Raw genomic sequence first — 72089 nt, forward strand, 5'->3', positions numbered from 1 at the left:
GAATAGTTCTCATCCTGGATACTCTAAAACATGTTTCCATGGCCCCAGTTCTGCAAATACATAGACACTAAACATGAAGTCAGTCCTGTGAGTAGATGGGTGTGTTTACTGTTTTGAGGGGATCAACGAGGAAACAGTAGATTTAATGTAAAGAAGTAAAGCCTTTGAGCAGATCAAAAAAAAAAATCTAAAAAAACCTAGTTTCCAAGTGAAAATGTGATCCAGAGAGGCTAGCGGAAGTTAAAAATTCCTTGCTTGTGAAGACGATGTCTCATTGTCAAACCCAGCTTTGACAAACATGAACATTTCATTGCTGTTCTGCACTATCTTAAAAAAAAGCAATAGTTTTCATCCTTAAGTAGTTCCTAGCCTGAAAGGTAAGAGTTACTAAGAAAATGTAAGTGGTTTTAAACAGCCTGCCACATCTGTGGTGAGGACGGCCTACCAGCCTTATCAGCCTACCTTGCGTGTTGTCTTTTATGGTCTGTAGCTGTAGGTACTGAGGCATCCTCAGTAAACCACAGACATAAACCACATAAAAGAGATTAAGGATGTGATAGGGAGAGGCATGAAGAGGTGTTCCTGTTCATGTTCTTCTTAAGGTACATCTACTAGTATCCTCTGCACATGTCCATAGGTTTCCAGAAGTGCCTGTAGACATTTCTGGGTATTTTCCTAAAAACGGGAAGCGTTAGCAAACCAAAAGCAGGGAAAACTGGCAGAAAAACTTTGCAAAGACATACAGCAGGCCCACCATAGCTTTGCTGCCTCTCTGCTCCTTGGTGGAAGGCTTTAATCCCTAACGCCCTGAATACACAAAGGCAACAAATCATTCTCAATTAAAGGTCCTAATAAATAGTGTAGGATTTTAGCTCTACAAATACAATTAGGTGCCTTTTTGTTGTTGGGTTTTCTTCTGTACTCAAAGTAACATTTTACTGGGCCAAAGAAGGAGGAGAGAGATCATGGACTTAATTTGAATAACTGTGTAAGAACTATTTTGAGCTAAATATCATATTTTTAAGAAGAAGATTTTTATGAAGAAAAGTATAAAAAGGACTATAGACAGCAAAAAATCACACAAGTGATGGATGCCATACTGTGAATTATTTTGTTTTTGCAAGATCTCTCATGCAGATGATGAACTATTAGGTTTCCTAAGCTCTTAATTCTGGACATAGGGGAGACTGCCTTACTATTGACTTACTAAAGTGTTTATAGGACACAAATAACCTTTCCGAATGGGGGTTAGCATCCTGATTTAAGTCCTCCAGCTAAATAACGTAACAAAGGGGTAAAACATCATACCTTTTGGATACTAAAAGAAGAAAAAACTGTAGAGCATCTTATACACGTGTCCGATTAAGGAAGACTTTGTCGCCCGTTGTGATGGGGTGAAGCCTGGGAGCTTTGGCCCCATCTCCACCGTTAAGGGCTGGTCAGCGCCGGTGCAGTACGTGCCTCGCCGCGGCAGCGCTGGGCGCTCCCGGGGGCTCGGCCAGCACGGCTGCTGTCAGCGCCGCAGCCGAGCGCCAGCGTGTCGGATCCGCGCCACGCCGCCTCTCCGGTGGCAGAAGACATTCGTCAACGTCTTATTGCAACTGACGCCTGCCGGGGGAATTTCTCACTGTAAAATTGTGGCCGCAAGTCCAATCGAAAAGCTGTAAAAGAAGAGGAAAATCGGTAAAGATTTTTGCTATATGTACTTCTCACTGAAGAGTAATATCTTAATACAAACTGTTTCTTGGTGCAGCGTCTTAGATGGCAGCATTTAAGTCATACGAATCTTTGAAGTTGACAATTGACAGCAGTAGAGAATCTGCAGTATTTCTGCTAGTAAAGTCTAGTAAAACAGGCAATATATTTTTTTTGACAACCCAAATTCTTTTCTCTGATGCACATACAATATAAATGTATAAGCAGCTTTGCATTGCCATCTCTAATCATAAGATCACACTTCTCTTCGATGAGCTTCCCAAAAGTTTATAGTAAGTTTCCTCAGCGACATAGGTAGGATTTCATTCAATTCCAGCTGGAGCTGTCATTATAAGAGGATGGGGTTCCAGTTTCTGATTAATGAAAATTATAATTATGTATAGATAAAGGGGAGAGAGAGAGAGAGATGTTTCCATGTTACTTTAAACAAAGAAGAGTTAAGGCCTTATCTTAACTATGCATTGGCACTGCAATGCGAAATGGTCATGCAAAATTAATTTTTAATGTGTTCAATTTATATTAAAAATTTCTGCAAGTGTGTGAATTTTTTTTCTAAGGCTGGAGTGCTACTTCATTTACAATATTCCCTGAAGGTGTTTTTTTTTTTAAAGAGACTCTTAAACTGAAGCCATTTTAAGGGTTTTATGAGACATTATGTGAGCTTTCATATGCAAGTTAGTCGTTAAGTACCAGATATTATATTCTGTAATATGCTTAAGTGATATTAGAGGCTGTATATAGCCTGCAGTAATGGCTATTGCTGCTTTTTTAATTTATCAAGAAAATGTTGCTTAAATAAGGAGCAAATCAGTGCTTGGGTGTAGAAAATATAAATGTAAAGGAAGTAACAGTATTGTTGCAGTGTAGTTTGTACTTCTGGCTTCACTAAGAAGTGTCTACTTTCTCCTACTGCTATTGACACACATGGAAAGACCCATATACGCCGTGCTGGAGGTATGCAAAAGGAAAAATTGCCCTGAGTATCACTGAACAATGTGTGACCATTGCTCCTCAATACTTCCTGAGGATGAATATTATGCCTCCGGTAACTGGGTTTGTTGTATGATTCTTGGCATTCAAACAAAGTAGCATCTCACATTTGGACTTAAACCAGTGAAGCCTTTGAATGTTCAGCCTACAAAGGGAAATATTTTGTTAAGCTGGATTCATTGGTCAAGCTATAAAAGCTAGGATAAGAAAAAAAAACCTCACATGGTGAACAAACTTGCTTTTTTTTTTTCCTCTTGTTTAAGAGTTGGGAAAAAAAAAAACCTTTAAGCTGACAAGCCTGTGCAAATATAAAAGTAAAGGCACTTGACTTTACTTTTAAATGTGCCTCTTGCTCCATATTTTGACACAGAAGTAAAAGAAGTTGCACTGCCGAGAAGTAGGAAGCAGACATATTTTATCCTGACCACCCTGAGCAATGCTACCTTATTTTGGTCACATAATCCCCCACCTCCCACCTACCCCAAGCTTTGCTTGGAGCCCGAACCAGACCACAGAGAATATTTAAGTTAAAATATTCCTTCTCCCCTAACCACTGACAACTCTTCCGTGCCCAGCTGCAAACTCCCGCTTTCGTGCAGAGTAATGATTGAAGAAACGTATTTTTTTAAATGAAAAATCATCTTTTCCATTTTCTTTCCCTCTCCCAGCTGCTGATTCCCACCCTGATTCCTGTTTTGGAGCTGTGATTAATACAAATGTTTAAAAAAAAAAAAAAGAAAGAAAAATCACATCATCTCTCTCTCTTTCTCCCCTTCTCGCCTCTCCTCCCCCTCCTCTTCCCGTCCCTTCTCACAGCTGCGGATTCTCACTCCTCCTTCCCATCGCCATCGCCGTCGTTCCTGCTCTCCTCCCTCCCCCCCGGCTCACTTAAATATTTCAGAGAAAAGTAATCCAGCTTCATCCAGGGCTTTGCGGCCCTGCCTCTCCCCTCGTCTGCGCTGATTTTAACTTGCTGTCTCTGGGAAGAACGAGGCCCTCGGCACGCGGGAACCAGCCTCTTGAATGAACCCCCCCCCCCCTTGCAAACGAGCATAAAGTTAGGCACCAAACTGGCAATCTGCACCCGAATGAGGGCTAACACAGGGACTGAAGACCCTGCGTCGAGGAGCAACGCTGCAGGAGACACCCGGGCCCCAGCTCTCCAGCGCGACACAGAGAAAGCCTGGGATAAGCATCCCTGCGGTCCCCCCCGGGGGGTCTCCATGCTGCTCCATGAGCTAATCCAGAGCGACTGAGGTCTGGACCTTGCTGGCAGTGAGGGCAGGCCAGGCGCAGCCGGGTCCCTCCTTCCAGGGGAGCGAGGTCAGCACAGGGTGAGCCCACTTTCCCTCCCAGGAGAAAGACCCTTGTGGCCTTATTTTTTCCACCATTTATGACTACTGTGAATTCCTTTAATGGGCCCAAATCTTGGCGCAAATCCCCCAAGTCTACAGGAGCTATCAGACAAGCTATATACTCACCAGATGACAACATTTTCCTCCTTTCACCACAAAATTCTCCATGATGTCTTCCAGGGCTGAGGATGAGGAAAACACAGTGTTCGCAGAGATATGGTAATTTTGGGTGTCTGTAGCCCACGCATGGGATTTTCTCATGGTTAGAGGACAAGCTGCAGCTGTGATCTGCTCATCAGCACCTCTTGTAGGTGACAGGCTTGTGCTTTTTTCTGGGTAGATTCCTGAAATGCGTTCCCGTCTTGTCCAGGTGAGCAAGTCACCTTCCTGCCAGGTTTCAAAGACATCTGAGTTTGACCCTTTCTGTGGAATATTCCCAGGGAGCTGAGGGTCCCTGTGGTCAAAGAGCAATTAGGATTTTCTACGGTCACCAGCCTAGGTCCTGCAAAACAGAGCTTGACCTGCCTTCACCCATGATAGGCAACATAGGCATCTGCCTCTCTTCTCCCTCCACCCTTCACATGCACACACAAAGCCTCACTACATTAATAAAGCTATTTTCCCATTCTTTACCCGATTAGGCATATGCATTTATGTCTACTTTGAATGTAGTATCTATGTATGTTTGTGCACACGTACTATTCGTGTGTGGTAATGTGCCTTCCCATAATTACATACAAACAGATGTTTATATATAGAATCCATATTACAAATTTAAATCAATAGAGGAACATAAATCTGAATAAATCACAGCTAAGCTGCAGCTTAAAATAAACATTCTGGAAAAAAATAAGCAAATAAACTTTTTTTTGGCAGAATGTTTATTTATTTAACAACAGCGATGCAGTTGCTTACACTTTCTACAAATGTTTTATCTCTTCTTCCTCCGCACCTGTCCCTGAGTGAATAGAGCCACATCTGTCTCATCTTGGCATAACAAGTACGCATCTACATCTGTGAAAGATGATTCCATTTTTGAAGGAAACACTGTCTACTTTTACACTCCTGCAGTCTGCTAGAAATTATTGCACAATGGATTTTGTGTCTTGCAGGAAGGCTTCTAAATAGTGAATAGCGAGTTTGGAAATGATACAACAAAAGTAATGTCCTACTTTAACAAACAGATAGAGAGATATAGATATAAATATATGTTTATTCTAAACCTTACGGATAAGATAGACTCACTGATTAATGCTACCTTCAATTTAGTGCTGCTAGCATAGCGGCCTCTCGTTTAAAAAGCTCAGGAAATAGGAGCTGTGGAGTAGAGTAATTGGATATAGAAGCTTGCTCTCGTCAGCTGCTGAGTCAAAGCCTAGACGAAGTTGGTAGTGACTCAAAAATTATCTGATGGCTGTTTAGTAGCATATATGAAACAAGCTAATGGCCTCTTAGTTTGGAAAGGCCAACTGTGCCAAAAACATTTGTTTGCCAGCAAAAGAGGCCTGGAGAAGGAGTGGTCTCAAAGGCTTGCTCCCGGAGAGCCCACGCTTGCAGTCTCACTTGGTCGCACAGACAACGTCCACCTCCAGCATGTGACATCTTTGTGCCATGTCCATCTCCCACGCTCTGCGGATCCCATGCCTGCAGCCGCTCGGCTCATCCCAACCCATGATCTGCCTCCAGTTATGCTGTAACACCATCAGTAGCTCATTAAATGAACGAAGAGGTGAGCTTTGGCTAGTATAGTTAAGGGCTTAATGAGGTAAAATAGTGAAATAGCCAAAAAATTCTTTCTCTGCAACTCCAGCGATATTGAACTGATGAGCAGCAGTTGTATTATGCACATCTTTTATGGGGGCTGGCTATCAGGGGCAGTGCAAAAATACAGGTAAAGTGCCCTGAAGCTCCTCTTTCGCTCTCGTACTTTCTCCATGGGTGCCACCTCCACTATGCACAATGGTAGTTGTTGCTATGTAGCCATAAAAGCAATGTATTATGGTGGAACATCCGGGCCTTCACTGAAAAAATAGTGCTGGCCAGAAAATAGGAACTCTGTCTATGCAAAAAATATGCTCATAGTAAAAGTTCCATTAACTGCTTTCCATCACTTCCATGCTATTTTTCATCTTTTGCCAATCTGAAGAACCATGTAAAGTATGAAAAGTCTTCCTTATTTTCTCACTAACTGAGTACTTTTGAACTTAAAAAAAAAAAAAGGAAATACTGAAGGGATAGTGTTGCTTTCAAAGAACAGTATTTGTCTTTCTCTCTCAAAGGAAATACTGAAGGGATAGTGTTGCTTTCAAAGAACGGTATTTGTCTTTCTCTCTCAAATGTTTTGTTATGTCTCCTTCACTATTTTTCACAACACAGAGAGAGAGAGAGAGAGAGCACAAGAGCAAGACAGATTCATTCGCCTGTGATCTCAAAACAAGCCAAAAAGTGTTCAAAAAAGAAATCATTAAGTGTTCATGAATTAGATTTCAGAAGTGAATTATTTTATTGGAAAAAGAAATTCCTGATCAGAGCATATTATTAATTGTAATTAAATTATTTAAAACATACATGAAGATTTAATGAAAAATCATCCTGGTTCCTGTATCATGCTAAGAGCGTTTGCGTTCTAGGCGGCAGAAAAGGTCTTTAACGCTTCAGTACATGGAACTGATAATTTTTATTTTAAGGCAAGTGTGGAGGGGGGAGTGCAGTTTGTACTCGGTCGGGCTGTCCCTCTCCATAGTGCATTGGTGTACCGGTCTTGCATGCCATGATGCCAACCTTCTTCCTTCTTTTTTGCAGCGGTTCATGTACTATCTTTAGACTTTCTCAAAATTAACTGCTTGATTTGCCCATCCTTCCTGGGAGTTTATGATTCATATCTTCCTTTTTTTTTTTCCCCTTCTCTCTCTGTCTTCTTCCAGACCTTTCCAACTCCCAACTGCTGTTCTATCTTCTATATTAAGCACCCGAGGCTCTGATGTACTTGACAATGCCCCGTACTTTAAACACACACACACGCACATACACACACACACACAAGCAGTTTAAGGTATTTCTACAGTATGACGCATATACACTAACTTCAGATTCCTGGCCTTTCACAATCTTTGTAAATACTTTTTATTATTTTCTTTGCATTTGGTTTTACTATTATCTTTAAAAGGGAGTGAAAAAATCATTGACAGAGAGTTATATAATGTGTATTATTTACTTAATAGCTGTTCTGGTCTATTGGGTAAATATATAGTCAGGCAGTTTTTAAAAACACGTATTACATCCCCAAGAGACCAGAGAGACTCTGAAGGAGCTGTTCCAGTCTATTGGGTAAATATGTATTTAGGCAATTTTTCAAAATACGTTAAAACTCCTTCAGTGCCATTCTGGTCAATTGGTTAAATATGTATTTAGGCTTTTTTTTTTTTTTAATGTCTTTTATGTAGCCGATAGATGAAAGAAACTGTAACTGCTAAATACATCTTTGTAATTTTTGCCTATGAGTGTTGTCTACAGTCGCTCGCTGCCTGCCGGACCCGCTCCCCGCTGTTGCAGAGCTGTGCGTTGCAGGAGCCGTCCCGGACAGCAGTGGGGCGAGCCGTGGCCAGCACCAACGTTTCGTACGTGAGCAATGTTAAGAATGAAATAATTAACCCCTCTGATCGTCGCGGGCTTTCGTGCTCACAAAAAGTGATGCTGTACATACGTTTTTTCCTGCGTTTGACTCCGTATCGGTGGGCGGACGTACTTTCTGTTGAGCTGTGCTGGTTAGGTGGAGGGATACTTTTAAAGTATCGTTTTCAATATTTAGAGGAACAAAATGGCACCCTGAAGCCCTGCTGGTAACTCTGAGTTTGTTTATAAGAGTGAATTTTAGCACATGCTTAAGTATGACTTAAGTAGGACTTGGTTAACATATTACACTTGAAATGCATGAAATAAAAAAAAAAAAGTAAGGGTAATTATTTAAATATTCTTCTAAACCAAAATCTTTCTAGGTGTTCAGGGTGGTAGGAAAACCCAGTCTGATGAATGAGCTATAATATAAATTTCTGAGAATCTTAATGTAAAGCGGCTGTGACAGATGTTAGCATCCTGGGATTCATACGACCTCTGCTATATTTCAGCTGAAGATACATATTCACATGCAGATCTTTCTGCGTGAGCACTGGTGACAAATTTGTACCGTGACAGAAGCAGGGACCGGGCTTAACACGGTGACTCAAGGAAGGCAAATGATGAACCTCTTCCATGCCTGTTCCTATTAACCCACAGCTTTCAAGACAATTACATTTGCTCCGTGGCTTCCTCGTCTCTTTGCCTCCCTTTATGGATCGGGCATTTCCACCAAATGCCTGCTGCAAATTAATCCGAGTTTTATTGTTGTAAAAATAGAACTAAATAAATATCTTCTCCCTTTATCGCCACTGCATGAACTAACTGCATACCGACCATTCCTATTTTATTCCTTAATGCTAAATTATTGCTCTCTTCATAATATGGAGACCGCTCAGTCTGTAATGGTTTGTTCGTGCAAGTAACAGAGCTCACATCTGTCCCATTACCTTTTAGGAACCCTGGGATACCTGTAGCTGGTAAGACATAACAATAAAATCCACCTAAAAAGAAACAACCCTTGTTGGTTGCTCAGTTCTGACTTTTTTCATTTTATAGAAATTTCAGATAGGCTATTAGAATTCTTACCAGTTTTTATTCCATTGTATTGCTCTTTTTGTCTGTGTTTGTTTTCCTTTAATTACATTTTAAGAAAATTATTTTAAATATTTCCCTCAACATTATTTGGAAAGCTTCAGTTACATTAGCTAACTAGTGCCTACTGTGGAGAAAGAAAAGACAAGAAGGCAGAAGCGAGGATGGGAAAATGAGGTTTACACATGCATGCACACATGTCCAAGGACAGGTACAGCTACTGGTACAGTTGGAAATGAATTGCTGGTGCGATATAAATCTACTAAATAGGCATATACGAACCCAGAAATATTCTTGTTGAAATCACTGGGGCTATTCCTTTGCTTAAAATTAAGCAAACTGTAAGCCTTTACAGATTGGAGCAAAGCGATGTCATCATTTCAAGTCAGTCAACTGTTTTTCACAAACACAAATTTAATTCAGAGGATTAAAAAAAAAAACAAACATGGAAAAATTCCATGTTTGGAATTGATAAGAATTCTCATAAGAATATTGATAAATAAAAATGTTGATAAGAACTCTGAATAAATTTGATGAGTTATTGCCAAAATCTATAACTTTATTAATTCAAATTAATTATTAGACCAGCTGCAATGCTAGTATAAAAATAACAGTGCATTTGAAGTGATGCTATGTCACTCACATAATTTCATAAACAATGATCAAATCCCATCAGAATAAAAAACATCTTGTCTGTCAAACATTAAGAGATGCTTTCCAGATCCACCAGCGTATCCAGACCTTCCCATTAATCAGCCCTATATAGTTTTTTTTTCTTTTCGAACCGTTGGGCCGATTGCTGGGAGATGCTCTCAACAGGATCTGTTGCTGTGTAACATACTCAGGCTTGAAATGCAATTCTATTTTTATAATACAAGGATCCCTGCTGGCTTAGGGGAGCGCTGTTAGGTACTGTGTCCAGATCCGGATGTTGAGCTTATTCTGTAGAAAGGGTAAAATTCCATTTCTTATTAATATTCCAGTTTGTTGGGCTTGGCAGGAGCCGAATGTTTTTTTCACCAGCTTACTTCATAAGTTATTGGTGAGGTTTTCCTTTTCAAAGGATACTCACGCCTTGCCAGGCGAAATGTGGGCAAACTGTAACCAGAGCTTCTGAAACAGCTCTGCCAAACTGCTTCACCTCTGCCTATGTAACCATGTTCATGGTCCTCTCCTAAGTAAAAAATAAACTTATGCATTTTTCCACCACAAATATTGCTGAGCCAAAGTGCTTTAGTGCATTAAAAGGAAAAAAAAAAATAAAGGATTAAATATATGTATCGTCTATCTTTACACTATACAAAGTATATGAAGAAACAGGCACTGTCACGCCACACCCAGGAGGACTCCACTTGTGGTGTGCGTGTGGTGTGCGTATCTGGCAATAACTGTATAGTGGATAGGGTACTGGCTTACCGGCAATAACTGTATGGTGGATAGGATACTGGGTTACCTACTATTGGCATAATCTGATTTGGCAGTTTCAGTGATCCTAAGAATCTTCTTATTGTAATAAAATATGTGACCGCCTCATGATGGGCATAAACAGAGGATAAGATCAGAGCACCAAACCCAATTGCTTTAGATTAAGCAAAAATGTGATTTTCTATAGTCATAGAATACTACAGACTTCATCAAAGATATCGGCATCCATCTCTTCACAATCTCTACTAGGATCATTTTGTTCCCTCAGCATTGATCTACTATAAAACTGAAAATTAATTTAAAGGAGGAAGATATCTTCAAATATTTGTGCCTGAATATGTGTGCGCTCAAGATGTAGAGCAAGAGCCAACAGCTTGTTACTATCGTCTGGATGAACGCTGAACCTAGGGCATGATACACATCCCATAAAAAGTAATAAGGTAACCTTATCCTGGCTTCAGTGGACATTCGATTAGGCCCAGATTTCAAGTCCTCCTTCCAGAATTGTGCCCACACACATCTTCATGCACTTCTTCCTGTTGCAAAAAAAGTTTTTGCCTCTGTTGCCTGGAAAAAATGTGCATACAGCTGTTTGATTTGCATAGGTGTCCTCTGGTCAAAAGCCACCAAAGCTGGTGTGTAAACAGAGAAGGGAAGGGGAAAAATGCATGTGGATTCGGAGGTGCAGGTAAATGTCCACGGACACAGAAGAGAGATAGAGATGCATATTTGTTAACTGAAGTAGTAACCCAGCCTCATATAACAGCATTTACATTGTTCCAGCAGATATTAACTGAACTTGAAATCATAAAACTGATAAAAAACAGTTGATCTCTTCTAGCCATCTGGACTCAGGTCACCTCTATTCAATCACCACCTGGAAGAGAAAATGAAGGTGCTACGAAGTACCTGAGTCCACAAGTCTTAATGTATTGACTTTCCCTTACAAAACATACACCAACCAGATCCAGGGTCTTCTCCGCCTTTGAAATATGAGTCTCTGCCTGGGTCTGCTCTAGCAACCACTCACAAATGGAAGTGGATATTATATGTTACCATTGCATTTCATAGTTTTACTGGTTTTATCTGACCTTTACTGGTCTGCATCTGACCAATGCAGCAGTGGAGGTGAAAAATCCTTCTTAGGACTTCCTCAGATTTCTTTCACCGGCAAAAAGAAAGAAAAAGTCTTCTTCAATCACCAAGAAATATGAATGTCTGCACCAGGAGCCCACCGTGCTCAGCCTCGTTGCTCCTAGGAAGACAAGGGGAAGGATGCTGGCAGTGAATTGTGCCTGGGATATGTACAAATGTTTTCAGTTGCAAGGGGACCTCTGAAGAGGTAAAAATGAGTATTGGTTTTTGATCTTACACCATATCATTCAAATGAACTTAATGTGTAGTGAGAACAATCCCTTATAACATCAAACTTGAAATACCTTTTAGGATTGTTAGTGAGTATATATGCACGAGAAACAGGCTATCGGACTAATGTTGACTGGTTTGAAATTAAGTGACATTGTTTTCAAGTACTTTCAAACTCCTTCAGTTCATTTTTATCTACATCTAACCACATGAAAAAAAAAGGATGATAGGCACATTCACACGATATATGAGAATTTAAGTATTTGTCTCTGTAAAATGTGAGTTTCCTTGTTTGTGAGAAATTTTCTTCCTGGGAAGGGTTCCAAAAACACTCAAATGCAGTTTCGTGGAGTTTTCTCAACTCTTGCATTTGTTCCTTCTCCACACCTCTTCCCTGGCGCATAGAGGCACATCTGTCTGTTTTCTGCCTTATCAAGCAGACATCTACATCTGTGAGGAAAACTCCACTTCCTCAACTAAAAACCTGTATCTGATTGTGGTAATAAAGCACTACTTCCTCAGTTCAAAACATACATCAGACAGGACCAATTACTTCAAATGACTCATAGCAACAGGCAAAGCAATAGTCGTCTTTTCAAAGCCTTTGAACTTCTACCGCTTCAAAGGTGTACTAAAACGTGGTTATGAGGCGATTGTCTAAAATTGCCAAATTACCAGTTTCCAAGCTTTGACATTTGTTATTTTGAGCAACTAGACAAAGGAGAGCAGTTTGCTCACCCGCTGAGAATAAAAGAGCAAAACAAAAAGATATTTGCTAGGTGAGGAGAGCACTTAATACGAAACATTCTTGAACGCAAAACAGAAAAAATAGTTACATTTTAAATCAATCACGTTAGATTATCAGACAATACACAACAATAATACAAAATGCAAACAATATGATCCAAAGCTACTGAATGAATTTAACAGGCTTTTAATCACCTCCTGGAGGTCAGTGAGGCTCAAAGCATTATTAATGGGAACCAAAGCTTTTCACCTTGAGGTCAACAGTATGAATGTGGCACGGCTTGGTCCTGACCGACTGTCATTACCATCTGGTATTTAGCGGGCCATGTGACATGGGCTCATGGGCTCAGCAGCTCCAAAGGATAGAAACCAGTAGAAGACAGAAACTTTGCAGAAACTACTTGTGAACATGCCTTAACTGCAGTGGTCAGACAAAACAGTGTCCTAGATTTAGGTCTAATCCAACAGAAGGCAAAAGGGTACGTGCAGCTCAGAACTTTTACTTCAGAAGGACTTCATGTATGTAGAAGCTTATAAATGAGAGTTTCAATGCTTTCTACTGCTTTGCAGGTATGCTAAATAAAGTAAGGAAGTTATTGTCTAAAACGTCCAAGCTAATTGTTTTTAAGACACCAGCTTCCATTTCTCTAGGGTTGGACAGAGCTTTAGTGATGCGTTGTCCTTGACGATGACAGCTTTCTCCAGACAAGAATCATGCACATTGAGAAAGAGATGTAATCAAACTGGTTTTACTTTAACTGGTTAATAGCTATTCTTTGGATGAACTGATCCAGTCCTTGTAACTGTCATAATCATGAAATTAACTTTGAAAAATTAAATTAAAGAAGCAGGCTATACTGAAAATCATAAAGCATCTTCTTATTACATACTCCCCCAAGACCTTTGGGTCTTTGTGTTGCAACTGTTATTTTAACTTTATCAGGAATCTTTTGATACTAAACCAACATTTAAATAAATATGGCCCTAATTCAATAACGTTATTCTGCTTTTTTCACTTTCATCCTGAAACATTCAGTTTTAGTTATTGGGTATGATTCATTTTATTGAAGTTTTACCTACTTACTTCAGAATGAAGATGACCAAGCATATATTTAGAGAGCAGTTGATAAAACTTACTATACTCCATGTCAAATGGTAAGGAAGCTCTGGCTTATCAACATTATGCTATAATTATGGTCATGAAAGCTTTATTTATCCAAATATGTGGATACTTTCCACAAGACTCAAATGGAACAAGCAAAATTCTTGACCCTCACATATTTTTCCATTGAATTTACATGGCAGAAAATCATATCCCCTGACGTTCTTTTAGAATGCCACATTTTGTGGCTCTAAAGCAATTTGCATCATTTGTGCACAACTTCCATCGCAGCAAGTTCCAGCTCCACCAGCTCATATTTATTCTGAGCATTGTTCCTCAATATCAGAGGAACCATAATGGTTCATTCAGGAGGCTGCAGGCCCTATATCACCATGAATAAGTATTGGAGAAAGGACTCAGACATACCTATTTTTTCTAGAGGTATGGGTAAATCCAGGTGAATAACTGATGAAAGTATTTATTTTCCTGTTCATTGGACAAGATATGTTTATTCATTAGTTTGCTTTCAATGAACTATTGGAGTTTGTTCCCAAGAAAGTTCGCTGTGATAATTCAGCACTTAGAATTCAAGTTACCTCACTCAGATGGGTTTGGACAGAGATTACATGATATGTTTCCTTTCCCTGACTGGTATAACTCTTCAAATCACTCTTTTCATGCAAATACTCGCGTTTATGAAATCAGCACTCAGGTTCCATTAATGTTTGGCAATATCTACATTAAAACTATTGTTTCTCTGCCGATCTTGCCAATAAATACACTTATGCAACCATTCAGATAGAGAAATACAACAAAAGACCGAGAAGATTCATTTAAAAATTCCAATAAATATGCACAGTAGATATCTGCTCAGCTCTAGAAGTCACTTCTGACTTTGGGAGCAGGAAAGCCTACAGTCAGTTTTTTTTGTTTTTTATGAATAAGGTACATCTGTTCAGGCACTGTACTTTGCTAACACCATAGGTTTGCTTTCTAGACGGAAGATCCTCCAAGTCTAGCAGCTCAAATGCTTGAATTAGTATATACCCTTCTGGGTACAGACACTGTTTGTTTAGGCTGCCTGCTGGGATTATCTCCCCAAAAGTGAGATTCAGATTGCCTTACTAACACACTGTTTTCTCTCCTCTGGCATATCATCAGGTGCCACCAACTCAAGACTTTTGGCTTCACTCCCGTTACAGAGACAGTGTTTCCTGCCTGTTTGTCTTGTGTACAAAACTGAAAGGATCTCTGAGATGATTAGATCAAGGAAAGGGAGAGGGACCACTGGTTCAGCCACCTCTTTAATATTGTTTCTGTGGCCGTTTCTGCTGGGCATGTTTGGCTGCATACTGTTGGTAGAGAGAACAACTCTTTTTAGAGGCCTGGCCTATGATCCCTTTCTGATGAATAACGTGTTATGCACCAAATGCATGTATTTTCGGTGTTATGCAGCATTTCTGTTTGTTACAATCCATCATACTGAGCAGAACTCCATTCCCTGAGCTTTAAGGATCCCAAGCAACAGGTAGTTTTGTACAGAGCTAGAGTTCAGCTAGTGGGAATTGACTGAGCAGTGCATCAGTATAATTCTGCTGATCTCACCAAGGAAAGAAATAAAAACAGCACGTATTCTTAAGTAGCTATTGGCCACTAACCTGGAAGGACCATGGAAAACTAGGTCTATGCCAGGGGCTGAAAACGTCATTGCAATTTAAACCAATAGAAAATCTCATTTCTCCCACCCGCTAGTATGTACTTCAAGATCCAGGCTGTATTTTCTCATTCTCTCAGAACACACCTACAGACTGTTTTTTTGGGCAATACCTTGCTATTCCTAATACATATGTTATTCCTGATACACGTTCTACTCCTACTTTACAAGAAAAATAAGGTATTAATTACCATTATTCTTAATTACTAGTAGTATCTCTAAAATAAAGATCACGTACCTGGAAAAGATGAGAAACACTAGTGAAGAGCATAAATTATCCATGAATTTCCTTTCATCATAGGACAATGAATGCATAAAACTGGAGTAGAACCGACCATTTGGAGGAACTATATAGGTACTCTATACTTTAATACAACTCAGAATGATGTTTTCTGTCATCCACTGAGGACCTGAATTTATGAGCATACCACTGCATATATTTAAACTGAGGACGCTCAGATGGGGAAACCTTCTCCCCAGCAGTATGAAATACTCATCTGCTGCATATTACTATTCTTTAAGGGATTATTGTTTCATACTGCCCCTGTGGAACAGTTTGAGTGTGGTGTCTGAGACATAGGCATATATAGTAGTGTGGCCCTGGCAATCAGGATTAGGTAGAGCCACTGTGGAATAGTGTAAAATTAGGGAATTTTTTGAAAGCTTTGAGATGGCACATTCTAAGCAAAAAGAATTTTGATAAGAACAGGTCCTCTTAAGGTATCAATTTAGCCAAATAATATGTTTATGGCACTGTTATTAAATTGAGAGAAATAGCCAAATGAAACAATGAAATGTAACTTTTAAAAATTACCTGCTATCAAATGTCAGCGAGGGACATTTAAAGGAAGAGTTGACGCTTATAAATAAAAAATGATGTAGAAATTAAACAAACAACCCATGGAGACTCTTTCAGGTTTCTCCCCCTCCACCCACATTCTAGTGTTAAACCACACAATAAACGTTTTTTAAATTGGAGAGGTTTAATCTATGTGCAAAAAGGGAATTAGAGGCCGATTCAGCTTTTTTCTTTCCTTTCCTGGAGGCCTCCTTTTTATTTTCTTTCCAGGTATTGATTGTGAAAGTGATATCACACCAGAAGGTGCATTGATATGGTGTTGAGTAACAGAAAACTGCAAAGAATTCCTTACAGTATAATCAAAGCTTCTGTCCAAGCCCCAGACTCTGATGAAATCCAATCAATAGGGACGATTAAATGACACATACAGAGCCATCAATATTAAACGCAGTCCATTTCCTGTACAAGAGCAATGCAATGTAAAGTGGACAAGATAAAACTTGAATAGGGAGGTTATTTACAATGCCTGCACACTATTCAAGCAGTGATGGAAGTAAGAAGCGTGCATGATTTGCATATTAATCAAAAAAGCAAATAAGCAATTGCAATTCACATAAAACATAGTTTGATAGGCTTGCAATGTTTTCAAATAACTTTTTTTAGTTATTTTTTGGAAAGGCGAAGTCATAGGGGATTTGAATCCAAGCTGAAATGCTGTAGTTGCTTCAATCTGTGGTTTGACAAGTCATTTGGGTCTTTCTGAGAGTATTCAGAAGTCCAAATGACTTCCATTTTGCATGTGCAGTGGAACCTCATTAGCACGTTAGTCCATGTTCTGTCTCCAGAAGTAGGCAGGATCACTTCAGAAACGGCTGCAATTTTCCACAGCGAGCAAACAGGCACTATTTGGAGAGGTTTCTTCAGTGAAACAAATATTTAGGGTACATCCACACTGAGAGGGGGAACAAACAGTGCAGGGAACCCAAGCCAGTCAAGACCCAGGGCAGCTGGTCCACCTGGCACGGTGCAGCTCTGTGTCAGTCGCACAGGTCCAAATGCAGGGCAATCATGTGTGCAGTTTGGCACTGCACTGCAGGGCCTCAACACATAGTTGTCTTATCTGGCCTCATCTGGACTTGAGCTGACTCACGTCCAACAGGTACTTGCAGAGCTGAGCCTCTTAGTGGTAGAGCAAATTCTGCCTCACTTGAATGCACCAGATTCACGGCCACTGTCAGACACCTTTATTTTGATCCTAAGCTGAGTGAAGAAAACATTTACCTCCTATGCTACTACAGAGTCACCGATTCACAGAGTAGATGGGGTTGGCAGGCACTTCTGGACATCATTTGGTTCAACCACCCTTCAAAAGCAGAGTCAGCCAGAGCAGGTTGCCCAGGACTGTATTCAGACAGCTTTTAAATATCTCCAAGGATGGAGACTCCATAACCTCTCTGGGCAACCTGCTCCAGAGTTCGACCACTCTCACAGTGAAAATGATTTTTATTGCTCATTCACTGGGCACCACCGAGAAGTGTCTGGGGCTGTCTTCCTTATACCTTCCCTTCAGATATTTACACACGTTGAAAAGATTCCCCTGAACTTGCTCTTCTCCAGACTGAACAGTCCCAGCTCTCTCAGCCTCTCCTTGTATCACAGATGCTACAGTTTCTTCATGATATTTGTGGCCTTTTGCTGGACTCGGTCCAGTAGCTCCATGTCTGTCTTGTACTGCGGAGCCCAGCACTGGACCCAGCACACGAGGTGTGGCCTCACCAGTGCTGAGCAGAGGGGAAGGATCATCACCCTTAACCTGCTGGCAGCGCTTTGCCTAATGCAGCCCAGGACACTGCTGGCCTTCTGTGGTGCAAGGCCACATTACTGGCTCATGGTCAACTTGTTGTCCACAAGGACCCCCAGCTCCTTCTTTGCAGGGCTGCTCTCCAGCAGGTCAGCCCCCAGCCTGTACACCATGGTGCTGTTCCTGACCAGGTGCAGGACTTTGAGGTTCCCTTTGCTGAGCTCCATGCGGTTCCCCTCTGCCCATTTCTCCAGTTTGTCAAGGTCCGTCTGAACGGCAGCAAAACTGTCTGGTGTGTGAACCATTCCTCCTAGTTTTGTGACATCTGCTCCTGACATTATTCTTTTTGTTGTGTTAATACTGATCTTAGGGAGACAGCAAAGTAAAGCGCTCACAGGGTGATATGAAAGAAGGTTTTACAGCAACGAAGACAAAAGCATGAAGGAGAGTGGCTTTATCAAGCAGGTGCCAAAAGCACATTATATTTGCACTTTTTGTTCTCCCCCTTTGGATGTCAGGGTTGTTAGCAGGTGCCGGGCAGCGTCTGGCAGACTGTGGCACATGCGGCACGAGCAGAATTCATTGGGTGAGCCTTCCTTGAGCGAACAGCGCCTGACCGAGGGGACGGGAGTCAGTGAACCAGATGATTTCCTCCAGTTCTGGATGCCCAGACAATGGAACTACTTTTTTGGTGGCTGGACCTCAGTTTAAAGAGGTAGTAGTCATCTTCTTTGCAAATAGCCATGTAGAACCCCCAGAAGAAATGATTCTTCTAGGAAAGAAGAACCTAACGAAACAAGGAAAGTTATTCTCTATAGACTTTGTGTCTTGCATGTCTAGGAAAACAAATAGCACAGTCATTTTGGAAAGCGATTTCATTTTAAATTTAAAACCAAAACAAACAGGATAGCACAACCAGGAAATATTTCAACCAGGCATCTGCGTTCTTCTTTGCCATGTCAGTCCCACAGGAAGATCTTTCTACAGCAAAGGAAGAACCCCTTTTCTCCTGTCCAGGTCCCTTGAGCGCTCACCTTCAGAGATGCATTAAGGTGCCTTCTGTGAGCTAGGTATCATTTAAGGCTGCCAGCTGAGAGGGATGCCACTCAGTAGGATCCCACCACCCTTCTGCTGTACCACACAAAATGCCTTCTTCAACAGTTCATAAAGAGTTCATGTGTTGTAACCCCTGAAAACTGTATCTAAGACGACTGGTTTCCTTTTGACATTTTTCTTCATACCCTGACTTCATGACATGCAGGTGGGAAAAGAAGGGCAAATTAGAGATCTACTAGCAAAAACAATGTACTAATAAACATATAGAAATGGGTTAAAAATATGGATCTCTGGCAAAACAGGCACTGATACCACACTGCCTTTTGTTCTTGAAAAGAGAAAGAAAGGATGAATGAATTCACTACTGAGGGAAGACAGACAAAAGAGGCAAAGAATGAGAAGCAGCAGATCGGTAGAAAGGTGCTATGTCCTCATCTCCATATTGTTCATTACTTTTCACACATGAATCTTCATCATATTGATTGGTCAGTATGCCTTCTTTCCTTTCAGTATGTCATTCTTTCCTTTTCCTTTCATTCTTTTTCAACATTAATCTTTCACATGCCTTTTGAAGTTAAGAGATAAAATCTCTTACCACCAAAACTTGCACTGGTTTTAGTGGAAACCTAGCAGGACTGCTCACAAGTTTGAAGTTTTATATATACTTATATCCTTTGTTGTACCAGGGCATAAATGTTTGGTAGCTTCAGGATGAAATCTCTTCATCTTAGAATATTTTTCGAAGATTTTTTAAAAACTCCTTGATAAAAGTTTTACAGAGAAAGTGAGCCTGAAAAATGTTCTTGGAGATGACACTATTCTCTGCCAGGACACTTTCACAAATACTGTGGGGACAGCAGGTTGTTTGCCAATGAAAAGCTACTTTCTCTTGACAAAATTGAAAATTGATGACAAAGTGATTGGGTATTTCTCAAAATGCTGTCAAATGTAATGACATTGGGTGTGTTCCAATTAGTTTTGTAGGCTTTCAAGACACAGATCTCTCTCCTTGCCTTATGTGTAAAAACTTTGCATTGTGAGCCTATTCCACTAAAGGATGGCTGTAGCTGCTACAGCTCCCAACATTTTCTTGGGAATAAGACCGAACCGACACATTTAGTCTTGACTAAATAAGAAACTTTCTGCTGACAAAACTTGAGCCTTCATCTTCGGTTTGGCCGGCATGCATTACTCATATGCAGCGCAGGCTAGCCAGCCACGTGATGGACAGGAGAGTATGGTACAGGTTGCCGATGAGATAATGAAGTTCCTCTGGATTGATCAATATTTAACTATACCCTTGTGAGATCACAGGCATCATGAAAAGGGGAACCTCCTGAACACCTCGCTGCCAGAACGTTGAGGGAAGAAAGAAGAAGAAAGCTGTAGCAACTTGAACATCTGTCCTCTTTACGCTGACGGCACTGGTAACCAAGATCTCCCTCTCTCCCTCACTATCTAAAGTGCAAACAACGTAAAGCCCGGATTGGATTGATATGGAATACTACATAAAATGTTTGCTTATAATTATTTCTAGCACCCTTTTGAAGCTTAGGGATAAAACATTTCTAATTATTCATCAGGCCTTTGGAACTCCTAGGCCTCTGTAATAGGGATTTAGCAGAACAACAAATAACATACAGGGATCCAGATGAAAGGAGTGAATTTGAAGGGATTATTACCATAAAAAAGCAAATGACTATTTGATGGAGTTACAACAATAGAGAGAGTCAAACAGGGATAGTGAAATAATGCTAATTGATAAAAACATAGCTGCTTAAGCTTTAATTTGAGCTATGGAATAGTTGTAAAAAGAGTGATACCTGTAATTTTCTTTTCGCAAATCACTCTTGTGTTTGAAATGCATACACAGGGAAAAACCCTCCAATGCACCTTTTCTGCATCCTTCCTCCTATTTTCCTCACTTACCACACTGGCCATTATTATTACAATAGCAATTCTTCAAAAGGTAGGACCCACATATTCTTGTGGTCTGGACTGGCTTACGGGTACACAAAGACTTGCACCGCTGTTTAAGATCAAGGAATAAAGGCCTGATTTTCTGTTCACTGAAATGCACCAAATAATACTTATGTGAACTGGATTGAAAATATTGCAAAGCAAAAAAGAAAAAACAAACAAACAAACAAAAACGAGCCCCCAAAACCCAAAGCAAGTCAAAGGAGGATTTGTGAATGGTTTGAGGTGCCGGCTCAGCCCCACTCCCTCAATTCTCAACCAGACAAAACAACCTTTAGGCAGTTTGTTTTCAATAAGCACCCATGAAAGGTATAAGCGGGAGGTAAAATACAAAAGACAATCGATCTTGAGTATCCAGATCCGTTCTAAGTATCATCTCCACTGGCTGCAGCTCGCTACCATCATACTATTAATTTGCCATAAAAGCAGGTTTTGTGAATACAGAGGGTTTCATGCCTAAAGGAAGAAAAGAAAGAAGTCTTACTTTGTGCATAGACACAGCTCGAGACCCATGGATAGGAGACTTCCCAGCTACTCTGCGAGCTGTGTGCTTCATTATATTATACCACAAATATACTCTTAAAGGGCAAAGATATGCCAAGCAGATGTATCGTAACTATCTCGAAATCAGAATTCAAATGTAAAATGTTCTTTAACAGCTTAATACAGTCAGATAGAAGCTTTCTTCCCCTCCTTAATGAAGGTAAAAGTGTTAGCATTATAAATTGCAGCTTACGGAAATTATATTCAGACTTTAAAAAAAAGAGAGAGAGAGAGAGAGAGAGAGAGAGAGAGAGAGAGAAACTGTACTAGATTAGCAGGGGCGGATCGTCTTGTTGAGAGTTGTGCTGCCAAAGCCTATTAAAGTAATTCACGTTTTATACACAGACATTACCATTTTCTCTGAACTATAACGTCCTTGGAGCATTACTCCGCGGAGACATCCAAAATCCACTTTAGTTGGGGCACAAAGGCGCAGTTTGAGATTTACCTGTGTGGCTTGTCTCATAGGTGACAAGCATTAAGGAGGAAAATCTACACTTATGTCAGATAAGCGGGAATTCTAGGTTTCTTAATTCGCTTGGAAAGAAAGGATAATTACCTGAACTAAATTTCTGCGCCCATCTGAAATGGACTCCGGGGACAATCCTGCAGATTAACGCTCTAAGAGCATGAGATCCAGCGTGCCAACGTATGAATGTATGAAACAGGATCTCTTTGAACAACCTGAATCCAAACCATATCCTGAGCGGAGGGGAGGCAGAATCAGAGAACAGGGCAAATGCAATGTGGCATTAATGCATTTTGCTGTCTCAGCGGATTCCAGTTTTCACAATAACGATAACGATTTTAAAAAGCTGGTTTGGGTTTTTTGTTTTGTTTTTTTTTCCCCCCCACCCCGAGTTCTGGTGGATTTGAGAGTTTTCCATGACATGACTGCTTCAAGTAAGATATTTTCAGGTGATGCAAACTTGCATCGCTCTTGGACTCATCCCTTTGCAGCAGCTACGGCTCTTCCACTCATCCGCAGCAGCTTAATAACCCAGAGAAGTTAGTTGTTGCTGAGTGCTGTTTGCGGTCCTCCCCGTCTCTAAGTGGGTTTTCTTTTCGTCCTTGTCCCGTGGCTGCCGTCACGCGTCAGCTAAGCCAGTCTGCGGCGGGTCGCTTTAAACCCGAAATTAAGTGCCATAGGCAGTGGCTTTTTGCAGCAGCAAGCCAAGCCCAGCAGTGGGGGCAGCTCGGTGCAAACCAGCGTCGCTGCAGCCAGCCCGGATGGCGCAAAACGAGCGACATCGACGGTGGCTAGTCCTACCTGGGCCACGGCTCGGGACCTGCAGTACCAGCATGGAAGGGAGAAAAATTAAGCCAGCAACGAGCCAGGCTGCTCAGATCAGGAGCGAGGCGCTGGTGCCCTCGCTGCGGGCTGGAGCAGGGAGGCTTCCAAGCGCCTGGAGATCCAGGAGAAGGTTAGGTAGCCTCTTAGCGAGCGCCGGCGACGTCTCTGGCGGGGCTTGAAGGGATGGCTTGCGCGGCCAGGGTCTGCAGTTCAAAACACCTGTTATGATCAATAGTAACGCCAAAATGAAATATAACAGCTAATTTTTTCCCCCCTCTATAGAAGCAGGAGCGTTTGATACTACTGCAGATCATAGCAACGCCCCCCCTTTTTTTTTTTTTTTTTTTTTTTTTTTTGGTCTGTGTTTTGAGAAAAGCCATCCCAGCCCTGACGGCAGCAGCTCTCACCCCTGCAGCACCGCTCCCAAACCTGGGAGAAACCCGTCTGCTGGCGAAGGAGTGCCTGAGCAGCAGCGCCAGCTCCACCACGCAGCTCGCTTCTGCCCCTGCTCCCATCTATCGCCCGGTCCAGCGCGACGGGCTGTGATACGCAGCCTCGCCAGCTGGGACCTGCAGCGAGATCAGTGAGTTGTTTTACGTAGGTCCCTGTATTCTGGACCAGAATGAAACCGTTGACCTGGAGGTGAAAGCCTCTAATTTTTATTTCTAGTCTCTCTGAGTCATGGAGTCACCAGAAATAATGCTGACAGCCATAAAAGCAAGCAAACAAACACAACTAAGCAAACATCAAATATTAAGGGAAAAGATTTTGCCAAAGCAGCTCAGCCCACGTACTGTGAGACACTGCATAATCTTTGACAGTAAAGTCTGAAGGATAAAAACCAGCCCCTCCTGGAGTCCGGCATTCCTCTCTGCACACAGACGTTTTGTAATAAATATTTTTGTGCCTGTGGAGCTTTGCGCAAAGCCGGACATGATATTTTTTGGCAATATCTGAATGTCAGGAGGACTCTAAGAAAGTGTCACAAACGGTACTTGAGCTAGTCGTGTGTTTGAATTTACGTGCCACACGTGTGATTGGCTGGGTAAAGCGTATCAGATCAAGAGAAACAAGGAAATTTCATGCATTCAGCTTCTTGCGTGAAAAGTCTCCTTTTAATATGTATTTTGGTGCATGAGCTGAGTTACAAAAGTCATATAAAGGTGCAGCATCCCACTTCACCTTTCTATTGCCAACTCTCTGTGCCTTTCAAAGCCGCTGAGAGGCAATGTCTAATTTTTAGGTTCAATATTTTTCCTGTTTAGAAAGATCAGAATTGCTGCATGTTATTCCAACTAATAATAATAATAGATTTTTTTTTCTACTCCTTTAATCAAGGGGTAGTTTCCAGAGGAAATTTCTGTCTATTCCTGGCTAGGAAGCAAACTAGTTAGGGAAAAATAATCTTCCACTCAAAGGTAGTTTAACCTAAAATAAGGACTTTTTGGCTCAGAGATTAGTGAGGAAAATTGTCTTGTTTTGCAACTGTAATTCCTATATTTAAATAAATGGGATTTTCCTTGAGAGAGGTTTGAACGATGGAATTTTCCTTTGTTGGACAAGAATCAATAAGTTAGTTGAACAGGAAAATGAGCTGATTTCAAAGGACCTTTGTACTAAACTTATAGCTTTGAATATAAGAAAGGAAGAGGATTTAATCTACTTTGACTTATTTTCTACATTTCAGGTTTTATGTGTCTCTATTATTTTAAAGACTCTTAGGGATTCAGTCCCCCTTGGTATGAGTTAGTCAACTTTATACGTTCTGCATTTCAGATCCGACTCGATTACCATTGAAGGCAATGAGTTTTGAATTGAACCTTTACAATAGGTGTTTTTTAAGGTCTCAGAGAACAGGAATCAGCTCTAAATGACTGAGACCCGCACCAGTGACTTCAGAAAACTAGCACACTTGTGACACTCTGCATATGTCTCCATATTTTGCATAGAGAGGGCTGAGATGCTCTTAGTCGCATGGTTTGACCTGATTTTACTTTATACAAAGGTAAAATGTCTCTGAGGGAGACACTGATGCTGGATTTCATATATTAGCACTGCATTTTGATATTAGTATGTTTTTTTAAAACACAAGAGAAATGTGCAGCATTAAATTAACCACCTTTCCCATGCAGTAATGGTATCTTGTTAGGATCACAATATTAAAATATTGTGGATCACTGCAGAGTGCAAATACTGAATTCTTAATGTTGCCATACATTGCATATTACATTAGTAACATAAATCGAAAGTTATCTGAAAAAATAATACCATTATGTTCCATAAATTCTTTAGGTTTAGGGTTTTTTGTTTTTGTTTTCTGAGGTTAGGGTTTTTTTTTTTTTTTAAATGTAGGAGAATGTAGCTGCAAAGTTAACAAAGATCAATATACACTCTCCTGCAGTGGAGAGCATTTTTTTTAACCTGTTCTGAGGAATCTTATCACCTGGGCATGTGTAAAATATAATATTATTTCTAACATTATTAAAATATAAACTATGTACTGTAATTAGCTTACAAGGGTCAAATGGCAGAAAAATCACCTGCAACACAAAAACTCTGGCTAGTATAATGATACAGTGTGTAATTCAATATATCTGTTTAAATATTGACCTTCTGCATTATTAATGGTTTTAAAAAGGGTACTGCTGTCTTGTAACTCCTTAACAGGTGGAAGCCACTGGAAACCTAACATTTATTGGTTTCTATATGCCAGATTACTTTCAAACTAAAAGTCAGTGCAAATGTATTTGCAGCCTGATTTTAACAGGCAAGATAAGTCCTTCTCTCTATGTGTTTTTTTTTCTGTTTTTTTTCCCCCCCCTAAAGCTCCTTCTTTACTCCCTTACCCCCCAAAAAGATACTATTGGGAAAGAAAAGGGGTTCATTTCCATTAAATCTGTGCCATTTTTTGCTGCTTAAAGATGTTTGCTTGAATATGAAACAATTTGGAAAGTCACTGTGTCTCTCTGAATAAGCATTCAGCTTTAGGAAAATCCTGGTCTGTTTGGCTGGGATCTTTGACGAAGAAAAATACCCATTAGATGAATCTCATATTTTCTGACAGTCATCTGAATTCCAGACTTCAGAGTAGCCACCTGAACCAAAATATTGTCTTTTCAATACATACAATTTAAAACAATGCATTTGTTTTAAATACTATCCTTAAATTCTATCCAAATCAGAGCACAATGTCCCCCATGCAATCACATATTTTGGAAATGCTATACAAGGAAATTCTAGTGTGGATGCTTGTTTTGTCGTCCCTCCAAGACGGAGTTGTATTCTGTTCAAAGGAAAATATCCAGACATCACCAGGTATATCTGGCTGGAGATCAACATAAGGAATTTTTAATTTCAGGATGCCATTTCAACTAATTTAGATACTAAAAAAAAAAAATATTTAAAACACACTTCATGCTCTTCATGTATTTTTAATATTTTTTTAAATCAGTTCCTATGTGTTATAGTTGAAGATTTAAATTTTCTTTTCCACATATATCGCCTATATAAGAGGGAGAAATGAACATGACCACAACGATTTTTTCTGCTGTGGAAAAATAATCTAAACATAAACCAGTATTTTACTAAATAGCTTATGAACATTTCCCCTAAGGGCCAGATCCTGTGTGACTTTCAAAATAGCAGAAAGTTTATATGCAAATCAACCATCAAGCATAAAATGACAATAGCGACAAGAGAAAACAAACAAAAAGAACAAATTTGTAATGATTCGGTTTCAAAATGCCAAAGAATACTGTAAGAAATACTGCAATAAAGAGCTCACTCTCTACCTTTCCCCAAGGTCCTTTTACCTTAATTTTTAAAGGGCAAACATACTACATTGTATTAGCAGAAACCGTGAAAAATATCCATGACCTCATTTGTAAGATCACCCAATATTAACATTTCCCTCTATTCTAATTGTCAACCTCCTCACATATAATAAGCCATATTTGATGTACAGTGATGTTTAACTGTTTTGAAAGTGCTGACCTATCATTACAAAATAAACTGAAAATTTAATTTCCTTTTAAATATTTGTTCTAATTTTAAAAAGTCTATTTGTAATTAATTTCATTTCCTTAGGGAGTGAATGTATATATTATATTTATTTTACTGTGATGCTCTCTCAGCCCAAGGACATTGGAAGCTTCAAGTTTGAGTCTATTTCCAATAATATCATTATCTCTTCACGCACTACCCTTCATGCACTTCTTTCGAATGACGCTTGAAGCTGCACCAGTGAGATAGGTCAAATTTGTAACCGGTGAGCCATGGAGTTTTTATTCATCATGGATCTCCTCTGATAGTTGACCCAGATCCCAGCACAAAGTCCCACGTGCAGGACAGAGCAGACCTTTGTTGGTGACACAAGCTCTTCATGGGTCTGACCTCTTTCTATCCTGTGGGGTAAGTGGGAATTAGGGGGTAGATGTTCTGTCATTTACTACAACCATAGGGGGAAAAAAAAAAAAAAAAAAACACCAAAAACACAACCTTCTCCTTCTTAGTTTGCAGACAGAGAAGGAAATGTGAGCTTGGATCTGCACGGGGCTTTCCTCCCCCCCTCCCCGGGTTTTCTCACAGGGAGTTGCTCCAGTCTCTCAGCCAAGGAATTCCCGAGTTCATCGCAGCCATGAATTCATGGGCAAACATTCTCATCCTCCTCAGCGCAGAGCTAAAATTGTCAACCAAGTTGTAAAACACAGGAAGCCTCTTGAACTTCAGCCATTTTTAGAATCCAGCTAGACTGAGGTTCTGACACATTCATGCTTTTTTCTTTTTTTTCTTTTTTGGTAACTCCATATTGCCAACCGAACCTAGAATTCGGAACAATAAAATGCATTCATCCATTCTCTCCAAAGGAGGTTATTCTCTGAACTGTAGTGAAACACTGAAGACGTCAGAAGAAAATCTACTCTTCTAACAATTCTGATGGTCTTTCAGGTTCAAGAGCGCTAGATGAGCGCACAGGCTTCTTACCATTCCTCTAAAATAAGTGTGAGTGTCGAATCACAGCGTTGTAGCCCCAAGCTGACCAAGAGGTGGATGAGGATTTACAGATTGTTATTACATGGAACTGGCACCAACACAGCACTCACACAAATTTCAGAGAGGCATGACTGAAAATATGTAATAGAATTTGAGTTAAAATACGTGGAGTTTTTGTTAGAGCTGATGGTTTACATTTTGTTGTAGTGCCACATTCTCAGCACAATGGTTCAGAGTAAATTATTGCTGCTGAGAGAAACACTATCTTTCTGGTGACTCATTAAAGTCTCTGGCCCAGACTTCAACAGAGAAGTTCTGTCATCGGATTAGCAACAATTTTTTGCTTCACTAGAAACGTGCTGACTGGACTGAAACTCTCTGAACAATGTAAGCAAATATATCTAAAGATAGATGCTAGATTATATCCAAAATGAACAGTTCATTTCTGAAACCGAGCTTCAGCAAGGCTCTTGCTGTCATGGGTTAGGCCAGTGGGCTGGGAGTCAGGAAATCATCTCTGAGCTGCGCCAGTTTTTGTGCGATGGTTGGCAAGAATTTTCAAAGCTCCCAAAGCCTTCTAAGTTTCGATGAATATTTGCCTCCAAATCTCATGGGCGTTTGTAATGACATCTGTAATCTTGTGGTGCTTCATTTTCTTACCTGTAACTTGAAATAGTCGACACTTTCCTTTCTGGCATCCCTCATACATGTGTGTGTACATGCAGCGTTTAAAGAAACTGAATTTTCATCCTGGTCTGCAACGTAGGCAGCAGAGTCGAGCCACCAGCACCAAGGGGTGGGAATGGAGGGCAGGTGTCCCCCCTCCTGGTAAGGTCCCATCTATTAGGCACTGCTGCAGTCCTCATTCAGTGAACCCATGCGACTTCACCAGCTGAGGTTCTAGTCTTGACAACGAGGATCAAAGCTGGTGGCTTTTGTCCTATTGGAAACAACAGCTGGTGACAGCAGAGGACTCTTGCCTCCTGCCTGGATAAATCCGTGCAGTCAGCACGTCTTCGGCACACTTGCTGAAGGCAGGAGGTGGCAGGGGGACAACTGAGCCCTTTACACAGCCCAGGGGATGGTAGCCGGCAAGAGCGAGGCAGAAGCACGTTTCCCTATCACCTAATGCCCAGAGACAGTGAGAGCAGGGGAGGGTGAAGGAATATTCCCCACCCGTATAAAAAGGAATAATAATGACTGACATTTAAATCACTCCCTCTGGCAATAAGCAAATGATGAAATATTTCAGGGTCACATCCTGCCGGCAGTACCCAGTACCGGTGAGACGGTGCTCAGCAGGGGTATCTCAGCCGGCATCTCCGCGTTGGAGAGACGCCGCTCCGACGTGCCTTTCCGGTGCCCCCGGAGGAGCATCGGCCACCTTCAGCAGCCGCCGCTCAGGCATCGCACCCTGCCTCGTGCCCTGGGAGGCTCTCGCTGCAAAAGTCATAATTTAGCCTTTAATATTTTGATACTTAACGTGACGGATTTCCCTTTTAGTACACACTGATTTGCTCCGATTGAGGCACGAGGCTGTGCAGGTTCCCTGCATTTCAGATGATTTTAGTATAAGGCATGCAAATCCCACGGTGCATTCCCCTGTTTCTCTGGCATTATGTCTGCAGAGCAGTGTCACGAACGATGACACCTCTTCACAGGAGAAAAAAAAAAGGAGAAATATCTTTTGCAAGATGTGAGATTTCTAACGAGAGCTTCTCTGCGACACGAGCTGTTGAACTGTCTCCGCTGAGTTCTGATTTAATTTGAACTATTCTTGCCGCTCCGTCATAAACAACACCATCCAAAATGCTAGGCAATAATTAAATTTCACTGGGAAATAATAATTAATAAGGGCCCAAGTGAGCTGTCTCTTCATTTAAAATATTTCTTTGCCATTTATGTTTGGTTATTCTGAATAGTCATGAGTTGTGAAGATGAACAAATTATACTGAAGTCTCCCACGCTAGAGGTATTGCTGTGAAAGGACTCTAGCACAATTTTACAATTGTGTATTCTCATAATTCCTTATGAAAATACTACCTTCCTATCTAAAATATTCTCTTTGAATGAGATAGCTTTCAAATTTGTTATAAGAGGGATATTCTAAAGTATAACTTAAGCCAGTCTCTCCTTTAAACCTACCTATTGAATATATTTAAAAAAAAAAAAAGACAAAAATAGGTGAAGAGGAGGATTTACCTTGAGCACGAAGAAACACAGTAATGCAGTTCCAAAAATCTCCATGGTTTGGATTTATACTGGACCCTCACATGGTAGGATAAATATATGATCCTATTTTTCAAAATATATTCTGCTAGCTAAAACAGATTTAAGTTACACTATGCCCTTCTCTCTTGCAGGAACTGAAGGCTTGCCCACATAATATAGGATATACCCATACATCTTTATTCCCATCTCTTTTTCTTTTAGACATTCCTGCAGCCCTTTTGTTGGCCAACTGTAAACTGATCACTTACAATTGTACTTGAGTGTTTAGTGACCAGAAAATGTACAAATGCTGCTGCTGCCAGAGTAACTGAAAGTGCACAAGCAGATTGAGGGAAATACTACAGGCAAAAATTAGCCATCATTAGTTACCCCTGCTAATACTGCAGAAAATTGAAATGCTTGCCTCACTGAGAATTGAAGAGCATTTCTGAAGTTTATCCAGAACAAAATATCTGACTTTTAAATATAAGATACAAAGCGCTGCCATGCATTGTCGTGCTGCATACTAGCAGCTCGCAAGAAAACCTGCTAAACCTCCTTCACAGGAAACACTTCCCGATAAACGCAGCCCTGTTAATTATAATTTTAACTGCCTCAGATGTCATTTTAGGAGAGGGGGGGAGAAAAGAGGGAGCAAACCGGGTCTCTGCTCACAGCGATGAGCATAGGTCTATAAATGTCAGGCAAAGGCCAGGAGCGCAATGGAGGACGGATTGCTGGAGACCCAGCCTAGACGCCAGGAAGATTTTTATTTTCTTAAAAAAGGTGGGTGTGAAATGCAGCAATGCTATTAATAATAATATCCAACACTAAGATTGAATGTCTTTGCCCTCTCAAAAGAGTCTACACCCCACCACTCTGTGCCATTGGACGACGACCCGTATTTCATACTTCCAACTCCGTTCTCATGGAAGAGACCAATTCTCATACTAGAAGATGCCAGACACTAGGTCAACCCATTAAAGTTTGCCTGCGCACGGTACGCGGGGTGCTGCTGTTCACTGCTGACCTTCGCACCGCGAGCTTTGGGGACAGCAGCAGCCCCGGGCACGCCACCTGCATCGCTCGGCGGGACGCGAGGAGGCCACCAACGCGGCACCTCGTCTCCTGACGCCGCGTTGTGCTCTGGTGGAGGGAAGCCTTGGCAACGTTTCGTGTAACGAAGAGGTGGAGGCACAACAACATATACATTGCAAAAGGTTCGTTTTGGATCCTCATTACCAAAAGCAACCAACCAAGGAGATAACATAGAAAAACATGCCATTCCCTCTCTGCCTCCTTGTTTTTTTGTTTTTTTTTTTTTTTTAAAAAGGTAATGCCATTATACACAAGGAAAGATTAATAATTAACCACAGTGAAGACACCTTTGTTACACTTGTTACAGCCATATAAAATACACAGCAGTTCTAATACTTCTGAAGCTGTTATGCTCCTGGTGAAAAATTAAAATGCACGGAACTGAGTACCTCTCCAAACACCAAGCTTTCCAAATAGGTACAAAAAATTGTTAAAATAATTTCCTGAACAAACAAAAACCTCGACCCGTATATCAGAGCTCATACATCTTACATGTTCTCTTGTCTCTTCTTATTTATATTAGGATTTCAGCACCTGACTGTACAACTGGTGCATTTTTGTACGTCCCTCACATTGCACAGATTTTTTTATTTTCCTACAACACTGGCAGAGATGTCTGATTATTATTTCTATTAAAGTCTGGTTTTGAATCACAGGAAAAAAATATTGAATAAGACAAGCCACTTTAATCTTGCCTCCAAAGGTACAATAATTAGAGTACGCAATTTGCTAACCTTTTGTAAATACACAATACCCACTGCCACTGAACTAAATGAACAGATGATGTTGCACAAATAGTATGGAGTTATTTGTATATAATCCTACTGCATCAAGTTAATCGGATCTAAAGACAAATTAGGGGACCACAAGGAAAAAAAAAAACCACATGCAACAAGGCTTATAAAGGAAAATGAAGCAGTAAGGTTTACAGGCAAATATAAAGCTGCAATATTGCTTATTTCTATAAACTTTGCCTCCCTTATATTCACAGACCTTCACAGCTATAGCAATAATTACTAAAATGAAGGAAATAGTACAATTTTATATTTAACATTATACCTGGAAACCACTGATTAAGAAATAAGAACTTACATCTTTTCGGAAAATATTGTCTCATGAAAAACATTTTTATAGTAATTTCAGCTCAGGATTTCCTTGCAAATCCAGCAAGAAAACGAGCACAGAACTAACCCTGCATTGCTCTTGCTTCAGACTCACCTCCGTGGCCATTCAAATTCTCCTTTACATCTTTATACTTGGTTTGCCTCTGACCTGAAGTAGCAAAGCTCTGAACTGTTAACCAGAGGGGGAAACCTCAGGCTCTCCAACTTTTAATCATCTAGCATGACAGCTCTTATTCTGTCAATAATAAACACATTTGTTAGCTATGTCTCTTATGGTCTGGTGTATGCATCATCTGTCCTTTCCGACAGCATGCATTGGTGCTGGGCTATTAAAAACCAGTAATTCTACCAGAGCCCTGTTTGGTACTAAAGGTCAGGAAAAGGGACCATGTCCTCAAAGAGGAAGAGATGAGAGCCAGACACGTATTCCCCGGCTGAAGGAGCAGAAAGCAAAGCAGCACAAAGTGGGTGGTGGTGTCTCTGGTGCGTTTATACTATTGTGGTATTAAGTCTGGTTATATCACCGTTTTCTCACTCCCCAGGAGCAGGACAGATGGGAAAGCGCGGTGGGAGGGAACCAGGAGTAATGTTAGCAGGTTACTAATGAGAGGTGAGGAAGGGAAGGGAGCTTCTTGCAGGTGAGCCGACTAGAGAAAACGACGGCAGGGATGGCAAACAGTGGCCTGCAGTCACCATTTCCCAAGGGTTTCCACCACAAACCTGTGGTTTCCTCTCTAACACCGTGCAGGTGCTAAGTCTCTGCACGGCCCCTCTTTCCTCCTCACTGAGAGCGTATCCTGCAAGGTTAGTTTTTTCACCTTTCCTCTGTATATTTTTTAAGTCGCCAGCGTGATTTCCCTTGAGCGGGGAGAATATAAAGACCGGCACTTTTCCTATGCCGTTCTCCATAGCGTTGGGTTGGTCTCCCACATCGCACAAGTCTAGAGCTAAGCTGGAAGGACAGGGCTGATGCTACCAACCGCTCACTCAGCACGTTCCTCCGGAAAAAGCTCCTTGTCCTCGCGCCTTGGAAAGCCAAGCCTTGTGTTTTATAGGAAAAAAAAAAAAGATATGGGCAGAAAGAAGGGCCAAACGCCCTTGAATCCACCTTAACAGACTTACCGAGTTCAACTTGCCGAAATACGCCGAGTCAAATCGTGTTACTGTCTTCATACCCTACTCCGACCAGGCTTTTCGGAAAATACACTTTCCACTTTTCAAAACAGGCAACAATTAGGGTAAATCAGCTTAACCTCACAGATTCACGCAGCTTTGGTCAAAACTACTGATAAAAACCGAGCTGATAGGTATTAAGGCTGAATCACAATATTAATACGCAGCACTACACTATATAGCTTCACGGGAAAGTTACTGTAATTGGGATTTTTATCCCCTGGAAGTCAGAAAAAATTATTGACAGTTTCTGGGTCCTAAATGCATCACCGTTTCAAGTAAAATAACAAGCTTTGCCTCAGGCTGTAGTTCATGCTATGTGATCACTTGATACTTTGTCTATGTGGCTTCACATGGTATGAGGGAAAGAGAGAAAGGGAGAGAGACAGAGAGGAGCCTCCGCTGAAATAGGAGGGAGTCAACAGATCACTTCACAAGCAATTATTATTTTTATTATATTATTTCAACATCATGATAATTAATGACTGAACTTCCAAACATATTTGTGTGAATTCAGTGTAGTGATAAGCATGGCTGCATAGTGGGTGATTTATATTTGTTTCTGATTTTTTGCCTGGGCGCTTAGCAGCAGATTGCCGTTCTGTAACTGCATTACGGTGGGGTAACTGGAAATGTTTTACAGGCAACTTCTGCCATTTAGCATACAACCATAATATGGTTCTATTATCCATTTTCAATCAATATTTAACCTTTTCAATAAGCAACTTAAGTGTACTAAGCCAGAAGGAGGAAAGCTAATTGCCACATGATATATTTTGTTTCCAGGTATACTCAGCTGGCTAAAGTAAAGTAAATTAGGTTATAGGTAGCACAGCAGCATTTAGAAAAATATATCTTCTGCCTCATGAACCTTTTGTTCACTCAATAGCATCAACAAATACTTGCGGATGATGCCTGTAACATGATGACTGCTACTCGAAAACCCGGGCTGTGCATTTTGCCCTTGCAAACGGCAGACGTGGCCAACAATGGCAGCGGGCGAGCGAGCGGCGCGGAGCTCCCAGCTCAGCCCTGCACTCCTGCTAAGGATGGCATTTGCCTGCCTCGCTGCAGAAACGCTAACTCGTCGGAAGAGGATGACTTAAAAACATGTAGCTTTTTTAATTTTTTTTTTTTTTTAGGAAAAGATAGAAAATAAGAAATTAACAGGCCTTATTGTTACGCCATAAAAAAGCTCATTGTTTATGGTAACCTCATTGAAGCAGTATAAGCTGGAAAATACCGTTGTTCATAATTAAAGGATGCTATTGTCCTCTGCTCATATATGACTTCAGTTCCATTGCACCCTTTACAAACCTTTTTGTTTGACTATTGCGACGCGCTCACCAACACATGACTTACATGCAATCTCTTTCAAAAAGTCCATGTTTTGCTGGTAATAATCAGTGTGCTATATAGATGTGAGTACCAATTTTTAAAGGAGAAAACACTTAGCATCAACAGTATCCTTTCTAATGGAGAAAAGCCAAACGAGCACTTGAAAAACAAAGCATAATATGCTTAGAAATTGTATTCTGTGGCCTCTTTCCATAGAGCTGTTTGCATTAGTGCTTCATCTATTTCAGATATTTATTTCTTATTTTCTCATCTGAAACGGTTCTCACTTACTATAATGTGAATTACAGATGATATTCCAAATTTTCTTTATAGTACCATAAATAAAACCACACAAAAAAATACGGTTTTAAAGATTTTTGTTATTGGTTCTTAAATGAACACCTATGCTTACTCAGGAAAGCAGTCCTGCTCAGCAAAAAAATAAGTGATTACCACCTTCTTCATTGAAGGAAGTCTTTCCCCAGATCAGGCTTGAGATCCCTTCCTTATTTAACATAGTTAATACATAATAAGGATTCCAGGGAAGTCAAATGGCAAGCCACACATTGATTTCAGTGAGGCCTTGAATGATCAACACTGATCCTTATTATACGAGGGTAATAATGTTCCACTCTAGTTTACCAAAAGTGGCTGCTCTGAATATGCTATAGTTTCAAGAAGACTGAACGAACGCATCTGTCTTCATGAATGGTGATTAAAAAAAAAAATGCAAATCTCCTTACATCTTTTCTTCCTGACATTAGGTCATTGCTTTATGGCCTTCTTTTCATTTGCACATCCATAGTGATTTCTATTTTGGGACACTATTGAAAATATGAGATTCACTGGATCCAAATAGACATTCTTATAATAAGCAGATTGTGCTGAGCTACAAAAGCTGCAGTATAATAAAACAAATTGTATGCATGTGAGAAGAATGTGTAAGAAGTTTCATCATAAAAAAATGACCAATAACATTAAGATGTTTTGTATGAGGAAAACACTCCAAGCACTGTTCTTTGTTACTGTATAAAAAGCCTTTTTGCAATGGCTGTTCCTTGACACAGAGTCTTTATATGTGAAATAATTTATTGCCATACCTGTAACTGAAATAATGACTAAATCATTTTAAAAAAAGTCTCACAGCTCCAACAGAGTAAATCTTCTACAACTTGCTGCAGTGCTAATCGTAAGCATGTTATACAGTAAGTTTGCCTGAAGCTAAGTTAAGCAGGCAGATTAGGACTGTAATATAGTATCAGGGCTCATAAATCAAGTGTGCTTGCAGATTTTCTTTCACTTACGGCTCCTTCTTACAGTTCAGACAAGTCATAATTACACATCAGTAGGCATTGTGAACAGAGGAATGAGCTACAACATAACGCACAATAAACCCTGTCATATAAAAGCAAACTGGATAAAATAACAGAAGCAATACTCCATTTTACAACATCATACTAAAGAATTACACCGTGCCATTGTGTAATATTCTGATCAATCAAGAGCCCATCCACAATTGACAGTCCCAGTAGGCTAAAATTTACTATTCAAAGATATTTTCCATTTGTATTTATTATTACGATGATTATGATTATATACGGTGAATGAGATCTGAAAAAAGCTACGGGTCCAAAATAAGGAGTGCTCAGTGCAAAACAATTAAAAACGCTTTCCTGAAGCTTTATCACGGGCGCAATCTTTCCACAAATCCTAAAGAAGACATAAATGATTTTTCATTCATATTTTGTTAGCATTATGACTCCAAGAACAGGTACTATATGCCATCTCTTTTAAACCAAAGCCAAGCTGACTGATGTCTTCTAGTTATTTCAAGGCTTAGAATGAGATCAAAGGTGCTACGGCTTTCGCATATGACATTAGCGGAACACTGAAAATGGGATTTAACGAAACGAAAAAATATTGCTTATTTTGATTCTAATAAAATAGTTCCGCTCCCCCAATGGCCCCCATCAGGGAGAAAAGGCAGATTTGGGACCTGCTAGACCCAGTGCCATGCAGCGAGGCCCCATCCCTCACGTGCCATGCGGTTTGTGAGCCCTCACCCCGACCTCAGCGGGACCAGAGGTCCTCTGCCAAATAGATAAAGATAAGCACGCACGTCACTCTCCGCAATATTTAAAGCCTAGACATCTAAATTTTGTCCGTATTATAAACCACATGGCCTACTTGCCTGGCTTTATCCACTGAGGAGCACAGTGAGGATTTCAGTCTCCTCTGCCCCACTGCAGAAATCAGTTTACTGTACACAAAAGCATTTCTCACTGCCAATGCCCTTAATTTCATCCATGCAAGTTCTGTTGCCAAATACCTTCTAGCACAGCCCCATGGCCTGCATATGGGCTTCTGGTACATTTCCCACATGGGCTTATGATTAGGTTCCTACGTTTGCACCTCAAAATGATAAGAGCATCGTGTGTTTGTACACATGGATGTACACGGAGAGGGAAAGAGCAGCGTTGCTTCCCGATAGGGAAGCTCTTGGAAGATAAGCCCTTTAGCCAAACATTCACTGTAGTTAGTCCACACAAGAAAAATTCATTCTGGGCCCTTACCTATGACCAGGCTTGATAACATACTATTTGCAGTATTTGCCTTTTCTTTTTTTCCCCCCTCTTTCTTTCCAAATTAGGTTGATTTTTATTATTAGGTGCCCATTAAGCTTTATTGCTGTGCTATTTTCTCTTTGTTTTAGGCCTTAGGACCCTAAATCATTTAAGTGCTTTTGAAAATCTCCATCTATATATGTGCTTTTAATCCTCCCCTTAGGACCGGCTGCTCTAGGCAGGGGCAGCGTGACATCTGGAAAAAGAGAACGCCGTGATCTTTCTGTCTCTTGTTGTAGATTATGGCCCACAGAAGCACCCAGGGTGCGTTGCCATTGGGAGACGCATCCAGTTTTGTATCCTAATCAGGCTGAACTTGTCCTGTTCTTTGCTGAGTTACAATTGCTGCAGGAAACTACCTTTTTTTAAGACCTGTCTCCTAGAGGTCAGCTCGTCCATCAGGCACAGCTGGAGGCAGGATGCAAAGTCACTCCTGTAGCGTTAGCGCCACTGATGACCGGAGGCAGTGGCACGTGGTGCATACCGTCCACTTTTGCCAGCGTTTGAAACACGATATAAACTATTACTGTTCTTACGTCTTCTCCATACACCGTCTTGGCTTCTGTTGGTTTTCATAGTGTAGTTTTACTAAGGCTGGCCTTGAGGTCTACCCCCTGCAACATCATTTTGCACTTTAGTTTGGATTCTCCTTTACCTCCCCAGAGTCAAAGCATTTACCTTGCCTAGGCTTTAGCCATAGCTGCTGTTTCTTGGTCAATCCTTATTGCATTGCCATGGGTTAATTAGCTCTTCCGTGACCTCCAACGAGCTGGCCAGACCTCATTGCCTCCCCAAAATTGCAAAACTGGCAGCCCTAACTCATTTACAAGCTCTTACGTGATTTCACCTTTTCCATCTCTCTGCTTTAAAATACATTGCTCATTTTCACGGGTTTTATGGGGAGTACAGCACTTTCCAAGTGTCTGTAATGCTGTTTCATGGTTTCCCCTCTTTACCTGGCAAACCCAACCTGTATTCAGTTAACTGAAGGAAAAAAACAAACAAACAAACTTGAAACACTTAGAGCTTCAGAAACAGTTACTGACTGAAAGCAAGTTACCTTCCTTTCTGTTGTAAGGCCATATTTGCAGATGCAAATGGAAAATAACAACATTTCACCAGTGGTCTTCCACTTTTCCAGAAAGCAGCAAGTAGAGTGAGGTTTTTAGCTGCTTGATTCTGCCAGTGAGTTTTTTTTTTTTTAATATATATTTTGTTTTATTTTTCGTTTTACCCTAGATACCATATGTTCAGAAATCCCACAGAGTCAAGGGCTCTGACAAAGAGTCCATGCATTCACATTTGTGTAACGTGAGCTCCTCTGTGCAACCCAATGATTTTTTTCCTGTTGGCTCTGGTGGAAACCACTTAAAAGTACAGTTCCCTTTGCCAGGCGCACACCCGATGATTGACAACCACCTTGGTCACTGGAACTGCACAATCTAGCAATTACACCACAGCAAAATTGCAACAGTCTTCTCTAGCTCCGAGTGCTTAGGTATAGTCATCTCCCAGCATTCACCTCACAGTAGAAGCCCTGATTTTTTTGAGAGAGGAAAGGGATATTTCTGCTAAGTATTAAACTAGATGGTAACAATAAAGCAAGGAAATGAAGGTTTAATGAAGGAACTTTTCATGCATATTTTCCTTTCGAAAACGTGAAGGAGTATTTAGCCAAGTCGCAGAAAACAATGCCTTGTACGTGGAAGTGCAACAGCAATGCTCATGCTCACAGAGCATTTATCGAGGAGCCTCAGCCGTGGCGCTCTCCCTGCTCTTCTGCCTTAAGCTTTTGGGCATGGTGTTGTTGTAAGACAACGACCACACTGGTGGCAAATCCATCTTCCGTGCTGGAGACATTTACCATTTATAGGTTTCGACTGCTCTGTCAAAGTTTCCCACGCATCTCCCTCCATCAGATGTCAAATTCACTATAGAGAGTGAATTAATAGTCTCATATAGCAAGGAGGCTGAAGAGCACTATGGTACTCATAAACAAAAATAGAAGTCATATATTCATAAGCATATTGCCTCAAACCATCACACTGTTTTCACTATAATAGCTTCCTAATATCTTCCTAATTTGTCAGATGGAGGTAGAACATCCTATTCAATCAACATTATTAATCAATTTTCATTATTTTTTTAATTATCTGGGAAACAAAAGGTAGGCTTAAAGTTATATATGCAGCAATTAACTCCCCCAGGCAGGGAGGGAGCAGATTTCCCACCGTGCTGCAGCAGCACGTGGTACTTAGTCTACTCAAGAGCATTTGAAGCATGTTCTCCAAGCCCTAGTCTATATTCTTACATAGGTTCAATCTTTCTTGGACCTTAAGTGAGTATCTGCAGAGCCCTTAAGTAGTTTTGAAAGCTACATGGATGCTGCATGAGCATCCTTTCTCGTAGAGAAGAGTTGATCTACTCCTATATAGTCTGCCCACGGTAACCCTCCTTTTGTACTGACATCCACAATTGCCTTAAACATTTTCAGTTCCACAGCTGTGACAACAGTTAAAACATGGCTTGAGGCAACATGAAAGGGTAAAGATGTTGCCAAACATGAGGGCTCCGATTCACCGATCAGAAACTTTTGTTTCTGAATCAGCATTAGGATCCTAAAGGTGGTTGGATGGGGGGTGAGGGGAGAAGACTACAGAAAATTTTACAACATTAAATTTAGAAATAAAATCACCTTACAGATAGCTTTTTTGTTTGTTTTGATTTTTTGGTTTTGATTTTTTTTGTTTTTGATTGAGGAAATCCATATTTAGTTCAAAGGTAAACTAATGTTCAGACTGTTCAACTACCAGCATCTGCAGTAGAAGACAATTTGAGTCAGCGTTTCATTCTTGGAGTAAGTTAGTGAGTTCTCTGGACTGATTGAATTGACATTTCAGGCAATGGGCCAGAGTTTGTAAAATCCGTAAAGATCTGAAAAGTCTGAAAGCAGAAACTAAGTCGTTCAGTGTTTAACGCTCCTGTTGTGCGGGGAAGACAAGCGATTCTGCTACCCACAGTATGACAAACCTTTAGTATGAATTATACGTGAGGTGCCAATTTGGTCAATAATTATTTTTACGAGCTTTAACATGATCTTTAAGGACCAATGTTACGGTGAGACAAACCTCTTTTTAAAAGTATAATTTGTTTTATTCATAGGGGCCACATAAGTAGCTATTTCGTGTATTTGCCAACTGATAGGTTTTAGTAGAGTTTTACAATAAAGACAAATATATTAGCATGCTCATGAATCAATATTGTTTAAATAGTGTACCAGAAGGTTCACTGTCAATCACTAGTTTCTGAAAATTGTTCATCCCAACTGTTAGGTGAATACCGAATATATTCACAGAAGTTTGGATCTGTTCATGAATAATTCATTAACAAAAAGAAGCAACTGATCAATTTGCAATTAGTAATGATTCAGATTCTCCCACCTTTACTGGCACAAAATAATGCCTCACTATTATGGGGCTCATCCCTTTATTGAATAAAATCTTTATATAAATAAATAAAGGGGACAGAAGCAGCTTCTGGTCCTAGCGCTACAATAAATAATTAATTCATCTTCTTTTCCAAGCAATGCTCTGTAGAAATTTTTTTTGAAGTCTTGGCTGTGCTATGCAAAAACAAACAAAAAATTAAAACCCTGGTGAAATGACTTCATGAGATAATAATAACTCATTTCTGTTACCCTGGTACTTTACTTATTCAAGAGACACATAGATGTTTCATGTCCTTATTATAGGAAAGCAGATAGTTCACCTATATGTAGCACAAAACTATTTATACCCCAGTTTCTTTTCCTCTAGCTGTCCACAGCACAATGAACTTCAACAGCCATAACTTTCCCACTGATATTCCTTCTTGAAACTCAAGGAAAATAAATCAGTTTGTTTCATTGGTTTCTTTTGCTCAGGTTCTGAATCCACCCTTACAAATTCCTCTTTTTAAAAGTAAATTTAATAAAACCACTTCAAACTTTAAATCAGTAATACCATATAGTAATCTGACTGGGAAGGAGAAAACAATGAACCACACTAAGTTTGGTATTCTGTTTCTTTAGTCACCCTAAGACCACAGAAGAAATGAAATCAAACTAAACAGAAATTTCAGAACATAGAAAGCAACCTGCTAAGTACCAGTTCTACTCACCAGTGAGGAACAGTTTTTAGGTCGGATGAAAGGAGGGGTAAGACTGTTGGTAGACTGTTCTGTGAGTCCTATTCAAGTAAAACAGCAATGCAAGACCTTAAATATGAATGTAGAGTTCACCATTCCAGTAGAATTTTCAGATTTTTCCAAAATTATTTATCTTAAGTAAAAAGAGTAAATTCACCTTCACTGACTTTCAAGAGAAACAACATCTCCTTAGGTAAAAGCAACACGTAGGAGAAGTCAGATCATCTCCGACTTCAGTGCTCATAATAAATGCATAACGACTTCTATTGTTTTCTTCAAGAGACCTAACTCACATCAGGTGTTACTTTGTTTTGGGTTTTTTTTTTTCCATTTTACATAGAAAACAGCTGTAGACCAGACCTTTTCCTTCTGTAAAGAAACATAATTTCCTTGTAGTCAGTAGATGTACTCACACTACCCAAACTGCAAAGAATGAAGTCCAAAATGAGGAACATTTGAGCTAGTAAGGCCAGAATACTTCTACTGGAAATTGTAAAATGAAATTAAGAGAAGCTGCACCTGTGTAGGCTTTGATAGGTCAGGGACAGCCTGGCTGGCACCACCACCCCATGCCACTTCGTTGCCAGACTGTAGACACACCCACGAGACCCCTCTGCTCTTCAGAAGATGAATTCAGACCCCACACATTTGAACAGGCTGAGCCAAATACCTCGTTGCTGCAGAGAATTATGACACTGATGTCTTCGCTCCTTCCCCCCAACAGCCCCGCAAAGAAATATTGTCACCGGAGTGGAAGCGACGCACTGCTTTGTGTTGAGATACGCTGCAGTTTGAACAGAGATCCATCACGCAGATACTCCTACGGGATGAAATCCAGCATTTCGATGCCTTCCACCAGGCTCTACGAACAAGCGCGTCAGAGTTTCCCAAATTGAGCTGAGTTTCATGACAGAAGGAGGTTTCGCTGAGCTCTCCGCCGCCGTTTTGCATTGTGATATCCGAAATACCCCATCCATTACTGCAGCAGAAGGGTGTGCATCATCACAACAGGTGGCTCGTCGAGGTGATGCTTACTCAAACTACAGTCGAAACCATTAGCAAACTGAAACTAATGCTTTTACAAGTGAGGAATGATACGAAGTTTCAGTAATGAAGTACACCAGCACAGAATCTCTTAATTCATCTGGAGCCAGAAGTCTGTATCGTGTTTTTCTGCATGCCTATTTTTCATCAAACAACATACAATCTTTACTTGACTGTTCTGTATATCTTCTCTGCCTAGTGGGAACCCTAATTTGCTTTAAATTGCCAAAGTGCTCATTATGGAATGCTTAGTAGCTAGAGTTTGTACATAATATTTGAAAATCAGCCTTAATTTTTCTGCCTGAGATGAACACTTGGATTTCAGAGTAAACATAATCAGAGATTTACACAAACTCAGTGAACCCTGTTTATTATATTTGCCTGGAATAGCTACAAAAGAGGTCAGAGGTCCAAAGTCTTCCTGCAGAGACAGATCATGTTCTAGCTGGTACTGAGGAGGAAAAAAACAGTAGGTGATGCTTTAATGAATGGCTTATCATGTGGAACACACCATGTGATAATAGCAGTGCTGGTAAGGAAAGAAGGAATTTAAAAAAAAAAACATGAAGGGTTTTGCTAGGTTTACATTACTTGAAAGCTTATATTTCAACAGTAGCAGATGAAGAGGGTTTATTAAGAATATGTAGTAAAATCTGCAGCAAGTTGAAAGGAGCTTTGAACTTTTTGTTTAAACACTACTTTGGAATTGTCTGTGTGATGGCATTCCCTGACTAAATGGAAGCACATATCAGAATATTTTGATTTTATGTGTCAATTTTTATTATCGTTTTTGCTGATGTGACCTTGACCTAAGAATCTGTTTCACCAAAAAAAAGTTCACAGACAGATTGTTCCCAACACTAAAGGGATATTCTATAAAATAAGTTACAATTTTGTTTGTTTACAAAAGATTGTCAATTAGGAGCTGTGGAAATGCTTGTTCCTTCAAACTAAAAATGATGGCGTTAGAAGGGTCCAACTGTTCCAAATAAAGTATTTCTATTACATAGCGTGGGTCAGATTCACCTATTACAGCTAGGTTGCACTGATATAAGCACTAGTTATTTCTGAATTACTCCTCTTCTTGTCTTTTGAGAAGGAAGAATCAAGCCCAATATTGAAAAAAAAATGCTTAACCCCCATGTAGCTCTCCATTTATTATTTTTAAGCAAGTGTTCCAAGTTTTTTTTTTTTCCTTTTTTAACAGGAGTGACAAAATGTTCTTTCTACCATTTCTCCAGAAAATATTGCCTTAAAAAGTAGCTTGCCAGCATGCAAATGCCAATACGTGATGTCTCTTATTACTGATACTTTATAAAGTCTGGCCCTGCGATCCCATTGTAAGGAAGACATCGAGGTATCCGACCCCCTTGAAAACCCCAGCCTCTAGTAGGGTATTCAAAAATATTAAGGCAGGATAGACTTCTAACTGCCCTTGAAAGCAGGGGAAATTAGGTGTCTAAGTGAATATAGGCTTGCAGCTATTAGAGAGAGAAAACAGTGTGCCGAATTTAGCATTCGGCTTGAGAAGTTAACTCTTGGGAAACCAGAAGATTCAAATCTAAATTTCCCATGGCCACCTGAACCCTGGCCGCTGGGGCTCAGCCTGAAGTGTCAGTCCTTACGATTGCGCTTTGCAGGATCATGAGTAATAAGAACTAACTGCCTGAGCTAATAGAGTAATTAATTCTCATTTATGCATGATAATTCTTAGGCAGTTAAAATCTCCAGATGAAGTCTGCGCTATGTGAGAGGAGACCCTCTGTGGTGATGGGATGGGCAGTGAATATCTGCGTCGTATGCAGCAAATGTACTTTCCCGCATGTGTAAGCATAAAATACCTAGCCAGATCTTCCTGAGCTCACGTGAACAAACAACAGCAAAATCCTCTCTCCGAGGGCGTAAAGGCTGGGGAGGAGGCCTCCTCCTTCCCTACTCTGGTAAAAACCTGGGAAAAGCCATAATCTGCCTCTTAATGCTGTGAAAATGGGCTTTTGGGGTGAACCGCGTGGTTCCCGTGCTGCAATCACCTACGTGTCTCTGGTGAGGGAGCCTGTGGAGGTGGCTCATCCTGATGTTGCTCCCGGTCTAGGGACTCCCAGCCCTGAGAATGCAAATTGTACCGCCAGGAAACATCCCATGTCCCTCTAAGGACCACACAAACCCCAGCCACGTGCGCAGCATGACACAGAATTAGCACACGCTTGTAAAGTCAGATAGAACACCTCACTGAAAGGTAAAGCCTCAGCACTGTTTAGGCTGGGGTTTGATCTGAAATAATCTTTGTGGCTTTGATTGCTGAGACTTTCATCTCTTGCAGTAAAGTCGATGTGAAAGTCTGGTGTCCTATATTGTTTTAGAAAGTTACCTGCCAGGATAAATTATGTAACAGCAGCAACTTGCCTTCTGCAGTCCGCTCCCCATCAGCCGCTGGTCACAGCGTCCGGTTTGGGATCGCGGACACAAACCCTCGGCTCCCTCGGCTCCAGGGAGCCTCTCCATCTCCGAAACGCAGCAGCCCTTTGGCTCCTTTCTTGCAAAGCAAAGATGCAAGGCTCCATGTTTATACGTGGTGTATAACACTGCTGAAAATCGCAGCCAGGAGGTATGAATCTGACCCTCTCTCTCAGCAGAACTTCCTAACACAAGTTATACTACTGCCGAACTGCTGTACATGAGTATGTGCGAGACGCCAACCTCGTTAATGAGCGAACGACAAGTCTTTAAAATTCCAATCTCCTCTCAGTATCTATAGGGCAACTGATATTCACATCTGCATATCACAGATCAATTAACAGCTCTTACAATGTAGTGTTCAGGTGTGCACGGGCAGTGCAAGGCGCACGTGCTTCTCTGAAGGCCCAGAGCAGGCAGATCAGTTCATCATTTGCCTCAGCTCCCGGGCTCAGCAGGCAACCCCAGGCCAGGATGGTGGGTTGGGTCTCTGCTGAAGCTGGAAGGGCGAGGGACCATCAGCCTGCCTGGGTGGCGCGGCGCGAGGAGAGCTTGTTGCATGCAGTTGCCCCTACCCTGTCCATGGGACGTGACAGCTTCAAAAAGATGCATGGTGCATTTGGTGCATGGTGCAAAAAGATGCATCGACTTGCATTTGTGGGGAGGCTGCTGTCAGGAGCGATGGATGAGCTTCCACCAACTGCTCAATGGTCCCGCACGATTCCCTACAAAACTCAAGAGAGGAATGCTTCTCTGAGCCTGCACCTCTTCTACACGGAGGAGCTGCATGTGCCCTGCACCAGCATCCAGATCTCAGAGAGACCATCCAGGAGCTTGACTGTGAAACAATCCTTTTTTTTTTAATAAATGGATATTCGAAACCCAGTCCTCATTTTTCATCAGATACAAGGATGCACATGCACCCCAGCAGGATTCATATTCCTACTCCTGAGCGCAACACACATGCAGACGAGCCATTTCAGGACACAGACTGAGTGCTGTTGGCCACTGCTTCTGCTGCTCATCCATTGATTGGATTTGGCTGTGAAAGGAGTCATAGAAATACCTTGGGCTTTGAAAAAATCACGTAAGCAAATTGAGCAAACTGGGAAATGATTCCAGCATGTGCAGGTTTGGGGAGTCCTTAACTTGCAGCACACCTTTTGTCAGCTGGAGCAAATATTTGCAGCTCTCCCTAGAAAAATTCTGCTTCCCAAACTGTCACACCCAGCCCCCAGGGAGGCAAAACAAGACCACTTATAAAGGCAATGAACAGGAACTTTACCCCTCTCTATCTAAATCTTTCTACTACACAGACCTCCACATGGATGCCTACAATAAAACAAATCATTTCTGACAAAAACACTGAAGACTGCTGCATGGCAACACAGATCATCCCAAATTTCATCATGGCCTAAGTCAGCAGTGATGAGCAGGTTCTCCACAGTCTTCGAACCTGCAGCATCCCCATCACACTGCTCTTACTGAGCTGCCAGCCCATCGGCTCAGCCCACAGTAGTTTCCATATGTTAGACAGAAAATCAGCCCCAGCCAAACTGGAGTCACCAACTAAAAGCAAGCCACTCACCTGTTAAACTGAGATCTGTGAGTATTTTACTTCTTATGTGCAATACATGATATACAGCAAATAAAGTGTATTCCAAAACTCAAAATAGGTCCCAAAAAATGTTTCTTAAGATACTATTTGCTAATGCATAACCTTTTGTAGCAGTGCATCCTACGCTCTGGCCTTGGTGGTGGATATTGCATTGCTGCTGTCTCTCCACAGCACTGCTGCAAAGAGCATGCTCCAGGCCTGTCTTTGTAAGCCTGTCACTTTTCTCTTTGGCCCATCAGAACCACATTTGTCTTTTCTTGTCTTCTGTTTCAGGGTGGGAGTTTTGGGACAGAGACCATCTTTTTATTTGCGTGCCTAGCACACAGGGGTCTGGGTTCACAAGTAGGCTTCTGGCAGTATGTTCATATAAATACTAATTGTAACTGCAGCTACGACGATATATCATAAAACTGCTCAGAGATGGGCTTCTGCTGCATCTCAGCCAAGTTTATTTTCAGCAACTTGAAGCACTATAGAAGAATCACAGTGCTGAAAAAGGAAAAACTTAGTAACACCACCAGTAACCCCATAGACCATTTCAGCAAGGTTCTCATGATGTGGGATTGGCTTTTTTTTTTTTTTTTTCCTCAACAAATGATCAAGGGCCTGGCTACAATAAATAAATACAGTTTCTCATGTTATTTACAATGGATGCTTCTAATTTGCTTATTACTCTGCTTATCTATTCATTGAGATAATTATCTGACACCTGCCAACAGCAGATTGTTCTGACAGATTTTTATTGGCTGAGATCAATTTGTTACTTACCATCTGTCCAGCTAAAGGTGGTTTACAGGTCAACAAGCTGGTGAGCTTTGGAAAATCTTAAAATGATCTTGAGCAGTATCCTTCCCGAACTAATTTCATTTTAATCTCCCGTAAAGCACATGAAAGGATGGACTTGAAAATTAGCTTTCAAGGAGTGTGTACCAGAAAGAACAGAAAATAATTTTTCTTCTCTGCGATCTTGAAAAATCTGTTTCATAGGAGGTTTCCACAAAAACCCACTTGAGCCCACTAGCAGATACCTTGCCTTACTATACTAAAGGTCTCAAAGGAATGCGAAGAGGAGTTCATCCATGGTCTAACTTGAGACTCCTCCATTGCAAAATCTCCAGAATGGCTCTGTAAACCAAATTTTGTCTGGAATGTGGGTCTCCACCAGCCACAGCTCTAATCTGCAACATTTGGGCTTAATTTGCTGCATCTTTGGGAGTGCTGGAAGACCTTTAGTGTCTGCTGACAAACTATAGGTCAATATATTGCTATGCTCTCGGTGTTCTTCTGAACCTTCCTCTGGATATTCAGCTTCGACATTTATTTTTAATTCTGTATTGAAACGTGGCCACACAGATTTTGACAGAATTTGATGTGAAATATTTAAATAGCTACTAACAGAAAATTGGATATATATTTGACTCTAATTTTACTTCTGAGGAGTCTATGGCAAAATATTTACCTCCTATCGGTCAGTTAATATTTTTTAGTCTTGCAAGAACCATTCCAATGAGTCTAAGATAAATTTTTCTCTAAATTTTTGTTCTGTAGGTACACTTAAATTTAGATTTCTTGATCAAATTCAACATGAAAACAAACATCAACATTAGAAATATTTGAGTGATAGACCTCTGTTTTCATATCAGTTCTGAGAAACAATATAAACAAAAGAATTTGTTTTAACCTGATAATCAATGATAATCAATAGGCTCCAGGCTCAATCCCCTCCCCGCAACACACATACAAAATGGATTTTTTTTCTTATGAGTTATTCCTTTAGACAACTTACAAACTTGGGGAGGTGACACCAAGTAACATCCCAATTGTGGAGCTCTCTCGAGGATTTGGATCTTTCGTTTCTCTTAAAAAAGTGTTCCCAGACAGATCTCCTGCCATCCCTGTGCAACAGCGTCCACAGTGCAATAACAGTGTTGCTTCCCTAACTTCGTTGCAATTGTTGTCATCAGTTTAACTGATATTTTTCAAATAAGAAGGGGGCTGATGGCTACTACTGCAGGATGCTTCAGGAAAAAAAAAAAAAAAAACACGTTAATTTAAAACTTCTCAGAGCTCCACAAGTGAAAGTGAGCTTTAAATGATAGTGCTGCATCACACAAGGTATTTCTTTTCCTGCATGAAACCCGTTGTAGCTGTACCAAATGTTCGCGACAGCCGGGTTACTCACAGATCACTGCTCGGGCAGTAACTCCGGTCTATCATGAAAATGTGGTCTTGGGGACGCCCCAGTCCAAGGATTCAAACGCTTTCAGACATCCTGCATGCTGAACTCCTGACAGTGTGTTTTGCTGAAAAAACGGTGCCTACAAAAGCTGTAAACAACAGGCAGTTTTCTATGTTGAATGTTGCAGCCATTTTAAATTGAATACAAAATTGTCTCCAGAGAACAGCTTTGTGAGTAACTCGGAGAAAAACGGTTCGGCATTTTGGTGCACAATTAAACCAGAAGTATATATGTGTTTATAAATATATATTATGCATGTTCTTTTTTTCCTAAAATTTTCAAATCATATGGGGTGTCAGGCTGACATATTATGTGCTACACTTGTAAGCTAGAAATAAACTGAAAACAGGTTTTAATGAAATATATGAAACAGAGGACCTAACTACTGCCTACATTGGTGGTTTTAAAAGGTGCAAATTTAAAACATCTTTGCAAAACTTGTTAAATTATTTCTGAACTGATGTATCTGAGTACTTCTTCAAATAATCGTAAACTTGTCAGAGTGAATCTTTCGGAGCAGGTCCTCTGAAAGTCAAGAACTTCTCATGAATTTGTAAAAGTGTGGTGAGTGTTACTCATTACCAGTTTGAAGAATTGATTCCAGTGGAAATCCAATACATTCTCTCAAATACGTCTAGTGTATCTGCTTCTCAGCTGAGATCTCAGAACAAGACCTGATGACACCTTGTACAGAGACGGATTACAACAGGAAATGAAATGGTCTAAACCCAATATATTAAAATTAGTGCCTACAGTTTGACATCTGAATGCACGTTTGGAGCCCGTGACAGCTGTGTGCTCCTAGCACCTGTGAAAACCAGGCTACCTTAGTTATTAAGGATTTAGGAGTCAAAACCTGCTATTGATTTAGCAAGGCTAGGGTTTCAATCTGCCCGACTCGTGTCAGACGTCCGAGCTTGATCATTTTTGGCCGAAGAACTAAGTTCAAAAGTCCACCCGGAATCTTTTCTGCTCATTTATCATAACCTCCGCCAATTCTTGCATACCAGCTTAATTTCCTTTCAGTCTCCAGTTTGATATGCACTGCGGGGATCTCTTTCCCAGGCAAAAGGCAATATGAGGTGAGAAGAAGAGCCTGCTGCCAGCACAGGTATAGGCCTGCATAATGGAGCTGTGACACTCTGAAAGAGGCTTTTCATTTTAACAACTTTTCGAGTGGGGAGTGAAAGACATAATGCAGATGGCATAATTGAAGTGGGAGAATGAAACATTAAGCATGCACAGAAGGGATTAGAGAGGAAGACTTTTGGGGTTATTTAATTTTGGCTCAGTTGTTATCTAACAGTTTTGTCAGGAAAAAAATGTTAAAGCTCCTTGCCAGTCCAGAAAAACTAAGGAAGATTATTACCTGCCTAGGAGTATGTAAAACCTTGTAAAACTATCAGACTTGAGAGAATTTATTCTTTATTATGTGATATCATGTTCTACAAAATATCTTTTCTTGCACAGCTCTCACAGGTCCCCCTTCTTCATTTTTATAGACTTGTCAATTCTGGGAATGATCTAATCATGATGAGGATTTAAGGTATGTATACATATTGTACTGAATGCTAATAATTCATGAGCTCTTGGTTTCAAAGATCTTCTCTGCGAAGCTCTGCAGTTCAAAAAGGAATGCTTTTAACATAAAAAGCATGCTAAGCCTCGTATTTAACACCTAATGAAACCATTGGAGAGAGATCAGGCATGATTGCAAAACAATTTATCAGATTTCACACATGCTACAGGTACGGTGAACAAAGGAGAACTTTTAAAAACCTGTGAGGTCTCATTAACCGAGGTAGGAATAGAAAAGGGTGAAGGATCTCGTCAAAAACTGGGTGAACGCTGGACATTTATTCTGGTTAAGAAGCCCTGTTGTGTATTAACGCCCCAAAGAAAAGCACCGACGTTCATGGGGAATTGTACCGCTTCGGTGGTATCAGTTACCTACAGGAGCTCCAGCAAGAATACATATGAGGATGAGAAATAGTCACTCTTTATTCTTGTCAGTAGGTTTTGCCTTTGACTCCGCTGATCAATATCAGCCGTGCATTGGTTACTATGGGAATGAGGCTTTCCTTCACTCAATAAACCCCAAGTTCCTTTTTTTACAAAGGTGAGCAAAATACTTTTAAAAGAAGGTTTTATCTGCTTTATGCCTTGAGGGACTCTGCAGCCATCACTTTAAAGGTACTTGGACACTTTGAAATGCAGAATATTATGATCTAGCTTTGGGCAAGTAAAGACTTAAAACCATTTGTTTACCCCAGAAATCAATGTCAAATTCATGTAGAAATCTATACACTCTGTGCACATAGCCTGTGTGTTTATTAGTGTACTCATGTGTGTGCACACATATGGGACTCTGCGCGCATGTGAGTGTTTGTGTCTATATGTGCTATGTATATGGATAGATGCACTGACATATAAACCTTAATGTGCATTACCTTTAAGGCTTGAAAACAAGATACTGAGATAAAAAATCCCTAACAGTATTTTGGACTCAGCGCTGCAGCTGAGCTAATTAATCCACTCTTACAATGATCTGAGCATTTCTCATTACAATAGTAGGATAAGAAATAACCTACTTTTCACTTTTATTTATAATACATTGTTTGATTATAAAATATTTAGCAACGAATGGATGTATATTTCTGGTGGCATGTAGTGCCGAGCATATGTACAGTATTTCCGGAATGAAATGCATTTAAACAAAACCTGTGATGGATGTGCTCTTGGACTGCTGCAGTGTCAGTTGTGTGATGTAACCTCTTCAGAGACTTTTCAGGTGAAGCAGAAGAGCGGTAGCAAACTGCCACATAAAAGGCTGCCAACTCTAGCCAATCTGTCAGATGTCTGTTCACGGGACCTCATGTTAATTGGCTTGAAGGATACTAAGATTGAGTGAATTACTCTCTTTTTTTTCAGTTTTTTTGTTCATTTATGTTCCTCATGTTTTTTTATCTGATGATAGAAAAAAAAACTAGTTAGAAGGATGATTTTGATGATATTCTCAACCTGGAAACAACTATAATGAACTGGAAGCTACATCAGAAAATTATCTGGGTACCTTGTAGACCAGTTTATGGTCCAAAGAGATTTACAAAGTACACAAGCAGTTAATTAATGAAGAGTGTCTAGTTGAAGCAGAATCTGAGAATCTGAAGCAGAATTGGAGGTCCCTCATGGCATGAGGGAAACATTTTGAGATCCCCCATCTCTGTAATGACCCTATTAAGGCACCTGCTTTTAGACTGTTAACTGGGTCTACATTCACTGGGTTTCTTTAGCCAATACCGATGCCAGCGGTGGTGAGCTTTTCTTTTGCCATCTATAAAATGGGAACCATATGCGGTGCAAGCAGAAACTCAGGGGTTATCACGACAGCTCTCAGTACCCAGTCACAGCTGATTATCAACCTAATGGGACAAGAGGCCACTGTCTTTTTTAAGTCCTTCTCAGGAGAAAAAAGGTCAAATTCAGATTTTTAGGCCTCATCGTCAAAAACCTGCATAGGATCTGCCAGGTTTACCAGGGCTCACTTAATGCAGTTACTGTGGCCCCTCATGGTAGCTACTCCACGTTGGTCAGGAGTCAAACTCACAAATGAAGGTGCAAATGGGAAGGAGCTTCTTCCTGGTAACTAAGGGATGACAAATCTGAGAGGTGATTTCAGGGGTATCATAACTATAGTATTTGGTAACCCCTGAAAATCATGTTGAAACTCATTCCTTTAATTTAAAGTCCCACAGTTAAATCACCAACACACATACTCATGCTGTTTGGAGGAAGACAAGGAAAGACATATCTTCAGTTCCCTCTGCGCCTTTGAGAGATATAAGAATATCAGGTTGTTAAGTATCACATAGGGATCTAGATACCAAAAACATTCCCATAGTTTGAGATCATGAATTCTCTACAGGACCTAAGAGGAGATTTATCTTGAGGACAAAGAAACCTAGAGATGTTCTAGAGAAGTTCAGACCTGAAGTTGTAAAAGAGTTTATGTAAAACCAACTTAGAGAGGAAGCTCACTTTTGTTTCATCATTTGCCAAACTAATGGGACCAGAGAGGGTGCTTAATCAAAGTCAGTATTGGCCTGCTGACTCTCAAGAAACAATCTAAAAGTGCTTTGGAGGCTCTTTCTGTGTTCATTACCTCTTCCTGTGTCACTTGGTGTCTGTAATGATAGACAAAGAAGCACTTAAAATGCCTCTATTCAATTCTCTTCACTACTGAAATCTCAAATTAAATACTTATCAAGAAAAAAATCATACTTAGAATGAGATTGTGACACAAGGATCTTCTGAAAAACAGCCTAGGATAATTCAGCAGCCCCACTGGATGGTGTATTTAGAGCAGGCAGAAGTGTTTAAGTGACTCAGCAACTCAGTGGCGGGTAATTTACAGCTCACTCTTTGTTGCAAGCCTAACTGCAAGCCTACATACTAAAGTGCTTCTGCCTCAACCTTTGCTGAATGCAAATACAGCATGCCCAGCTCAGAGCAGCTGATGTCAGAGCTAAAAGAAGTTTAAAATTAAGGACAAAGTGTTGCAAAACTTCTTCTCTTTTGGCCAGTCTAAGGTGACTCCCTTTAACTGGTCAGAATTAGGCCTGAGCTGCAAAGCTTGCTCCGAGCAGGAGGAGGTCAACAGGCAACTTTGTTTGCAGGGTAGAAGATACGCTATGTACAACAGAAAGCTGACATGATTTTACAAATGTTTTAAGAGTGAGAATATCGGATAAAAACAAATGTTTCTCTCTCTCCTGAACAGAAACACATACTGTGCAGAAAAAAAAAAAATCCTAATACATCATATGCTGAAGCTGAAAAATATTCCCTGAATAAAGTTGCAAAATTTAATACCAACTAGTAACCATTTAATTATACAGGTGTCCACAAAAGAGAACCAACAAACCCTGAATCTCTAGCCTCAATAAAAAGCAGTGCTTTAATGCTCTGCTAATCCTATCAGAGCTGATTTTAAGGGATCATTCAAGAAATGAAATACTTCTTGAGCATGATAATGGGTAACAATCTTGCCCCATATCTAGAAGAATTACTCTGAATGCATGTACTATTTTTGCTTCTTTACCAGTCTTATACTAACAAAATGCCTTCTATTAAAAAGAGCTGAATGAAATAACATCTGCTATGAGTGCCCAAGGTGAAGCTTTATTTTTACAAGGAAAAATAAAATTCAGATTTTATCCAATATTTAAGGCTGGTCAGTATCATAGAGAGGTCAACAGGAGTCTTACCAGACTAAGAACTAGCAGATTTGAACCAAAAGTATCATCTCTTGCTACCACAATATAGTTTGTTCTTGAAGCAAAACGTGTATGTAATTACTTTTAATTGAAAATAAATTTTCCTTCTTGAAGTGAAACACTAAACCTTAGTTGCACCAGAAAGACATGCAGCATAAAAAACTGGCCACATACGTACTTAATATAGTGGGCATAAAAATACTAATTAAGATAAAACATTATACCAGAGTACCTACAATAAACACAAATTAATAAACCAATCAGAAATGTGAGCACCTTCAGGAAAATTGTAGCACGCATCATATAATCTCATGGAGATAAGTAAGGAATGTCTAATGCGATTTTTTTTTAATGGACCAGATAATTTGGGGCATAACTGGGAAAAGTCTCCATAAAGACTGCGGCCTGTAAAAATGCACATATAATTTGCAAGAAATGATATTATTCCATATACACAGGGACTCAGCAACTTTGGGGCTCCAAGACCTTCCAGAAAGGGATGTCCATTCACCGCAGGAGAATATGTTTTGTTGGCAACAGCTGGCAATACTCCAAAAGATAATATGAAGAGGACCATATCCATTCATATCCAACTCCAGTGATACTGTAAGAAGCAATAAATATCTTTACAAAAATTAATTAAAGTAGCTTTCCTACATCTAAGCATGTCATAACATTGACATATACTACCTCATGGCCTTACAGGACTAAAGGCTTATGTAGAGAAGTAGTGTTCGGTAAGAAAAGATGCAAGTTTGTAGCACACCAGCTACTCCATGCCCGGTACTTGCTGCTTAAAGCAGAGTAAGCCGCCTCACATAAATACTTTTTATTGTGCCCAAAGAGCACTTTCACAGGGAACTTGAGTGTGTTCCCCACCACATTGGCCAACCAAGTCTTTGGAAATGATCTTCTGTTAGAAACTGATGGAACAAATGCAAAACAAGACATGCTGGTTTAAACCGTCAGGAGAGGCAGAAGCAGCTGATACATTTAAAAAAGTTCAAAATTGACTGAAAGTTTATTTTCCCATGTTTACATGACCCAGATGAATACTAACTTTACCTATAAATGCTGGAATTCAGCCCTTTCCAATTTTACTGCGTATTAGAATATGCTTGAAGGGAGTTCAAAGTAAATTACCTGCATGTAGGAATTCAGAACTCATACATGTGTCTTCAACAAGTTGCCTCATGCCATCATAAACTGAGTTTTTTTTCTAGTTTGATAGCAGAGGTTATTCTTGCTCTCTAAAATGCTTTTAAAAATGTTCATTTTTTTACGAATGCTCTTGCCAAGGTAGGAAGACCACTATGCCAGTGTGCAGAGCAAACTCAGAGAAGCTGAAAATTGTACCCTGTCACTCTCCTATGCAGTTAAAACCTAGATGTGTGGAAAAAGATAAAGACAAAACCATTGCCAAAGAGAAGACCAAAAGGGATTTTGGCAAAGACTACAATCATGATGTGCTACAGACCAAGAAAACAAAAGCCATGATGTTCCTTGGGTGTAGGAGCACCCAGCACCACTGACATGGAAAGGCAGTAGGATGGATACATCCACGTCTATACCTTTATCTGTCTGTATCCACACGTATATCTGCTCCTCGCTGTTTCCCAGCTTGTGGAAAGTAGATATGACTGCCTGCCTAAGCTTTATTTGATTTGTTCACAGGAGTATTGAACACTGATTGATCTCAGTAGCATAGAAGGTCGGACAGGTATGGTGACAATTTTCCCTCCGAACTGTCTGTGAGACTTCTCATGAGCGTGAACATTTGAGAATAAGATTATCCTTGTTTTCTGTGCTGTGTCCACTTGCATTTGCACTGAATGAGGTACCAAGAAAGGAAAGTACTTTTTCTTACACTGTGCATAGTTAAACCGTGCAGTCACTAGGATGTGATAGAAGCTAGATAGAAAGTTATAATAGTTTCAAAAAGCAACTAGAAAAATCCATCAGAAGCTATTAAATGTAACGATAAGGCTAGAGCTTCTGGCTCAGGGATGTGGGGGAGTCCCATGGGAAAGGTCCTCCTGTGCCTGGCCCAAAGTCAGATGTTTCCCAAGAGCATCTGTCACTGGCCACTGGTAGAGACAGGAGACAGAGCTAAATGGTCTGACCCAGGATGGCCTTCCTTCAGTGAAGGAATAAAGAATTATGATTAATTTTCATCCAGTTCTGAATGCATGAATTGCTTATAAAAAGTCCTAAAGCTTCTCTTATACTAGTGGAACTCTCACTGGCTTTCTTTGGGAAGAGTGTCTATGCATTTGAGAGCAGATGGCAACAAAATGCTTCTCTTATTTGTTTTATCTGTTTAGCCTGCTTTCTTGATCAGAAAAAAACTAGTTAGTACTTTCTTCCTCGTGTAGCTTCTTTACTCTTTGGTCAACTTTAGCCAAATTAGAGTAAGAAAACTGGTAATAAGTTTTATAAAAATTAGGCCAACAGTGGAGGAGATATTATTATCAGTCCCAACTGAGGGAAAAGCTACGGGGTGAGTGCAACTGTTATAAACTTCATAGGCAACAAATGGGAGCTCAACTTCAAATAACAAATCCATAGAAAAATCACTGGTTTCACTACACAGAGAATTACTTGATCTTCATTCTTGGTATGATTCAAGTTGCCTTTTAATTTACTACTGTATGTCCTGTTGGATTCAATGACAGATATCCCAGCATAAAAAAGACAGTATAGCTGATTCTCTGGATCTAATCAACACTGATACAACATCTGTATGAACCGTTTACCATATTTTTTTAAAATCATTGCATTATAATTTCCCCTTTATTAACTTGTACCTTAATTTTCTTCTTTCAAAATAAATAAAGACTAGTTTCTTCAATTATTTACATAAAAAACAAAAAAACTTGACAAACATGTCACATCTCGAAATGTCTCTGTACTTAAAGTAAATATGGAAAAGGGCAAATGGGCATGCACAGTGTCTAAAAAGTATTTGTGATTTCAGTGAATAAATTAAACAGAATACAGTTGTGTAGACAAATTAGCCTTAATAGTACACATAGTATACATAGTGCGCATATATAGACTGTACTATAGATAGCACACATTTCTGCTTTATGATTTCTGGGGTTTAGACATGGCCACAGGTCATCTATACCCACAAAGTGAGCATGGAAAGTAATTCAATCTAAGTGTTGGGTTTGGGAACCTTTAATCTTTGACCAGTATCTGGATATTGGGACATCTTTTTGTGCTCACTATAAGTCCTGATAATATTTGCCAGCTAAGCAGAAGATAGAAAGCCTGCAAGCAAGTCTGTAGAGCTGGATGCTCGAAAGAATAAACAACCTGAATACTGGTAGTCTGAAGTCATGTAGAGATTGTTTTTCCTGAAGTGTCTAATATCTGCAGCTTCACAGATACCCATGTACATGTTGTTCTGGCCAGTACTGTGTGTTACTGGAAATAACTGAGACGATAAATATCAAAGCACATTGAGCCACTTTAAAAATCAGTTTCCACTCTGGAATCACACCATGGCTGGAGAATCTATATCCACAAGAACTCATATGAATGATAGAAGATACAATATTTCAGATGTTTATCCAAATCCACAGCTGTCTGATCTGAAAATTTTGCCAGGTGGCTTTCAGGATAGCTGTCTCAAGCTGAAAAGCTCTCTCTTAGGTACTAAGACAGTTAAATGAATATAAAACGAAGAAAAGAATAAAGGTAGTTGACTGAAGGAAGAAGTAGCAAGAATATAGAGCTTTATGAAAAACGAGAAATGAAAAATGAGAAATGAAATTGCCTTGTCTAAAGAAAACTGAAACCCCTTGCAAACAGTTCTCAGCTTTGGTCATGAAGACATGCCATGGGAGCTAAGAAGCAGTCAAACTGAAGGTAGGCTAGATTGCTCAAAATCCATTTTATCTAAGATACTGGGAAGAGTAGAGACAGATCCAGAAAAAGAAGATGTAAATGAAGAGAAGCAGACGCTAAAAGTGCCCATTAGAAGCCATTTTGTGTTCTTTTCTCTAAGCTTCTCAAAGGAGTCAACTTAAACACAGTCAAACTGCGGCTTGCTTAATGTCCAGGGGCTGGAGGTACACTTGGTCCATTAGAAAACATGATATTATGAGAAAAATATCACCGTTGGCAATAGTGTAGCTGAGGACAAGCATATTTTGCTTTACAACACTGCACTGTGTATGAACCGGATACCATGCATATGGTCCAACCTCTGCCGTGGGGTGTCTCGTGTGAGTGACGAGTGAATCTCAGTAAGCCAGGGCTGGCAAAGGGGACCCTTCGCACCCTTCTGTGCCCACTCAGTCTAAACCTGATTCGTCTTTATGTTGTTTCCAAGGTTTCCATGGCAAAGATGTGCACACGTAACTGTTTTGTTTTTTTTAATAATGATTTGTATCTTCCATCTAAGAACCCTTCTCAATCTGCAAATTTCCACTGAAGGGTATTATTTAGCTGTTTTTCACAAAAAGATTTACATGAAAGTGAGTTCCAGTCAGCTGTTCTTGGTGGGGTTATTTTTACAGTGACTCAGTAGGACACTGAGCGAAATGTGTAATCTGCATTCCCGCAGCTCTGGAGTGGACATGGGTGTACTCCATGCTTGTAGGTGCTAATGTTTGTTTGAAAAAGGAATTAAAAAACAAAACAAAACAAACAAAGCAAGTTTTCCCCAATATCTCATCCAATGAACACTACCTACCAAGACTTTCGGTCATTCTTTCCACATGTAATTGCTTAAGGAGATAGAGTCTCTCAAGAATCAGACGCAGTCTAAAAGGTAGATTCACTGGAAAAGCCTCTGTAACACTATTTACTTAGGAGGTGTGAGCACATACTAGAAGGCGGCATTTAGGCTCGCTGGGTTATCCCAAGTGTGAAGCTCGGCACCGATGAGTTTGCTGCACGGCTGAGGCTCTGCAGAGCTCTGTACCGCTGCATCCACGCAGTTTCCGGGATATAGGCTAGTTTGCAAAAGCTAATTTGGTATGCTCTGCAATACTGTCAGGCGTAGACCACATTTTATTTGTGCTAAAATTGAACTCTTGATTGTTTTTTGAGCAGGGATTATACAGCTCAGAAGGATCCAGTTTAACTTCCACAGCCTTGAGCTGGAGGCCGCCCCATTGTCCTGCTGTCGAACCGAAGCGGGATGTGCGCGTTGTGTGCATACCACTGTTTTGCCGCTTTCCCGGGCTCAAACAGCTAGCCTGGTTGAACACATCATTCTTTGCCTTGTCTGAGAAACATTTACTGCTTCTTACAAAAGGCTTGGGGATGGCATACTGTGTAATAGCTTAGATGACTGAAAACAAATTTAAATATAAGAAGTGTGCTGGCTTATTTTTTGCATGTCGTAAATACTGTTAGAAATGGCATGGGGCCTTATTAAGTTTGAACCTCGGGTCTTTCAACTTCCTTGAGAAAAGAGAACAAATGGTAAAAGCATGAGGAAATAAGTAACCTCTGTGATTTCCCACTTCAGTTCAAGCCCAGATATTTTTGTCAGTTGTTAATTACAGTCATATTTCTTTAACACCTTTAAAAAAGAAACAGCAAGCAAAAGATTTCAAAGCGAGAGGCTGCACCAGCACAGAAAAGTTCTGATTTCTCCAAACATGTGGTAACCTACTGGGCAAGGAAGATCTGCGCTTCCCACGGACCCTATTTCCAGTTCTTCACCACGGAGAACTCTTGATTATTTTCCAAATTCTTATTGAAATGAACTGGGTTAGTCACTTTTAAAAAAAAGGCCTCTTTGTGCTGCTCTGTAACCCTTTGGTCTTTTGTTGTGTTTCTTTTTTACGCACTTCTATTGCTTGATACTGATCTACATAAATATCTACCAAAATACTAGCAGAAAAGCTGTAATTGGACAATAGAGAGGTAACTATTAAAAATTTTTTTACCAGCTGCTTCAACACAGTGCAGTTGCAACAGTTGTTTCCTATATTTGGAATAGGAAATAGATAAAAACTCCGAGCTATTTAAATGCATTTATGATTGGGAGCTATGTTCAGGGAGTTATTTGGGTTTTTTTTTTTTTTTTTAAGCGAGTGTTGGAATGTGATTATTTTTATGCAAGGCCATAAGTACCGCTCTGGAAAAGACAGATGATCTGCCTTTCTATTTTCCATCATACGCTGCTCTTTGACAGTGGCCAAAGCCATTTGCTTCAAAAATAGGAACTTCGAAAGTACTTAGGCTTTTGCCAGGAAAGCCCCGCGCGAGGTGGAGGCAGCTGCTTCGGAGGCCTCCCCGTTTAGCAAATTTCCTAATTACAGAGGCCGGGCACCTCCCGGCATAGCTGGGCCCGCTTCCCGGGACTGGCCCCCCCAGGGATCACCCGGCACATCCGTGGCTGAAGAAAGATGCCAGAATCCAAAGGAAATTACTGAACTGCAAGATGCTGCTTTCTGAAGCACCCACGTGCAACGAGCCGGCCGCCCTCGCAAATTAGGCTCCTTCCACTTAATAACTTCCCTTAAGTAAGCATGTTTAGAAGAAAACCCAATGGCCATTGCCTGTATGAGTTACTTGCGGGGTACCCATGTGGTATTTCATATTAAATAAAAATTCCCTGTGCTTTCTGCATGATCCAGCACGCAGCACTGGCCACAAAGTGGAGAGCCCAGATTGACAGGTAGCTTAGCTCAGACACCACCTCTTCAATATCTCTCTGACAAAGATTGTGTAGCCCCACGGACAACTCTTGGTAGCCTACAGGTTTCAACACTACCGCTGCTGAAAAAGCAACAAAAAGGATGGACTGTGATGCTCCAAAAATCTCAGTCCCACAGTCAAATTTCTAAGATACCAAATTATTTGTCACTCATCCTGCCAACTGTACTTGAATCCTTCAGTAGCTCAGATTTACAGTGTACTTGGGGGGACTTTGAGTGGATAGATTTGACACTGCAAATCCTAAGGTGCGTCTGAGAGTTGGATTTTACAGGGTCCTTGTGGTACAGACAGGGAGCCTTGCTGTCATCTTAACCCTGTGCAGCAATAAATGTTATTAGGCTAGTTGCATAACTGCGGGGGTGGCTTTAGATGTGGAGCAACTCCAAAAGTTTCTGTGGGTTCCTGAGCAAGGGCAGCGAGCAAAGCAGCACTGGGGACGGTCAAATCCCAAGAATTCGATCCGGGAACGGAGTCATCCCTGAATAAGCAAGCGAAGAGCTGACTCACTGCCGTGCACAGGTGCGTGCCATTTGCTGTGTGGGAACGCAGGGTGATGACTAGGTGGTTCATCATGCAACTGTGTCTTCATACAGAAACTTCCCTGGCTGTACATTGAGACTTCGTTTTCTCCCAACATTTCATCATTTGCCATCTCCTATTGGAAAGTATCAGCTACTCAACAAATGAACAAGCAAAACCACATGATGCCGTTGCTAAAACCAATCTCGTTGTGCCCCCCAAAAAGGCCCGTTTACCCGCGCTCTGGTTTGGGGGCACGTGGTGCTGACAACCTGCTCGTTCCCCTGCTCTCATGACCAGCTCCAGGGCCAAGCCTCAAAATCAAGTAGAGGTCTCAGTCCTTAAAAAACAAAACAAAAACAAAACCCCAAAAAACCCACCCATATGCCACTCATGGCAATACATGAAAACTAACGATGGGCTATTTATATCTTAGTCGTGTAGGGGCCAAATCCTACTCTCAGTTGCACTGGTTAGGTTTGGGAATAAATCAGCTGAAGTCAGGGTGACTCGGAGCAGGATCTGCCTTGAAATATTTTAACTGTCGCATGAGCTTGCTGTCTACATGACTGCACCGCCGCAAGAGAGCCGGCGCCGGTGGGGGAGCCACCCCACGCCACGATAGTCACAAATATGTTTGGTTGTCCTTCACCAAGACCTTTCCCCCAGCTGCTTACAGATACGTGTTCATCTCTGCTTTTGCACTGTCAGGAAACAGGTGCTTTCCTATTAATAGACAGGATGCAGCAAGGCAAGGCAAAGGTGCGCAAGCACATGGAAACAGGTGGTCTACCCTTGAACAGCTTATAAACAATAACTAATCACTCCAGACCTGTGGCAGTTTCTAATGAGGACTATAATTATAAGCCAGGTGGCTGCAGTTCGAGGAATGCATTGTTTTTTAAGCAGGTGACGCCACTCAACAGCAGTTTTAGGGGAGGCAGCATTGTCTAGAGCATATGTTCACGCCGTCTCCCGTTGTCTTTTTTTCCCCCCCCTCTCTGCCGGTGCGTGCATGTAAGGATGCCTCGCGCCTTCCCGGACAAACCCCTGGTTTCTGTCACTTAGGGTCTGGCAAACCTCTAATTTGCTCTGGCTGAATCCTGAGGGCTTATGTCAGGGCTCATTTTCAGATAATTTCAGCATAAACAATTTAGCCATTTTCTCAGACTGATGTTAGGGAAAATAAGGGGTTTTTTTTTGCAAGTTAGAACTTTACACCTGCAATAGTGTCATTCCCGTGTCAGGTATAGAGCGTCGTCAGAAAGAAGCAGAAAAATGATGTAGGACTGTTTGCCTGCTTTCTTTTTCCAATCATTTCACTGGTCTAATAAAATATACTAACTACTTCTCCCTAAAACTTTTCCTTATGCTAAAAAACACTTTTAATTATTTCTTTAAATCCCTTGCGCCCCTGTACTTTGACTGTAGATATTGGCTTTTGCAGGGAGAACCAGTTCAATGCCAGACTTGTGCCTTTTTAGCTGCGCCCTTGAAATTTCACCCAAAAGTGGGTGTTGGACCCATGAGCAACAGGTCCGCGTGGACCAACACTGCTATTACTGCACGAACTCAGTTGGGCTGCGGCTCTCAATCAATCTTCCAGTCCTGCAGAAAACCCATGGCCAGTTCAGTACGGTACCAGATGATGCAATTTCTGAAGTTACTCTTACCCCCATTTATTTTGTAAAAAAAAAAAAAAAAAAAAAAAGAAAAAGAAAATTATGCAAAAAAGATCACACTAAAACTGCATGAAGACTGCAAACACTTATGCCATTCCAGAGTCCAGGCTACTCCTGAAGCTTGATTTGAGATGACCGGAACAACTTAAGCACATGCTTAAGTGATTTATGTATTATGATATGGCAAATAATTACCAGACCACATATCAACTTCCACAGGGCTATGTAACTAACCCAACTGCTACATACAGAGCCCCTACCCCGTTTGCTGCAGAATTTGGAGGGCAGTGGTGGACATCATGGGGAACTGAGAGGAATAAGTGCTGGCCACCTTTCAGGAGGTTGAACAACACCCTGGAAAACCGGGTTGTGTCTGCAGCAGAGGTGGTAAGTGGAGTCCAGCGGGGGATTTAGGCCCGTTTCCATGAGTAAGCACTGCACATCCCTGTCCCCTTGTCCCCAAGGACCAGATGTGCAGAGACACTGATTGCCCCTTCCTTTGATCAACTTGAGCGCTGTAAAATTGCCAACTACACTGAAAATGTCTTAATTTGGGCACTCAGATTTATGGGAGAGTTTTTATCTTAATCTTTCTATACCTCAGCACTTCTGGTCAATAAAACAAGAGAAGTGATGTTTCATCACAGGGACGTTGCACGGTAGATTCATATCTTTGTGGAAACAACAGTGACAAACTTAATAATTTTATATTCAATAATGGGTTTGGATAGTGCCATATATTGAAGGATTATTGTGAAAGGAAACGCATGGGAGGACTACATTATCCTCAATATACTACTCAGCTTACAGTTTACTCAAGCATACTTTCATGTAATATCAATATCTAGTTGCTACAATGATTGGTGATCTCTAAAGAGATACAAAGAGACAGGCAATGATTATATGATGGCAATACTATATAGAAGCTTTCAGAGACTGGAACTACAGTTATAACTGTGAAGATTTCTTTTTTAATTGTAATTATTCTTTTTAATTCTTAGCTTCTTCCTCGCTCTTTCCTAGAAACTTAGCTCCTTTGCTTTGCAAAATTCACATCTATAATTTAGAACAGTTGTAAGAAGCAGGATACAAAACAGACAGCTAATACGACTCCTATGCAAAACAAAACCTCGGCCTTGCTCGTGCATGTGCAGTTGTCTGGATTCCTTCATGGCAAGCATGCCTTCACGGTGTTTCACATCCTCTGGACTAGCAGAAAAATGGACATTTAGGCAGGGCCAGCATCCTGGCACACCTTTGGAAAGGGTAACAAGATGCATCTCCACTCAGTACAAAAATTAAATATCCTCAAATATCCTCCCACGTCCTACCATAACAAGGAAAACGTGGCACACGAGGCAGCAAGGAACATACCGGAGGATCCAGACAGACTTTATAAAAAGGCTAATTATAAATAGGAAAACAGCTATAAATGATGTTTTGGGAGGTTCAGGTGGAAATTAGGAAAAAAAAAAAAACCCTAAGAAGTAGCTAGGGTGGGATCTGTCTCTAAAGTTTTTCCAAAATCCACTAGATAAAGCTATGGCTGACCTGATCTACTGCTGGTGGTAGTCTTGCTTGACAAGCTATTCTCCAAAGCTCCTTCCAACCAACTTCTCTATGACGCTATGAAATAATCATGCAAGTGAAGTCCAGAGAATTGGGAGTTCCCCTAAAGAGGCAAAGAAGGGAGCAGGTTCACTTGTAATTAAGATTCTGTTCCAGCCTCTAATTTTATCCCCCCTCACGATGATGTTTAACGAGAGATGGACCACAGAAAGGAAAATAAAGCAGAGGACATCAGCATGAATAGGCTGTTGCTGTGTTCTCCCAAGTTTACGGCCGTGCTCCCCTTCCTGCGATACACATTTCTGTGTTTGCATGCGGTCAGGAGCACTGGAGGACATTCACCGCCACAGCACAGGCAGGAAGGGCAGATTTGCTGCCTCTGGACTTTTGGATGGGGGGTTGAGATGGATTAATCATATGTCAAGAGGGACTTGAGCAACAACGAGTGGCTTTATTACTGCCTTTATCACTTGGTAGAAAGGTTGCATTTAAATTTGGCTTTACTCTACTGGATTTTAGGTTAAGTTCAAAATGCAGCTTCCGCTGTTAGAACTGAAGGGTCATATAAAATTCATTGCAATAGAATATTTATAAGTATCTAGGATATTTGTAGGAAACACAATAATGGGAGACTCAGAGCTCACAGATAGAAGAGGGAATTGTTAAATGGCAAATAAGAATTCCATTTTTCCAGTACTTAACCCCACATATAATAATAATTACTATAAATCTGAGCCATGATTGAATTTCATTCTGAACCCGAGTTAAACGTATGTGTACGGAAAATGATTTTTGTGTTAATAACTTGTGTGCTGCTACCGTTCAGAAGCCAGCTGAAAACGAGAGAGATAAGGATTGATGTGCACGCGTATTACATATCTCCAGCTCGCATGCCAGCGCGGTGTAGGTATTCTTCGAGGAGATTCAGAGATTTACATGCTTCACTTCACATGTCTGGGGAGGAGCAAAGCACTGTTTGTTTACAGTGCCTTTTTTTTTTTTTCCTAATCACATAATTATATCTTTGAAGGCAGACATCTGACACAAGAGCCCGAAAGTAAATAAGGTGAACTTGTAGTAGCTATTGTTCCTGGGATTCTCTCTTCACCGCTCTCCTGCCAGGAGATAAAGGCAGTCGTGTGTGTGTGCGCGTGTGTGTGCGTGCTTGTGCAAAGCTATCGTTTCACCCGCCTGGATGGGGCCACCACAATTATCCCTCGGAAACAAGAAAGTAAACTGTTGTGGAAACACGGGGCATTCAAATGGTGGGTAACCGAGCAGACCTAATTAGTTTTAAGTACCTGTAATCTTAGGAGATTTTACCTTGCGATAAAAGCTAGGGAAAGTCCCTCAGGTAGGAGCGATAAGTCCCCGACCAAGCTGGCCGTGCATCAGGTGTTGTATGTCAGCGCTGCTGAATGCGGCCTATTGAGCCAGAAGCTGCCTGTATTTTCGGCCACAAATTGAATTTAAATTGCTTACATGAAGACGACATCTGGCAGGTTAAGGTTTACCTGCTTCGTATTTCAAAATAATTTTTCTCCACCAACAGATAAGTTGGAAAGAGCTCTTCTGGTAGATATAGACAAGCTTCTTTGCAATGCCCAAGCTGAAGTAAAGATTTCACAGAGAAATACATTTCAAGTGAGTAAAATAATAAAGCAACAAACTTTATGCAGATTAAACACCTACATGGTGTCTTCACTTCTGCTAAAAGAAGTATCTGGCTCGTCTGATGAAATAATACAATAACACTAGCAAAAGGTACAGTCCTCATTTGCACAAAAGACTAAGCCAAATAATTAACTTTTTTTCCCCCCCAATTCAAGGCTATTATGGCCAGTTACCGTTACTAGCTTGTTAGTTAACGGTTGCAAACATGTTACACAGACCAGCATTTCTAACCAGGGATCTAACAAATTCAGGTCACTTATTAGAGGCTGATGTGTAGAACAACAATTTTTCCAAGTATTTTTTTTTGGAATAAGGAAAGGGGCTTGTCCAGCCAGGAGCATCACGCGACCTCCGTCTCCTCCATCGAGGCACTGGATCAGCTTAATCTGTATTCTAACCAAAGAGACTGAAAACACTGCTGTCATTTTGAAAAAGCTTGCTTTGATCCCACAGGGTTACACCTACTCTATCCCACATGCTTGCAATCTTGAGTGCTTTCGGTGGTTTGATTATAAAGGCGCTGAGACTACTGCTCCAAAGTGAGTGAGTATGCTCTGTACTGATAAAGGAATATAATTCCCGTTAATATTAGTAAAATTGTTGTGTGTGCAAGCAAAAAAAATAAATAAAATTCAGTTTAGGTACTGTGAGAATAGGAGCAAGAGAAAAAAACACCCTCCAGTATAACCAGAGGCATAGAAAATGTCTTTTTAAAAATATTATTACGTGCCTACTAACTTCTTTTCTTATGCTTCTAGTTAATGTGCCCGATAACTACTGGCCTACTTAGACATCAGCCTGCTTGTATTGCTCGTAAAGAGCCTTAGCTGCTATTTGGACAACATTGCCTTGATAAAGATGCAAGATGCAGGCTAGACAGCTGCTTTTTTCTCACTCATTTCACTCTGTTATTGGTTAACTTAGTGGAAAAATGTAAATTTTCCAGGGACTTCAGGTTGGAGGTATCTCAGCCAAGGTAGATATGTGCTTGACTTGAGGTCTAATTTAACTCCTGTGTAGTATTGATCGGCTTGGACCACCAGGGACCCTTAGAGTCTTCCTTTGCCAAAGGTAGACAATGGTTTGAAAGTAAAGTGTAATAAATGCCCCTGTCCAGTCCCATGTCGATATACAGCTGCTTTTTTTTTACCCTTTTTTTTTTTTTGCTGTTTTGAGTGCATCAGTATTTCACGTTTATTGTAGTGTGATGAAACACCTTTCAAAATGGCCAGAGGGACACTCAGCAGTAAGCATTTAGGCAGTACAAATTGGAGTGAACAGGAGGACAGTTAGCAGGGAATATTTCTGAGGTCAAAGTAAGCTGAATACAAGCTGAATCAGCTAAAAGCAGAGTTGAGAGCTACAGTATCTACTGCAAAGTAAATATAGATTACGCTCCTTTAGACAAATTGATCCACTGGAGGACGATAGGTCTTTCAGAAAAAGAGGTTGCTACAAAAGAATTAAGTATTTTACACTGACATACATACAAAGAACCTTTAAACACAGCAGCCAGAGACATATCACTGCCACAGTCCATGCTTCGTTGTCCCAGGAATAATTTTCAGTGCACTGCAAGATTTAAGGTCCCCAGGAACATCCTGACGTGGATGCCGACTAGCGTTCCACCCCATAAGCAAAGCATCAAAATTTAGCTACTCAGCTGAGCAATACTCCTCTGTTACCTAAGCAGAGAACTTGGAGGATTTTAGGATCACAGGATAATTTGGGATAGGAGGGATCTGAGGAGGTCTCTCATCCCACCTCCCGCCCTGGCAGGGCCAGCTGCAGGGTCAGATGCTGGTTGCTCAGGGCTTTCTCCACACAGATCTGGGAACCCCCAGACATGGAGATGGCACAAAAACTAGTAAAGGTAGAAGCACATTCAAATCAAGTCTGTCCTCAGCAGTGACAGCTCTGGAGACAAGCAGAACCTGATGGCATAACTGAAGCATAGGAAAATATAACAACTGCTGGTCTCATCTCAGAGGCAGCAAGCTGAGAGCAGAGTGCAGAGAAGGGCTGCCGTAACTCAACTGCGGAAACATCCTGGGCTGTCTTGGTCAGGAGAAGGACCCAGCACTTGAGCATGCAGAAGACGTAATGGCCATCCCTTGAGTAGGATGGGAACAGTTAGGAAAATGGACTTTGTTTGGGGAAACAGACCATGCAGGCAAAATAGTCTGTCCAGAACAGCTCTCAAGTTTCTGCAGGAAACCACTATATTCCTGAAAAAGATGGCAGAATGAATGACTTTCTGAAGGCTCTTATCTCCCTCCACGGGCCCTACAAGGGACCTAGACGATAATTTCAATACCTGAATTTTAGATAATTAAGCTTAAGTGAGATCAAGCCACCTGAATTAATCACATGCATCTTTTGGCATCTAAAAAAAAAAATCTGATCATCATGTGGATAATTATTTTTAATCAATTAAAGGCTCAAGGAGGAACCAGACTATATCAGGAGATCAGTGTGAATAAATACATACAGCTCCACAAAGAGCTCAAAGAAGTCTCTTCAATGGCAGACCATAGAGATGCAAGGATCCAAGCATGTGGAGAACTACGAGCTCAGAAAGTGATTGCCTTGTAAGTTAAATAAGAAAAAATGTAATTTTAAAGTATAAACAAATGAGTATTTCCAAATTAGGAATATGATGAACACATTTACAGTAGCATCTTAAAACTATCTGCAAATATTTATCCTTTCCTTCCAGGAGTTATTCTAGCCTAAGCAAACACTGAAGGTACCAAGGAGAAAACTTGAACTCGAGGCTCTTTGCCAGGCTGAAGAGCTAGATGCACTGCTGCTGGCTTTCTCTGCAAGCACACGAATATTGTCCTTTTTGCTATACAGTGGCACATCTTCCTCAAGGCACTACTCAGACGCATATCTGAAATAGCACTGTAGAGTTTGATTAAATGGCAAAGAACTACAGCTCTAGGTGAATTCTGCACGTGGTAACTTCTCAGTCCTGAAAAATCCCCACTTAAAATAGACATTAATTGTTGACTACATGAGTATACAAGGCTATGAGAGTAGTGGCACCACTGCTTTCCCCCCCGCCCCTCCCAAAAGCAACCAAGTTAGCACAGTACACAGCACTAAATTTCATCAGCATGTGGGCAAGCCTAACGGATTCCCATGCTCGGCACTCCTCTGTCAAGAAACTGGCTTTTAATACAGTTTTACCTGGAAATAGGCCTCTGCTCAGGGCGGGGAGCAATCCTGGTCAACCTTAGGGGGTCTGGGCATCCATGCAACTTTCGTGCCAAGCCAGGAGGTGTTTTGCAGGCATGTCCAGGACCAAGTGGGACGCTATAGGGGCTGGAACCTATAAGTGCTTATGGGAGCTACACTGCACTCACACATACAGTAGTGGCACTGCCTTTTGGCAGTCGCTTGCAAAGTTGGACTTAATGGTCAGAAAGCAGAAGCAAAATTACCAAAAGGATAGGAGGAGAGATTAGCTTTATATATACATATGTGCATATATATATATATATATGCATGCATGTGTGTATAGGTCATTTGTTGTTAGCTAACTATACTAATCTGCTTGCACCCTTTCATTCTACCTTGAGCAACTGAGCACCCCGAGTTTTCAACGGCAACTAACTTTGTGATTACGACACGTTTTTCCAGCCTAAAAGCCATCAGTAAAGCAAAGGGGGCTACTCTTGTAAGCGCTGAACGCCCGACGCAAGAGCTGCATGACCCAGTCCAGGAGTAACACAGTCACCTCAGTTACTGCAGTCCTATTCACCGCGGTGCTTGGGAAACGCTGGAGGCTCGGCCTCTGGTATTATAAGCTCCTCGGGCAGCATGACTGTACACGCTATCTCATCAGTACTTAACAAACAAGTCCTCTATAAGACACTAGCCATTTTTTGTAACAGACACTTTTTTTTTTTCCAAACCTCCAGAAAGTAACGCTTTGTTAATAAGGCGGCAGCAAAGCACACAGTCTCACCGTATCGCTTTCCTAGAGCGATGCGACACAGCGAGATGCCGTGGGTACTTTTGTGCTTTTTTACGTTGCTGTCAGGGAAAAACATGTCTTGCTATTTCCTAGAGGACTCCCTGGGACAGTCTCTCAGTGTGAAAGGGCACCATGGGGCTGCCTTGGACAGTTTTCTTCCAATAAGTTTTTTTTCCCCCCCTCTTCCTATTGCAACCACCTCTGCTCTGCTGCTTCACTGATTTTCCAGCTGTTCTGCAGTGGCTGAAGTCAAACGCAGCAAATCCGGAGCTGAACAGCTCAGAAACAAGCAGCAGATCACGGCAAGCCTGAGAAAACCAGGAGTCTGCTATGGCTAAAGTGAATGAAGGTTTGATTTTTCATCACGTGCTGCAGGCGCAGCATTTGCACCTGCACTTTGCAGGCAGAAATCACTACGCAAGGTGCCAGCCGAGCCGTAAGGCTTTGAGCATCCCACACCAGGGCTGATTCTGCAAACAGAAGCACTACAGAAGTGCAAGACTGCCCATACAGAAAGTTATTTTATTGCTACTTACACCTGTGCATAAAATTCGGAGCCTTTCGGGGCTAATTTAGGCTAGTTCTAGGTGGAAGGAGTTAATTGTCCAGGGAAAACCGAGGCCTCCCCGGCCGGTGGATGGCTATCGTTTGTCTACGCGCCAGACTGACAAGACTGAAGGCCCTTCCCATTGCTCATCTTTTTTGAGGTAATGCCCCAGAAGGCATTATTTCTTGTGTGACTTCACACGGGGGGGGGGAGAAAAAAAAGAGGGGAAAAAAATATATATATATGTCATTTCAATGAAAATTGTTGTTATTTCCAGAGTGTATTTTTATTCAGTTACAAAATCCATTTTTTGATATAAAAATATATTCAGATGATTAAAAAAAATTGCAGCAATGTGTAATAGCTCTCGAAAGTTAAGGTAAAAGTTATAGACAAAATGAGGCGGAAAGGGTCTAGAAAGGTCATTTGCCCCAAGGCACAAGAATGGCTGTTTTTCCTGACAGAAGTTTGTCTAGCTCATTACAGGAAGTTTGCTTTCAAATGGTGTCAGCAAAAACACGCATTTGATAGGAGTAAAATGTTTTGCCAATCTATGCCTCATCATTTTTATCACAGAAGCAGGTGGGATAGTAATAGAAGTGACATTGGCGGCAGGGGGGGAAGCATAATGTATGAATATTTCCATAATCAACCCTTTTGATTTCTTTATTCAATTTTTTTTAAATCTCAATATGTGGTTCAATATTTGTAACAATTAACATGAAAAAGATTCAGGACTGAAATAAATGTTTCACTGTGTGACGAACAACTTAATGTGAAACAATTTCTTATTTCTCAGAAACTGAAAATGTTTTCAGGAAAATTCATTCATACCTGATTCAAAATTCTACTTCATTTTCCTAAAGTGTAAATTAAAAAAAAAAAAAAATCTAGAAGCTTTGTGTCTGGCCCCGTGTCAGTTCTATATTAATTTTAATTCATTAACTAGACGTAGTTGACTATGCCTGCTTCACCCCAATAGGGGTATCATACACAATGTGCTTCTCAGAACGATGCCTGAAATAATTTTTTGAATTCCTCCTAATCACGTTTGATGTTTTGATCGTGATTTGATGTCCATCAAATCTCTGACCAAATTCATATCGCTAGTTTCTTTATAGTTTTTGAATGCTATTTCAAATTTATTTTGAATGTTATAACTTCTAGGTGCACTTCAAGTTTTGTAAACACATGAGAAAAATCTATTCCTCCCTCCCCGTCCACAGTGATGACGGATATTACCTACTCATCTAGAATGTCTGATCCAAGTGATTCATAGCGTTTGTATAAAACGCAACTGCTTTCACTCAAGAACATCAATGCTTCAAAAACAGGTCTTGCTACAGCTTGGCTTATCGGATGTGATTAAGGCCCATTGCACAGACCAACATACTGAGGCTCAAAAAATTACTCCCCATCCCTGAGGATGCCAGCACGCAGGATCCCAGTCCTTGTC

The sequence above is a fragment of the Struthio camelus genome, chromosome 6, assembly GCF_040807025.1.
Source record: "Struthio camelus isolate bStrCam1 chromosome 6, bStrCam1.hap1, whole genome shotgun sequence".
In the NCBI taxonomy this organism is placed as follows: domain Eukaryota; kingdom Metazoa; phylum Chordata; class Aves; order Struthioniformes; family Struthionidae; genus Struthio; species Struthio camelus.